At 30.2% G+C, this 50,491-nt stretch overlaps 3 protein-coding genes across 3 annotated transcripts; 1 reads left to right on the top strand and 2 right to left on the bottom strand.

Moving 5' to 3' along the window:
- The first annotated feature begins 1,294 nt into the window (after positions 1-1,294).
- Positions 1,295-15,844, top strand: LOC129918009 (platelet glycoprotein 4-like). The gene is made up of 6 exons (XM_055998300.1): positions 1,295-1,396; positions 13,731-13,815; positions 13,878-14,467; positions 14,527-14,935; positions 15,214-15,464; positions 15,537-15,844. The coding sequence occupies exons 2-6, from the start codon at positions 13,779-13,781 to the stop codon at positions 15,765-15,767; spliced, it is 1,518 nt and encodes a 505-aa protein (XP_055854275.1). The 5' UTR covers positions 1,295-1,396; positions 13,731-13,778; the 3' UTR covers positions 15,768-15,844.
- A 4,833-nt stretch (positions 15,845-20,677) lies between these two features.
- Positions 20,678-35,938, bottom strand: LOC129920991 (uncharacterized). The gene is made up of 2 exons (XM_056002585.1): positions 32,973-35,938; positions 20,678-21,256 (listed from the first exon to the last, which is right to left on the bottom strand). Exons 1-2 carry the CDS (start codon positions 34,533-34,535, stop codon positions 20,891-20,893), a joined length of 1,929 nt encoding a protein of 642 aa, XP_055858560.1. The 5' UTR covers positions 34,536-35,938; the 3' UTR covers positions 20,678-20,890.
- A 3,543-nt stretch (positions 35,939-39,481) lies between these two features.
- On the bottom strand, positions 39,482-43,051 carry LOC129905549 (J domain-containing protein CG6693). The gene is made up of 4 exons (XM_055981041.1): positions 42,820-43,051; positions 42,487-42,756; positions 42,275-42,403; positions 39,482-40,000 (listed from the first exon to the last, which is right to left on the bottom strand). Exons 1-4 carry the CDS (start codon positions 42,911-42,913, stop codon positions 39,606-39,608), a joined length of 888 nt encoding a protein of 295 aa, XP_055837016.1. The 5' UTR covers positions 42,914-43,051; the 3' UTR covers positions 39,482-39,605.
- Positions 43,052-50,491: the final 7,440 nt, after the last annotated feature.

The raw sequence follows: 50,491 nt of genomic DNA on the forward strand, positions 1-50,491 counted from the left end.
CTTGTAGAAGTTGTATAGACATGCTAGATATAAATATTTTGAGCTGAAACAATAACCTTTCAGATAATATAAAATTTAATTTAGGTTGTCGTCATATAAAAAATGGATTTAAAAGGTGATGGAATAAAAAAGGTAGAGTTTTTCGATTTTTGTTTTGGAAGAAAAATGATTTTTTAAGGTTTCACTTCTACCACGTGTGAATTACACACATATTTTTTGTATTTATAATTAACTGGACATAGAAGATAGTTCGACATTTATTCTTTATATTTAAAACTATTATCTTTGAGTTCTTTAAGATAAGTTTAAAATAAAAAAAAACACAAAAATTGGTTGAACTGATTTAAAACAATTTATTGTTGATTTAAATACGTTTTAATGCATTTTACACAAAATTGTGAAATAATTTTTCTATTTTAAATGGCGCATTACTTATTTTTGAGAAAAAAAAATGGATTGTTCTATACCTATAGGGTTAATTTTTGTAGAAGCAAATTTTTTTTCACAATGAACCTTTTAAAAAAAAAAACCGTTACAATCAAGTTTAAAAAAAGAAACTACTTTATAGCTATTAAGTTTTGTACAAAGTTTATGATCATTCATAATTTAAGACTCGTCTTAAATATTTAAGCAAATATAAAAATGTAGATACCAAGAAGAGTTCAATATTTCCCATCAATTAACATAACAATATTATTATTAACTAACCATTATTATATAACCGTTGTTTGGTTACTCTCCATTATTAGAGTGCACGTGCTTTTAACGTTAAGCGTCCGGTAAACCACAAACTAAAACCTTCTTCATTTCGAAGGTTACTCAGATTTACTTTTTTTATCAAAAGAGCAAAAATACATACAAACAAGTTTATAATCAGTCGAATGCATAAAACCAATATTATTGTATAAGAGTCTACCCTCGAACATTAACAAAAATAATACAATGAATCAATTAATAGATATCGCCGTGGATAAGAATTTGGAAAATAATAAAATTTTTATTTCGGCAAAGAAAGTATCAGAATCAGAAGTGTATACGGATTGAAGCTATAAGGAATATAAAAATAGCATCGCGAAGCTCTCAGAGTTTTTTAAAATAAATTTAAGAGAATTTTGCGTGAACTAAATTCAGTTGTTATTTTTTAAGTGCAGTTCTACCGAAGTTTTCTATTATTATAAACCAAAGTGGTATTGTTTTCAATTACCTGCAATTGAATAAACAAATATTATAAGTCATTTAAATTCATAATTATTCTTTGTTCATTCTTTTTTGTTTATGTACAATACATACTCCCATTGAATCAATGAATAAATTGAATAGAATACATTTTTAATAGCAGTGCCATTGCATGTAGCAAATTCTGTTTCACACGTTTGATAAGAATACAAAATTTCAAGTAAGTGCGTATTTTAAAAATAATCCCATAAAATAGATAAACTTTACTCGTATATATCTATTTCACATGAAGTCGGTTAAATTTATCATTTTGGTGAAATAAGTTTCTGTGAATTATATATTCCGGATTTATGGCCTCTGAATTGACTGTTATTATGTGTGCTAAACTAATTTATGTATTTTATTAAAGTTTCTTTTGTTATTTTTTTTTTTTAATTTTTTGTATAAAAATTTGATAATAAATAATAAATAATTTGCCTAAGTCCAGAGCAACCATATTAGCTTTTGACCTACAATTCTCAAGTAAGTGAAATGTAGTTAGTTGTAGATTTTATTATAACTTCTTATCGGCTCATTAATTAACTATACAATTGATGATAAAAAAAAAAAAACACTTTGTAATGAGACGATCAGTGGAATAATGTCTTAAGATATGTATTTCACTAAAACGTTTTCTAGGGGTTGGGGTCATTTGTGCCAAAATTCGGTTTCCAATAACTCTACATATCATCATTTTGTAGTAGAAAAATTTGTAAATAGCTTAAGAATTTTTTTTTTATGAAGAGTGTGCAAAATTTTTTTGGGAACAGGTCGTTTTTCTGTTACATTATTTTATTTCTATATTATTTCAAAATTTTAAAAATTTTGAATTATGTACATATTTATATCTAAATTTTTTTTAGATATTTCTCAAATATTAGGTATATAATCAGCGATGCCAACTGAGGCATAATTATGCCTTTTAGGCATAAATTTGTTAGCTAAGGCATTGAGGCTTATTTTTTGCCAAAAAGGCATAATTTTTTTTCATTCCACTGATTTATATTTTAAAAGTTTCTTATAATTTTTTTAATATTTTGATAAAGAAAAGACTAAAAATCAATATATTCTACATTTTTTAAATAAAGGTTGTTTGAAATTTTATTTACAGAATTTGCTTAAACATTGAAAAAATGGCAGTGTTTAATTTTTCGAAGAATTCTGTCCACACTTAACCATTTTACTAAAAAATAATCTACAAATAGCAATTTTTTTGTTATAAAAAGGTCTAAAACGCTTTCAAATAGGCGATTATTTCTTATTGATGAAAAAAATTGGTCGCTAGTTGCTTCCAATTATGCAAAGTAATGTCTTGAAAGATTGCTTTCAAAGAAAATAAGCTGCCGGCCGTTTCGTGACAAATAAGTTGCCTTGATGTACATTTATACGTATAAATTAATTAATTAAACATTTCGTTTTGTGTACTTGCACTTTTTGTGTATAATTTTTTAAACATACGCTAAGAAATCTAAATTGAGGCATAATTTATTTGAAAAGGCATACTTTTTTTTCAAGTGAGGCATAATTTTGATTGAACGGGTTGGCAATACTGTATATAATGGTTTTTTTTTCTTGATGCCAATGACCATCGAAATATTTTAACTAATTTTTTTTTTTTTTTTTTCAAATCTACCATTATTTTAAAAGGGTGATTTGGTACTCGTACAAAGTTCTCTCACCCTAAAAAAAAACGCCCTTTCACCCAAAATATGAAAATGAAAAGTTCATGTCCAATTTTATCGCTGGCGCTGTAGCATCAAGGGAAGAGGGTTATTATGAAAATATGTACCACGTACCTCACTGAATAAAGTAACTATATACATTAAAGGACTTTTAGTCACTTGGAGGAGTCGTAAAAATTTGGTTTCTGGAATTTAAATGTCCAACTCCAGTAAAGATATAGCTGCTGCCAACAATTTCAACCAATAAAAATGCTGTATATAATTTCCTCCGATTAGTCAGGCCTCTTTTATGTCTAAATTCTCTGGCCAAAATAGAGATTTTTTTAAACCCAGAATTTTGAAATACAGAATTTGAATTTACAGCATTTTGGAAAAATGAGTTTTCGATTTCCTAAATTTGAAAATACAGAATTTTGATTTTTCTTACAGAATTTTGAGTAACAAATTCTATAGGTACAAAATCTTGGGAACCGAATTTTGGCACTCATAGATATATTATTGACCCCAATCCGTTTTCGTCATTATTAAAATAATTTTTACGATTTTACCTATCGTGTTCGATGTACCTACAAGTATAACAATCAGACATGATATATTACAATGTGTGTGTCTGTCCGTCGTCAGTCTGTTCCTGTCTTAAACTAAAGCCTAGACTACTGAATCTATTTTTTTTTTTAATTTGGTACTTATGAGTTTTGGCTGATTCTCTACAGGAGAAATTGAAATTTTATTTTTTGGACCAAAATTAATGGTAGGTACCCGTTATAAAAAACTTACTTTTTTAAAAAACGACTTTAACGATTTTTTGAAATATATTTTGAATCATTATACCTAAACGGTATCTGTCATTGAACCGTTTTTTTTTTTTTTATTTAATTTCTGACATACGATTCAAGTCAACCGATTCAACGAAAATGATTATTAAAATTTTCGAAAAACAAAATTTTGAATTTTTAAAATCGGGTTCATGAAATCTTTTGAAACTTTGTTTTTTGTATTAGCCCAGGGAAATTAGTAATTTAAATCGCATTTTTCGCGGGACAAAATTTTTTTCATGGAATGTGTTCGGGTGGTTGTCCTTATCATAAAAGTCAATTTGTTGGGAAAATTGGAGGTTGGGAACAGCCGCCATCTTGGAAAAGAGATTGGTAGCGTTTTTATTGAATAGCTCCATTGTTATTCATTTTAACAGAAAATGACAAAGGTAGGACTTATTAACAATAAAATTATCCAAACAATGATATACAAAACAATTCCGTGAGTTGATTAAATAAAATTTTATAGTTGGTCAAAGTGCGGGTTTGTTTCGCAAGGTTGGGACAAAATGACATTTTTTCATATATCTGACGAACTTTTGATTTGTTTGGATAATTCTTCAAGAATGAATTATATTACTTATAATTACCTATAAAATGAGCCCACAATCGTTATTGTAACCATCGTATTGTAGAAGTAATCTAACTCCGAAACTCTCCATGTACTAGTCAAAAGTGAGAAAAAAGCTAGTTTTTTGCTAGTAGGCCGAGAAAATTTTAGGAGTAGAGGTATAACCAAAATATAAGTACGCAGTTTTGCTGCCATACTCGTGTTAATGTCGATTTCAAAGGTCTGACAACTCTAATTTTGGGCTTTATACGGTTTTTGGGGGGTTAAATAACGTAAGGTCTCTAGTTAACGTGAATGGGCTAAATTTATACTATTTGAAATTATAAATATACAAGCTGATTCCCTATTATTTTTCCTAAATCTAGACACCCCAATCTTGAGGATGTGACCAATAGAACTCAAGATATAAGCCGTTTATACGATTATGTTTTAGAGGCTTTTTTGTTTCGATTTTTGTTTGTTTATTTGAATTGAAAAGCCTGATATGGTTAGTTAAAAAACCTTACATCGTGAGTTCTATTAACCCCATAGCCGAGATTAAGGTGTCCAGATTTAGGAAAAATAATAGAGCATCAGCTTGTATATTTATAATTTCAAATAGTTAAATTTAGCCCATTCACGTTAACTGGAAAACTTACGTTATTTAACCCCCCAAAAACCGTATAAAGCCCAAAATTAGAGTTGTCAGACCTTTGAAATCGACATTAACACGAGTATGGCAGCAAAACTGCGTACTTATATTTTGGTTATACCTCTACTCCTAAAATTTTCTCGGCCTACTAGCAAAAAACTAGCTTTTTTCTCACTTTTGACTAGTACATGGAGAGTTTCGGAGTTAGATTACTTCTACAATACGATGGTTACAATAACGATTGTGGGCTCATTTTATAGGTAATTATAAGTAATATAATTCATTCTTGAAGAATTATCCAAACAAATCAAAAGTTCGTCAGATATATGAAAAAATGTCATTTTGTCCCAACCTTGCGAAACAAACCCGCACTTTGACCAACTATAAAATTTTATTTAATCAACTCACGGAATTGTTTTGTATATCATTGTTTAGATAATTTTATTGTTAATAAGTCCTACCTTTGTCATTTTCTGTTAAAATGAATAACAATGGAGCTATTCAATAAAAACGCTACCAATCTCTTTTCCAAGATGGCGGCTGTTCCCAACCTCCAATTTTCCCAACAAATTGACTTTTATGATAAGGACAACCACCCGAACACATTCCATGAAAAAAATTTTGTCCCGCGAAAAATGCGATTTCATGCCCATATTTTGACTAATTGCCCTGAGCTATATGTGCATTTATTATTTCTTTTGCATGGCATATTATTTTGTCTTGAAAATTCTTGAAAATTTTTAACATTAACATTTAAGTTTTTAGAGATACATATCCTGTATAGTTCTTTGTAACATACATTGACCTTATTCAATGTTTTAAATAAATTTAAAAAAATCACCAAGAGTAGGTACCACACAAACAATAAAATTTAACTGTGGGGGTTTTTCGATCATCTATCAGGGAGGGCATTGGTCTGAACACGTCCATCAAACCCCAAATTGTTAAAAAATTTGTCTGACTCAAAATTTAATTGCATTTTTGTTGTGTTTTACGGGTATGATTGATTTAGTGAGTAAGCAATATCAATCTTCATTAATATGCGTCTGTTGTAATAGATAGAGTAAATTCAGAAAATTCCCCTTTTCCTCCAAATATCTAATATAAAACACTAACACGGCAGAAAATAAAATGCACGACTGGGTCGCGCGAACTTGCTCTTAGAGTTCAAGTTCCTAGAATTTTTAAGACTTAATAAATTTAATAAATGTAATTATTGTAGGTATATATAAAACAAAAAAAAATAAAACAAAATACAACATCTGAAATAAAATAACCCTCCAAATATATGCAATTGCATTTGTTTTGTTAAGATGTATTTAAGAAAAAAATCAAAATCTTTAGAGCCGTTTTTTTTTTAAACTAATTTTTTATAAATGATTTTTTGGAAAAAAAGTTTTAAAATAAAATTGGTATGCCATTTTGTTGACATCACTAATCAACATCTAAAACCAAAATTTCAAAAAAATTCAATGTCCCGTTTTCGAAAATTTGATTTTTCAAAAAAAAATTTCAAAATTTTTTAAAAAATCCAAAAATTATTTTTTTCAATTATTTTATTTTTGGCTCATATTAAAATTATAAAAAATGCTTTTTAACAAAAAGTTTCGTTGAAATCGAAAAACCAAAAACCCGAAAAACCGCTCTGGTGAGTCGCCAAAAAACTCTACATAGTACCAAGTTTGATGTTAATCAGACCACTCGTTTAGGCTCCAGCTTCGTATACAGACAGAAGGACTTTTGGGGCCCCACTTTTTGGCATTCTCTATCATCGTAATGTCATGGAAAATGTTATCTCAACTTTTTTTTTGTACGAATGCATAACTTGATATATTTTTAGTTGTATAGTAACTATATCACAAGTAAAAATACAAAAAAGAACCTTTAAAAGTAATACTTAAATAAATTCGGTTAATTTCCTTTTTAATTATTTGTTTACCCTTGCTTTGTTAAGCTTTTGTTTTTATGATGAATCAATAATAAAAATTAAAATAATGAATCAACTGTTATTTCTAAAGAAGTTTGTTGTTTTTTGTTTGATTAAATCTCCATTGACAATTTTACAACGAAATTTAAATTGATTTATTTGCTCTTAATTATGGTAGTGAAAAAACTGAAATAAGAATTTGCATATTCACGTAGCTCCCTATAAAAGTATACAAATGTTCATGTACATTATACGTTATGGGCCATTCATATCCAATAATTACTCATACTTAAAAATGTAAAGACAGTTTCGGTGATTGATTTTTCAAGATTTATACACTCTGGGTCATTTAATTAGTCTCATTGTTTTTTATTAGTTTAACAAATGATAGAATAAGAAAATATTATTTTTTGTTTGTTCTTTCTTATTTATGTGTATTTGACTTTAAGGGGACAATTCGTTAAACTTAGGTAAATTATGACCAAGATTTTGGAAAAATATTCCTTAGTTTTAAAAATAAATTTATATGTAATTTATTTTAAATTTCATAATCAAATGATTTCGAGTGTAAAAAACTAAAAAAAAATCACTTAAGTGACTTGAAAATTCATGTTATGAGAAGATAAGAGTAATTAAGAACCCATTTAAACAAAAAAAAAAAAGTACACACAATTTAACAATATAAATGTAATATAAACTTGTATATGTTTTGAGATTCTAATTATTTATTATAAACTTATAAAAAATTAATACCGCGCCCTTTTGATCGATCGTTAACTAAGAATTTAAATCATTAGGCTTACAGTATTTATTTAACATTAACATAAAATCCATCGGACAGTTATTATTATAAACTCTTCAAGGTCTCTTCTCACAAATAATAAACAATAACACTTTGTTTTATCGAAGTTATTCTCTCACAAAGTATTGACTTTCTCAGTTGTAATTTAACTTTTGTGATTATTGTAAGTTCTAGTAGACTAAAACAGTAAAAAGAATATTATTATACGGATTGATTGTTCAGTTTTGTGTTTTTACTTTTTTTTGTGCCAAAAAAATATAGTACCTACCTACAAAATAATCACCCACCGAAAAATATTATTGAGGTGAATACAAATTAAAATTGTTTTACTTGACTGATAACGAATTAAAAACATTGTAAATAGATTGTCAATTCAATATTTGTGAATACAATGAGGAACAATAAATTCAAGGAAGGAAAAAATAATATTTTTTTAATATTTGACATAAACATAAAAAAAAACAACTAAAAACTATTTTGCATACAAAAAAAAAAATATTGTGATAAAAATAAAAAGGTATTTGCTTTCACATGTTTTCCCCTTAAAAAACACGTAGGTAATGTACATAATATTTTAATTTTTTTGGGCCCAAAACTATGAACTTTACCTTAAAAATTAAATACAAACATAAAGAATATAATAATTGTAAATTATACAGGGTGTCCCAGAGTCACCGCCGCAAATAAAAACCATGGATTCCTGAGGTTATTGTAAGTCGAAAAACTCATGTGACAATTTTCTCGTTTTCGTCCCGTTTTCGAGCTATGACGGTTTTTATGATTTTTGCTCTCTTTTCTTTTGACTTGCTTTATCTTTGCCAAACTACACCTGAAACGAAAGATTTTTTTACAACCAATCAAACAATTATTTACAGTTTAAGTTTGTCCCAAAACTTTTTTTCTGCCTAATTTTTTTCAAACCTAATTTTCTTCGTTTTTTTAAGTTCTTTTTTACACTTTCATATCATTTTAGTAAAAAAAAAAAAAAAAAACACGTAAATAAGTATTAATTTTTTTAACTTATTATTAAAGAACAGTTTATTTTCTTTTAAAAAAAATGAGTTTTTTTATAAAAAAAAGATTACTGAAAGTAATTAAAAAAAATAAACAAACTGAGTGAATTAAAAAAAAATAACTTTTAAATAAAAAAATTAATTTAAATGAATTAAAACATTTTCTGAGCTTTATCTTCTTGTTGTTGTTCTTCTTCTTCAATAACTCAGAAAAGTTATTAATTCATTTGAATTAATTTTTTTATTTAAAAATTATTTTTTTTAATTCACTCAGTTTGTTTATTTGTTTTAATTACTTTCAGTAATCTTTTTTATTAAATGATATGAAAGGGTAAAAAAGAACTTAAAAAACGAAGAAAATTTGGTTTGATGCAAAATTGGGGAGAAATGGTTTTTGGGACAAACTAAAACTGTAATAAATTCTTCATTGGTTGTAAAAAAAATCTTTCGAATCAGACGTAGTTTGGCAAAGATAAGGCCAGTTCAAGGAAAGGAAAGCAAAAATCATAAAAAACGTCATTACTCGAAAACGGGACGAAAACGAGAAAATTACCACTCAAGTTTTTCGACAAACAATGACCTCAGGAATCCATGGTTTTCGTTTGGGGCGGTGACTGTGGGACACCCTGTATAAAAAATTCAATATCGTGACAGTTTTAATTTTTTAAAGGTTTGCCACAATCACAATAATTAAGTTGAGGGTATTGTAATTTGCATATAAACTGATCTTCGAAAGTTCATTAAATGAAGGTCTTAGCTCGGAACTTTTCAAATATATGAAGCTTTCGGAACTGACGTTTTTTTTATCTCGATTATTTACGAAAATTTGCTTTTTTATTTATAAATTAATGAGTTTACTCAAAATGTATAAGATTTTAACTTAAAAATCTAATAAAACAATATTTGCAAACCTTTAAATTTGACTTCAAAGAACGATAAAGGTTTATGCTTCTCAACAATACGATGCGATGGTTTGATTTAGATCAAGAGGGTTCTATGTATAATTTTTATTCTTTTGACCTTAATTGATTGATATTGAGGAATTGAGATGGGTTGAAATAAAAAAAAATCTCTCTGAATATTATGTGAAACAAAGTTTCAAGTGAAAGCTTATTGATTAGATATAAAATTAAAAGTACGCAGATAGAACTTTGTAAACTTTTTTTTGTCATTTGAGTGCAAATCTTTTCCGTAATCAAAAATTTAAAGTTAGGCATTTTATTAATTCAAAAACCTCTCCGTTAAAAATTTTCTTTTCATTTAAGGAAAAAAATTAGCAAGATTTCAAAAAAATACAATTGTATTTAATTTTTTTTTTTTTTTAAGTTATGGAATTATTTTTTGTCAATCTCGGCAAATTATATTGTTAATTTTTGCTTTTTCCCAGATGACTTTCATTTACTCTTGGTCATACGATTCACGTGTCAATTCCTTAATTTTTTTTTCCAAATTTTTTGAAAAAAAGTCGTGCTTTTCAAGAAAAAAAAATATGTAGGTATTTGCATAGAAATCAAAAATGCTAAAAATGCATCTTTGTTAGTTTAGCTACCTAATATTTAAAACAAAAAAGAGTGTGTGTACATGTACACGCGACTGAAGTTATACTTCTCATTCAGTAAATGTAAATGAATTTCATTTGATATTTTTAATTTCTATTATTAAATTAATTAATCCACACTTCGTTTTTTATATTTTGATCAAGTGAACAATAAATTAATTCTTTCATCCTCCTTGCGTCCATGTAGTTTTCAATTTATTCTGTGAAATTTACTCATGTTGTGCGGTTCAAAACGTACGGTATATGGTTAACGAAAGTAAATGAATTGCGCATAAAATGTGCGATATGGTCATTTTATGAGAATTGTGTGTGGTTCAGCACTGGTAGTAGCAAAATGGAACTTGCAGGGTTGCTGCAAAGCTCAAAAGTTAGCTGAGCTCAGCTCACAGCTCAGCTCAAATTTTGAGCTATGTACCATAGCTCAGCTCATTTGAGCTGAGCTGAAAGTGAGCTGAGCTGAAAGTTGAGCTGAGCTGTTGGGTGAGCTGAGCTGTTGGGTGAGCTAAGGTAAAGTGAGCTGAGCTGAGCTGTGATGGGTGAGAGGATACATTGATTTTTATTTGGAAAGTATAATGAAATATGAAGATATTTTAAAGTTTTATAAAACACCATAGCTTAAGATGTTTGGTTCTAGTTATTAATGGAATTATTTTAACACATGGATATTTTTATAAATAAAACAGATAATTTTTCATGATCTTTTCTCTTGGTTTTTTTAATAGTTAATATATTTCTATTTTTTTAGTAAAATGTTTAATTTTTTATCATAAAAAAAAAAACCGGTACAATCCGGTTTTTGACTTTTTTCAAAATTCCGAGAAAATCGCGTTTGAAAGTTGGGGCAAATTTTTTTTTTTTGAAAAATCCCCCAATCTTTGAACGCTCCTGGAAGCTAAACCGCTTGAGAGCAATTTTTGGGAGTGATGCCAAATGATAGCTTGTGTCATGGGCCTACGCTTTGCACATTGTCAGATTTTTAAAAAATCGCCTTCCATGTTAAACCGCCACATCATGCCTATTTTTTCAGAATCGTGCCTATTTTTTTTTTACTTTTAAGTTCTCCCGGTTTGAGAACGCGTGGACCTACAGGCATGAGAGTTGTACTCAAATGTAGGTTAGAGTCCCCGCTACCTTTTCGCATCAAAAATTTTTTTTTCATTTTCTTCAAAATTCCGAGATATAGGCGTTGAAACGCTTTGATCTAGAGACAGGGGAGTGGTGCCATATGAAAGCTTATATTCTCAGCTACCCGATAGTGGTATAATCCGGTTTTTCGATTTTTTTCAAAATTCCTAGAAAATCGTGTTTGAAAGTTCGGGTAAAATTTTTTTTCGAAAAATCCCCGAATCTTTGAACGCTCCTGGAAGCTAAACCGCTTAAGAGCAATTTTTGGGAGTGATGCCAAATGATAGCTTGTGTCATGGGCCTACGCTTTGCACATTGTCAGATTTTTAAAAAATCGCCTTCCATGTTTAACCGCCACATCATGCCTATTTTTTCAGAATCGTGCCTATTTTTTTTTTTACTTTTAAGTTCTCCCGGTTTGAGAACGCGTGGACCTACAGGGATGGGAGTTGTACCCAAATGTAGGTTAGAGTCCCCGCTACCTTTTGGCATCAAAAATTTTATTTTCATTTTCTTCAAAATTCCGCGATATAGGCGTTGAAACGCTTTGATCTAGAGACAGGGGAGTGGTGCCATATGAAAGCTTATATTCTCAGCTACCCGATAGTGGTATAATCCGGTTTTTCGATTTTTTTCAAAATTCCGAGAAAATCGTGTTTGAAAGTTGGGGTAAAATTTTTTTTCGAAAAATCCCCGAATCTTTGAACGCTCCTGGAAGCTAAACCGCTTGAGAGCAATTTTTGGGAGTGATGCCAAACGATAGCTTGTGTCATGGGCCTACGCTTTGCACATTGTCAGATTTTTAAAAAATCGCCTTCCATGTTAAACCGCCACATCATGCCTATTTTTTCAGAATCGTGCCTATTTTTTTTTTTACTTTTAAGTTCTCCCGGTTTGAGAACGCGTGGGCCTACAGGCATGAGAGTTGTACTCAAATGTAGGTTAGAGTCCCCGCTACCTTTTGGCATCAAAAAATTTTTTTTTCATTTTCTTCAAAATTCCGAGATATAGGCGTTGGAAGTTGGGGCGCTCACTTTCAGCTCAGCTCAAATGAGCTAAGCTATGGTACCTAGGGAGCTGAGCTAAAATGTGAGCTTTTTGCAACCCTGGCAACTTGCCACATGGAAATTACAACATGCAACTTGCCACATGCAACTTGCCACACGCAACTTGCCACATACAACTTGCCACATGCAACTTGCCACATGCAACTTGAAACATACAACTTGCCACATGCAACTTGCCACATGCAACTTGAAACATACAACTTGCCACATGCAACTTGCCACATTACCTATGTAACTTGCAACGTGTTGTGTGTTTTATGTTTGCCGTACTGCGGCGTACTGCATTTTTAAATACTAAAGTACTGCCTACTATAAAGGTGAAACGACAGCCCTGCTACCCAGGGTGATCGCGTCATAATCCCTTTGACATTCTTGTCAAAAAGTAAATTTTCATACCCACCCTCCCATAAGAAGTATAACTTCAAAAAACCAGTCAGTGCGTAATTTTGCCCGGTTAAAGTAAATTTATAATGTTACCGTTTTTACAGGATTCATATAAGAACAATTTTGATTTAATTTTATCGTTAAGAAAGCAATTAAAGTTGTATTTAAAATTACAAGAACACCTTTTCTTTTCATGGATTTAATCTTCAAATAAAGTTGGCTAGTTTTCAAAAAAAAAATATTTATTTCGAAAATTTTTCAAAAAAAATTACATACATGTATGTTTAGAAATTATTTTTCCACAAACCCGTTTTAAAAAATTGATTGTTAAAAAAAAAAAAAAACTTTAAAAAAAAATCCCAATTTATTTAACTTGTAACTATAAAGTACACACATTTTTGTTGAAATCGGTTTAATGATTTACGAGAAAGTCAGAAATCAATAAAACGGTTCTATGCCAGATACAACTAATAAGGGTTCAAAAAATATTTTTTTTTATTTCAAAAGTACAACCCTATGTGCCATAGAACTCGCATTTTTAAAATTCTGAATCGTTAGAGCCGTTTTTGAGAAAAACAACTTGTTCCACAGTTTATTTTGATCCTTAAAAAAAATTCAATTTCTCCTCCAGAGAATTACCCTAACCCTTTAAGAAAGAAGTTTAAAGCAAATCGTTTCATAATCATAAGTGAAATCAGTTATACAAAAATGATACCAGAATGATAGCCATTCAAGGACGTTTTTTTTTCGAAAAAGGGAAATGTTTAGGTTTTGAACTGAATTTTTATTGAAGGTATTTTTGGTGCAGCTTAGAAAAAAACTTTCTAAAGTGAACTTTTGTGATTTGTTTTACTGATGTAAAATGTAAAACATTTATTGATATACAGATTTTCATAAAAAAAATGTTGCTCTGTAAAATATTTTTTTTTATAATTTTTAGGTTCTTTCGTTTATTTTGCGGAAAGTTTCTGATGACTAAAATAAAACTATGAAGAGACACAGTATTTCATACAAGGGCATAGGATGTGAGTATTTCTTGAATAAATATTATTTCAAAATAATAAACTTCTAACTTATATTTTTTCAGACCTTTTCCTAGGAGTCTTATCATTTACACTTGGATTTCTCTCAATATTCTTTGATTACCAAGAGATAGCACTTTATGAACGCATAAGGCTACGACCATGGTTGCCACCTTATGAAATGTGGAGACATCCATCTGCCTCCGGTATTGACATCGGCATCAAAACTTATTTATTTGCAGTACAAAATCCTTATGAATTCCTTTCGAATGAAAGTACAAAATTAAAACTTGAAGAAATTGGTCCAATAGTCTACAAAAAGATCCTACGACAAGAGAATATAAGATTTCACAAAGAAAATTCAACAATGACTTTTACATCTGTTTATGATATTGTATTCGATGAGGAACGTTCAGAAACAGGAATTTTAAATCAAACTATTACAGTGGTTAATCCTATGTTGTTAGGATTCGCTGCAATGGCTCATGATATGTTTCTTGCAAGATTGGCATTTAATATGATCGCTGAGGATGATGACGTATTTCTCAATCGAACTGTATACGAATTACTGTGGAACAATTCTTCGCCAATATTTGACTTTGTCAAGAAAATTCCATTTGCTGCTCCTCGAGAAAATGCTGGAATTCTGCATAATGTGAGTATTTGAGAAGTGATTTCCTTGAATTCATATTTTTAATCTCTTATTCATTTAAGTCCTTCTATCCATCCGATGAAACATACAATGTTAACATCGGATCAAAACACGGATTCAAGGATTTCTTCAAAATAAACACATTCAATGGATTATCCAGAATCGATGTGTATGATGAGAATTTTGCAGAACATTGTCCATTAGTATCTCTCAAAGGTTCAAGTGAAGGAACTGGTCTACCACCTCATATTGGAAAAAATGATATGGTATATGCATACACTAAAAACCTTTGTATGACTTATCCGATGGTTTATAATGCAACAGTACCGGTTAACGGGGTGGAGGCATATAAATACGTTCTAGCTGATGGAATTTACAAAAGATTAGAGGATCCTAGTTTGGATTGTTTCAAACAGACAAACGATGTTCCATTACCTGATGGACTGAGCGATGCATCCAAGTGTGCTTTTGGTAAGTTAATTTCATAAGTATTAAAAGTTTATTTAAAAAAATGGCGCCCAACAGAAATGATATTAGGATTCAATTTATTAAAAAATGTTTTTAGACTTATGCTTTACATGAAAAAGTCAATGCAAACTCGGAGAAATAAGTTTTTTTTTCATAAAACCAAATTCAAATAAATTTGCAAAAATGGCGCCCAAGAGAAATCATTTTACATTTCAATTCCTTTTTTTTATCAATTTCTTATCCTACACAAAAAACTTTATGTGGTAAATTTCAAATTTTAGGACTTCCAGTCGCAGTTTCCAATCCTCACTTTTTGGGTTTTCATGGTCCATGGGAAAACTATATAGAAGGTCTTGCACCAGATGAAGACAAACATGCGACTTATGTTACAGTTGAGCCAACATCTGGAGTTCAATTGGAAGGAATAGCAAGACTACAATCCAATATGCCACTGCCATCGTTAGATAATTATTATTCACCAAACATCAAAAGATTCAGCAATATGATAATGCCACAATTTTGGATGGAATATGTAAGTAATGTTATTTTCATATATGTACCTGATTCTAGTATGTATTTTAACTTTTTGTTTTTTTTTTTATAGTTTGTTATCAACAAGAGTTCCATTATTTATGGATTGATTAAAACTTTCCTATTTCTACCAGTTATTCAGCCAATATGTGTAATAGTTTTATTTATTTTAAGTTTATTTGCATTTTATAAAAGTGTAAAGATAATTTTTTATCATAAGGATTTAACTAGTTTATTAATACAGCCGGAGTTATTGGTGTTGCAACAGCCACTTTGTTCGGAATTAAATTCTAAAATACATTAACACAACAAAATTCAAGATAACTATAACAAATTTTGTATTTTTATACTAAGATAGAATAAAATATGACTGTGATATATTAAGACTATATAAAAATTTTGTATGGCTTTGTTTTTATTAAAGTTCGAAGTTTTTTTTAAATTTTCAAACCATCTACTCTACTAACTATTGACAGTAGTTTTTAGTTTAGAAGGTGACTGTCATAATATCGTCCCCTTTCTCCATTAACCACGTAACTTGATTTTTTTTAAATATTTTGTTTTCAGCTTAACAATGGTGGAAAACGTTCGAGAAAATTAGACGCGAATGCGTGTTCTTAAAAATATATCTGTTAGTAAGTTTAAAAACTCATTATTTAATGCTGAAAGAGTACGATTAAGTTATCAATGAGGTAGGGGCAATTTTCTAAAAAAAAATACTTAAAATAAAGAAAACAATATTTAAAAAAGATGGCAACACTTACAGTTATGAATGACACCATTTTCAAAAGCGAACATTTTATACTGAATTCTTATTTTTAAATCAAGTTATTATAACAAAAAGTTTTTGAAATAAATCGATTCCAAAGTCAAAATTTGGGGAAAAAAGTTTAACAAAAACACATAGAATACAATTTTTGTTTAAACTGTGGATGTCAAAACAAAATTGATTGATAAATCCAACTGCCTCAATGTATTCATTATCAAACACTAAAAACCATATGCTCCTATGCCTTCTAGTTTTTGAGAAACCAGTGGTACTTCAATTGAAGTAGATCTACTTCTTTTTTTCAAAAAAAAATTAAAATCTACTTCCTACTTCGCACCATCACAAAAATATCGAAATCTACTTCATTTTAAAATCTCTGTTCCAATCTACTTCAAATTACCAAAATTTAAGCCAAATCTACTTCTTTTTTCAGAAAGCCAAATATTTGGTTAAAAATTGTTCATTTATACCGAAAATATGGAGTTTGAATGAATTAAAATTTTTTGTTTTAGTTGTTTTTACTAATTATAAATTATTTAACTTAGATACCTAAATTTAAAAGAATAATTTTTTTTAGCATAGATTTTTATTAAAAAAAGGATATTTTAAAATCTGCTTCGATTTTTCTCAATCTACTTCCATTTTTTCTTCAAATCTACTTCGACTTTTTTTCTGCAAGTGGTAACGCTGGTTTAAACATAAGAAAATTACTTTTATCTCAGATTTTTATTTTTGGCTATTTTCGATAACTTTGGCAGGCATTAACAGTGCCACCATCAAAAAGGACTTTTATATTTTAAACATAGAGTCAGTTAAGAGCTTTATTTGTCTGAAAACAAAAATTAAATGCCCCTGTAAGCATTAAGTTAGGACTGGTGGTGCAGGGAATTAAATTTTAAATTTATACACGCAAAAATCAAAAATTTGCTGTCTTAAAATTTCGAAAATAATTTAAAAAAAAAAAAAAACAGAATAAAGTTTATTTAATACACCTATTAATGGCAAAAGCAAAAAATCGACACAAAAAACGCTTAAAATTAACATTACAATCCTTATAATTTTGTTTTTGATTATTTCCATAGTAGTTATTTTTCTGGAAGGCTAGTTCGAAAATGAAAAAAAAAATGTATGTGTGTCGCAGCTATGCGCAGCAACTTAAAATGCAAAAGAAAAGCTAATATATCAAGCTTTAAAATAAATATAGATTCTCAATGGAATAATGCGGAATAATTTTAAATTCTCTCCACTTAATGTAAAAATTAACCCAAAAAAACATGATTTTTCAACTTTAAAGCACAATAGCAAAGTATTGAACATCATAATATGAAATGAGATATGAGATTTTACTTAAATTGATATGATCCTATATATTATATTTAATAAAAATCACACAAAATTTTCAATAACAAATCAAAAAACACTAAAAAAAACCATAGTAACCAAAGCACCTTTAAACCTCAATTAATTAATAAAAAAAAAAGCTTATCGAGATTTTCGGCGGCTACCATTTCACCTTTTGTTTACCTCGACCATGTTTTTCACAAAATATATAAGCTTAAAACAATTCTCTACCTTGCAGGCTGTAGACAGTTTGTTAAGTTTTCAAAGTGCTAACTAGTATAAATATCGAACTCTTAGGTCTTAGTACAAGTAAATATACCTATATTAAAAAATTAATAAGGCTGTTTGATTTGTACACAAATTCGAGCGAACCGTTCGGAGAAAGTTCCGAGACGATAGCCTTCTCCGATCGGAACTTAGATTTCTTTCAAGGTATGTGGATTCCGAACAAAAAAAAATTAAGTATACAATCGCATTTATTTGACACAAGTAATTCGATAAGTGAAAATCCTTTTGATTTGTGAAGATTCTACTCGTCTTAAAATATTCCGCAACTATTTATGTCAAAAAGTCTTTGCTGAACACACTTCATCGCAATGCGTTGATGGGCTCCATTTTTCATCGGAAGATTCTCTGATATATCAGTCGGAACAGATACCTCGATATAAAATTCTCCGATTTCGAACAAATCGGAAAAAAATTTTCTTCGAACGGATACCTCGATAGGGTTGATTATACCAATATTGTGAATACCATTTAAAAACTATATATTAAAACGATCATAAATAACACAAGTCTACAAATTTTTTGGTGCCTAGACTAAGATATACTTTTCTATAGGTTTTTGATGTGCTGAACTCGAATCTTAAGTTAGAAGATAGGATATTTCTGACTTCAGATTCGAGTTCAGCACATCAAAAACCTATAGAAAAGTATATTTTAGTGTCCGCACCAAAAATAAAATGCACGACTGGGTCGCACGTACTTGCTCTTGTAGTTCAAAGTGTCTTTATCTTAAATATCTATTGGAAATTTAAGATTTTGTGGAGAAAAAAAAAAAAAAAATAAAAACAAAAAAAAAATCGAAACTTAAAAAAATTCTATTTTTAAAATATTTTTTGAAAAACTTTTTTTTTTAATTTTTTTTAAATTTTACACTTCAATACCTATGATATCTGTAAATTTTGAAAAAATTGACTTATGCTTTGATGAAATATATGAACTTAAAAAACATGTCAATTTTTGAAAAACGGCAACGCCATATTTCCGCTCTCGGCATTTTTTGAGAAAAACTAAAAACGCAGTTTTGTTAGAATCAATAAGAGTACTGCGCACGCCAAATTCAAACGAAATCGTTAGAGCCGTTTTCGAGAAATTTGAAATACCTCGAAAACGTTATATGGGAGATATGCGTTAAATTGGAGATATTAAAAAAATAAAAAAAACGGACCTAGGGAATTACGTAAAAATCATCTGTAAGAAGTTTCAAGCAAATCCATCTATCCGTTTAGGCCCTAGCTCGATGTACAGATGGACGCACAGACGCACAGACGCACAGACGCACAGACGCACACACGCACAGACCGACGGACGGCATGACGAAAACCACTTTTTTGATCTTCTCCATCATCGTAATGTTGGTTTTGATTAAAACCTCGATTTTTTTTTTCTACACGAAACCAATACTTGCCCTTAGAGCAAGTAAAAATTAAATTTTGTAGACCAGTGTAATAAATTTGTTTCTAGAAATTTTATTCTAGCTGTTTAAATTTTTTTTTCTACATAAAAAAAGTTACGTATACGACACTGTGACCCGAAAATCGTTCGATTTGTCACTTGTATGACCTGCCTATGAAAATATCCCAAGTTTTTTATATAATACTAAATTGAATTATAATAGAATAGAAGACCCTAATTTTGTTTTGATCGTGCGGCTTTTTTTAAGGTTGGTAGAACCAAATGGAATATGTTGTAACTTTTATGGCATGAGTGAAAACATTTTTGTCAATAATTTTCACAAGTAAAAATGATTTGAAATATTTTGGTACTATAGGAAGTTTAAGTTCTTCATAATTTAGTCAGTTTGAGAAGCTCATTATAGATATATTGTGAAGTATGTACCTATTTATTCAGGTCTTGTAGCACACCTCAAAAGATTATTTAAATTTGACTTCGAGTCAATTAAAATTCAATAAATTTAAGGTTTTATATCAATTTTTATTTGAATGCAAATGTGTACTCATTTTTTTTTTTTTTTTTGTTTTTAAGTTTATAATATATTAATAGTTATGATTTGTTTTTTATATTTTAATTTTAAATCAAATTTATATTAATTTTATCATTTATTATTATAAATTTTCCAAACTTATTTATATTTAATTTATATTATTATTATTATTATTCTCTCTAATACTAAGCGTACATAGTCTCTTAAAAAACTAAACTTAAAAAATAATTCTTAAAATTTTTCTCGAAATATATCTATTTTTTATGAATTTACTATATAAGATTTTTTTGATTTTTTTTAATATTTACAGTTAATTTATTTATTTACTATATTATTTATGTTACTCAGGTATATTTATTTAACAACAACAAAAGAAATCAACAAACAAAAAATAAAATATCAAAATGGTTGATCTGTAATTGTAAATTGTGTAGGAAATGGTTTTGATTTTTTGTTGTTCAAGTAAACGCATAATCCACCAGGAAATTAAGAAATAGAATTAAAAAGAATAAATTTAATAAAAAAGAATTACTATTAATAAATAAATTCAAAAACTATCCAAAGTACAGAAAAAAATACTACCGAATATAAAACTATCGACCAAAGCTAAAAAAGGCTTTCAAAACAAAATATAGAAAGATTTTTTTAAATTAACAGTTTATTTTTAATTATTATTTTTAAATTTAATTGTATTTATTAAGAAAGAATCACAATATTATTTGTAGTCAAAAATTTAATTATTTGATAAATAAAAGAAGAAAGAAAAAATAAAATCAAAATAAACAAAAAAAAGAATTTCAAGTATTTCGTTTTATAAATTGTTTTTTTTTTTTTTGTAATGTTCCCAATTTTGTTGATGTAATTGTTTTTTTTTTTTTTTTTTTGTGTTTTAACAATATTTTGTGTCTCACGGATTTTGTTTGTGGATTTTAATTTAATATTCATTGCTTATAATTTGTTTATAAATTTATTTTCTTTTTAATTTTTGAACACAGAATTTATGCCAGCAATATGCTGAAGCTGAAAGTTTTATCCTCATTCGAGAGATAGAGAAACAAAGAGAGATAAATCGTATTAATTTTTTGCTGTTTTAGAAACTAGCACAATCTGGTAGTTTCGTCAACTTTGGTAACTTTTGGTTGTCATCGTTGCAACTGGCTGAAGCTCGATGATGAGATCTAGCTTGATCTACTGTTAGAATGGGACTTTGTTGCGATTGTTGTTGTTGTTGTTGATTGGAGACGCAAGCTGCTTCATCACAAAATCGACTATGATAGATTTTCTCACGATGTTCTAGAGTCAGTACGGGATTTAAATAGACAGATGTTCGTTCGATGCGTTGTTGGAAACGCGTCCGATCACGAGCGAAATCTTCCCAGTGACCTTTTCTTGCTGCACGATATGCATAATTCCAAGCATGCATCACATGCACCACGGGATGTGGATCGAATGTGACCTGAAAACAAAAAAAAATTAATTAGTTGAATGTTGTTTAAAATATTAAGAAAAATTAAGAGAAAATAAGAGAATAATTGAGGAAAGAATGTCGATGGTAGAGTTCTTAATCGAAATTAGAATAAAAACATAATTTACAGAAATTTAAAAGTTGTGTTATTTCTTTATTTTATAAAATTTACTACAATTATTGTTTTTTTTTTAAATTCTAGCATTAAGATAGTAGTAAGTAAGGTATTTAAAAAGTGTGATGAACTTGCTGGATCTGTGATGTGGCAATCAGACAGCTTATTGCATAGTTTTTCTGAAAGTACCTCGTATCCAGTCATCGATGCAGCCAAATCTGTTGTAACTAGTTGATCTATTCAATGATTTCTGCGGTTATTCCACGACGATTTGTCAACGTTTGGTTTCACTTATTGGTCAATCTGAAAATGGAGCTTTACACAACATATTAAATTATTGCAATAATATTGATTGTGATTCACTAGATATAAGTAAAATCATCCAAGTTGATTCATTTCAGGCAAATTATCTGAAGAAATACATTTTTGCATTACAGATTACACATCAATGAGAACTATAGAAATTTCTCATCTCAAGACAAAATATTCTGTTTCTTAGAGTAATTTAGAGACGAATTTGAAGGCTATTTGTCTGATCAAATCTTTTTCTCTGTTTATAGTTAAAATACTAACCACTCGCTTCTTTGTGGTCCAATTTTTGAACTCAGTTTCTTTAATGAAGTTTCCGATGCTCTGAGATATTAGAATTCTATGCGTGCCAGCTAGTAGTTTCCACGATAATTCTAGCATTGGTGCATGAGTGAGTCGCTATTACCAACATAACCAACACATTGTTTGTTCTTGCTCATGGCAAAATCTACAGGAGATTTTCTTAACCAGGACAAGTTTGTTTGAGTCTTCAGCTTGAAGTTGATTTATTTTGATAGATGCAATAATTGAAAGTTCTTGGTTATAGTTCCAAGTAAGACTTTCCTGTCTAAACTTCAAGGTTTATATATCATCAGGAATTCGATTTTCAATGATCCAGGATCCGAGATTAGGTAAAACAAAATTCGCTAGAGGCTAGTTATCACCATGATAACCATTGAGGTTTGAAACGGCCTTCGTGAAATAGATAATTTTTTCTGCAAATGTGGCAATTTTTCATCTTGTGAGTTATGATAAGTTATGTGCTTTTAGTGTTTGCCCTTTTTGGAGCCGATTCATTTCTGAAAGTTGATTTTTTTACTGCATTCGGTTTTACATATATCTAAGAATCAATAACTGATCTAATGAATTCTGACGTAATGAACACAAACTACCGCTAATTATAGTTTATGGTGAAGTCTTTATTCAATGTGCGACAAGATAGTTCTTTGGACAGTCTTTGAAGTTCAGTTCGATAGTCGTTTAAACAACTTTTGTGATATTATCGTTACTGGTAGCAATTTTTGGACGTCCTTAATCATCTCTCAAGCTGGCATGGGCATGGGCACTTTTATATTCAGCTGATGTTAATGACGGTGCAGCTAAAATAGTTGAAATTTTGTTGACTTCCTGTAAAATCAATTCGTAACTACTTTCATTAAATGTTTGCACAACTTATGTGACCTTCACGTTCAGATTGGAAACTTTTCATATACAAGATCGTGGCTATCCCTATATTGAACTGGATCTAGTCCTAACCAATTAAGTCTTCGTTTGACTTCTGGCCAGTACAGCGTAACGAGAAAGCAATTTAACAGCAGATTCTCAGCTTCGGTGTATGCTTTATTATATATTTCAGTGCTGATTGCAGCAATTCTGCCTTTTTTTGTGGTTCTTTGTCAAACTTTTTTATATCTGAAATTTATTTTTTAAGGTACAAATAATTTATAAAAAAATAATAATTTAATTCCGAGAGCAGCTTTTTTCTTAAGTATCATGAAGTGTTTATTCTGACCATTTTTTGTACTGTTGAACCATAAACCACTGAAACCTAGAATCCACATAAGGATTCTTACTTAAGAACTCCGTTAGGACACTCTGTCGAAATTTCAATTTTGAGGCCAAGCCACAATTGCAATAAACTAAAGTTAACAAAATTATTATTTAAGTAAACTAACAAAAACTTTACAATCACCCAACTGTTGAACTGTTATGATATTCAACCAGTTCACACATAAATTATAACAGACGGAAGCTAAGCTTTGTATATTTATTAGTCAGAGTTTTGCTTTGTGCTCATTTTGTCTATATGACACAAAGGCTATATTTTATTATCAGGGTCAGTTATTATCAGGATAGAGTTTTAACGACTAAAACCAAACAACAACAACAAAAAACACGAGTTTGTCACAATCAGGTAACCAATTCTAAGTTCCTTACATAATCTGCTTTATAAAAATCTAAATTTGCATCAGAAGTTTCATATAAATTTTATACATCATTTATGTATCAACAACAACTCACAGTCATATACTTCTATTACCTACTCAATGGGTAACTAAACTTAATTTTATAAGTCATATTTTTCTATCTTGATCTCATTTCTCAGCCAATATCAATGGAAAATTTCATCAGCGGATTCGTTCGTTCCCAAGGGGAATGTGAAAACAAATCAAAACAAGTACAAGTAATAGGTACGTTGCAACTATATCTCTCAAGTTGATAATTTTCAACCTCAGGCAGGCAGTGTATTCGTATGTATTGCGGTCATATGAAAAATAAAATTAATACAAAATGTAATATAATTTTGCGGTAGCTTTTGCACAAGATCGGTGTTGCTTGTTTTTGTTCCTTGTTGTTGTAATTTTATGGGTAACTTATTTTGAATGAAATATATGTACATAAATGATTTATTTATGCATGTCAATGCACTGACAATATTCAAATAGATATTGAAAAGACATACACTTGCAATTGAATATCTAATCTTGATACATACAACATTTCTAAAGATTCAGTTGTACTTAACTCAATTCTGAAAGGAAACCTTATTACCTATAATAATATTTTTTTCAAGGAATTTGCTCTCTTTTTGCTAATTTTTTCCAGATTGTTATTTTGCAATTAAGCTATTAGCATTATATGATGATTCATATTTTCAAGCCTACCTCAAACCTCAATTGTATATAATTATATTGTTTACCACTATCTATAACCAAAGATAATACTCTATTTTGGTACAAATTTATAACAGATGCAAAACAATATAACAAAATTCGAGCAGCCTTTAAGCCGAACTATGTTAAGGATGAACTTACATGGGCTAATGTCCCATAAGGCTGGCTATATTGTGTTAAATTTTCGTTAAGAATAGCCCATGCCTTCTGAACCGCACTGCATGTGTACATTTCCTACCTGTTATAGTTGAGCCTTAAGGATTTCAGATGGGTAACGTTTGGAACTACAAATCATTAAATTTCTCAAATTCAAAATTATTTTACTTCAATCCGCTCATAGTCGTATGTTAAAATGTGTCTAATCACTATGACTATGACATTATTGGGGTAAGTATCAACGATAATAAACTAGAAAACATACTGACTCACTTTATTTATCAATGATTTTAGAATTTCAAAATAATGTTTATTGTTTCAATTCAATTGATAGCGAATTATTTTACAGTTGTTCCATGTTAAACCAATTGCTAGAGGTACTGGTATTCAAATAGAAGATAAAAAAATGGTTTTATGTTTCGACATAAACTTCTTGGACCTCATCACACTTATCCAGCGTTTCTCCAAAAACAGTCTGGAAAGGTTTCAAAAAATTTATTAGTGACCATTCTTCTTCGTTGGATGCAAATTGCTTCCCAGATACAATTTTTTTTTTAGTTTTGGGAATAGATGAAAGTTTGAGGATGATGTTTGAGCTTTTCCGGGCCTAAGGAGCGGATTTGCGGCAAGTTTTAATCATCTTGAATGAGTTTTATTTGGAATTAATACATCCAAAACAAAAAATTTTATCACCATGATATTCAAGTTTTTCCATTTTATAAATGTTTCGCAGATGTGTCCTACCGACTTTTCGAAAACTTAACGTTAGTTTTATAACAGTTATTTTTATATCATTAAGCCTATGAAAAAGAATACATATTTTTTTATTTATGTTCATATGGGGATTTACTTAAAAAAAAGTATAAAAAAACATACATTTTGATAAAAAAATAACATAACAAAAAGAGGAACCACTGTTTTAGAAATTTGGTATGTGTCCCGTTGAGGAAACTCAATGTTAAAAGGACTAAAATCCCTGCGATTAATTAAGTAAGTCTGCTCATCTGATCTTTTTTTACACATTAATCCGCGTTAACATGAGAAGTACTTAAATAAGACCAACAAAATGTAAGCTACTTGAGGTATTTTTTTTTTATAAAAATCGCTTTACTATAAAATATCCATATACAAAACTATATTATACATATATGTACCAATAATATAATATTAACTACTTCTTCGCAGCATGACATTAATCAAATATTTATTCAAATTCAAATATTGATATAAAGTCTGAAAAAATAATATCAACAGACATGTTGCCACCTTCAAAAATAACTAAACAAATAAATTCTAGAAAAAAATTGATTTTGACTATGGTTTAATAAATTCAAAACTTGCAATTTTACCAGTTTTTTTTAGGAAGTTTAAATAGTATGTTAAGAAAAATCAAAAAAAAACCCGCTTTTGTTTATATTATTTGTGTGTGTGATAGAATATCATGCATCTTATCTGCACATGACTTTAAACTTTTCTAGAAATTTCACCATTATTGTAGCAAATCTACTAAATTATAAAAGAACTCTCTCAACCATGTGAATATAATTTGATAATACTATAATTATTGGAACTATTTACAACTCATTAACTTTCCTCATACAAGTGGAGTCTTTCTTATCACAATTTATTTGATAAGTTCGTGTTTATTTATTTTCTTCTTCTCTACTTTTGAGTTCGAAACAATTCATCCAAGAAATGTCTAGAAAAGTTGAAAAAACGATAGCAAAAAGGAGACACCGTTTATTATTATCTGGTTTTGGTAAACAAGTTTTTTTGATTGAGACAATAAAACAAATCGAATATTGTTAATTTATATTTGAATACAATTCAAGTTCAAAAATTGTTTTGTTGTATGGCAAATTTATTCTAGACAACCATTTTTTTTTATTTATTTAACATTCACATGACAGAAAATGTATACATAATTGGAACTCATTAAAATAATTAAGTCAATTCGACCTTATCAAAAGCTAAGAAGAAGCCATGCTTTTTAAACAAACAATTCAAAATAACAAACATAAATAAAAAAATTGATTTAGAGCTTTTAGCCAATTAAATTAGTCAGTCAGGCCAAGTCCATTGATGACATCACTGAATAAATATGCGTGAGAAATTTCTACAAAAATCGTCTCATGGAATTTGATGCGAATTCTAGATACAGACCGGATGAATGAATCACCAAAAGTGCTCCCCATAGTCTGACTGACTGACTGACTGACTGAATATGGAAAATATGAATCAAATGAAAGCGCTAACTATGCCAATGCGATGTCATTGTTTTGAAAATTACTTTTTTTGTTTCATTTTTTCTATTATTAGGTGGTTGTATTTCTAGTTTTGCTATAAAATTATTTTTAGCTTCATGGGGTGTGTGTGAACGATTGTGATTAAGAAATATCATATGTGCGAGAGCTTTGTACATACTTACTCTCCTCACACTCACGCGATCCATCTTACAGCACAAAATACTCAGCTGGGATCGTCCAACGAACTTGTTTTTCTTCTTTCGAGTACAATTTTTTTTTTTAGCATTTTAAATGGGGAATCGTTATTTAAATTGCTGCATTTGTTGCTATGTTCGGATACAACAACAACAACAACAAAAAACAAGGACATTCAATTTTCGGTGCGTTATTGAGGAAGTTCAAAAATGCAACAATACTGTTCTTTTATTTTTATTTAATTTTATTTGCCCCTTGTTTACAAAGAGTATCTAACAAAGAAAAGTGAACAAATTTTCTGTTCAATCCTTGAAGAAGTTGTGAAATTATATAAACAACGCATGTCTAGATGTCTACGTGTTGTTTGACAATGGGTCAATGGCAATATAATGTATTTCACAAGTTAATTACTTAGTGAAACATCTAACATGTTTAAAAGCTATAAGGTTTTATTTCTTCAGAATGGAGTGTGAGTTAGTTTGTTTCCATTATTATTACTCATTAACTTTAATATTGTGAGAATTTCATAATTAAATAAGAATTTGAGGTGTTTTTAGTATTGTTTTTTAATAAAACAGACTTTGCTTCTTCTAATCTCAGCAATAATATTATGACTAGTAATTTGTTTATTTTATCAAGCACGACTAAAGCAAAAGTATAAGTACAACATAAAACGTTTCTCCATGAGTTGCTCGCGGAAAGAGTAAACATTCCCATAAGAGTCATGAAGGGCAGCAGGAAAAAAGACATGGTATTTCACTTTCTATGGAATGGAAGAAAGTACTCTCTTTGGGGTGTGTGTTACAACCGAGTTCATAGGCGGAAGTTACGAATAAATCTATTTCAGACCTATTAACTTGGTTTTAACAGACATTTTTTTTCATTCAAAAACTTCTACAAAAATTGATTAACAGGCAGTCTGGCTGTACATATAAAAAAAAAGATTTTCGAGGCCAGTACATATTCGAAAAATTGCAACAGTATAAAATTGGGATTTCCATGTAATGTCTTTTCATACCTGTTCGATATTTTTAAATAATTAAGATGCATCAGTCGGTTTTTTTTCGAAGATTTCTATCTAGAGACCCCTGCAATCAGATTAAGACCAGATTTTGCGCTGGATTGTTCAAACTTGAATATTTTCTTCTCTTAATGACACACCACAAGACTTAAAAAGTGAAAATTTTCATTGTCTTGCTGAGATAAAAAGACAGTGCGAAGTGCTCACATACGTATTTTTAACAAAGAAAATTATCTGTACTTCCATTGCCAATTTTTGGTAGTACTAATTGCGAACATTTAGTTTTTGCAATCCTAAAATTCTAAGGATATCTTGTTTACCACAGAGCATGCATGACAGAAATGAGTTTGTTTCTCTGCTATCATTAAATTTCATTTAATTCAGTGATTAATTGGAAGATTAAACAAATTTAAAGCTCATGATCTCTTTTAATATAAAATATCGAATAAAATAATGAAACATTTTTAATCATCTGATTGACTTTTCATTTACATTTCATTTCGTTTAGAAGCTTAAATAAACACCTGAACTAGCTCTTAATTATTCCCTCAATGTTTCCCTAGCCAAAATAACAAAATATTCAAGTCTCGATCGTAACTTTTCTCTGCTCTCTCTCTTTTATAAGAGATAGCTAAAATGATAACGTCCAATAACATTTTTTTCTATTCAGTGAACTCTTATTAAGTTGTAAGTAAACAATACACCATTTTTAAATCTGAAACATAAAAATGATAATGATTGACTGAATTTTTTTCAATATGTCCACATACCCAAAGGTGCATAATTTGTACTCTTATTTTAAGAAAAACGATTCATTTCATATTAGACAAGTTATTGTGCTATTGGTGTTTTTTAATGCAAGTCTTAAGAAATGCATACATCTACTAGAAGAGAAATCGAAAAAGTAAATAAAAGGAAACAAAAAATGAACAAAAACATTGCGTAAGTCGAACAAAATAAAGAAAATCTCATTTCGGAATGCTGCAGCTAGACAATAAAATATTCCTTTTTCATTATATTATTTTTCGTTTTTATTTTCTCATTCTGCGTTTCTATTTTCTTATTTTGCGTTTTTATTTTTCTTAGACAAAATGAAGAAAAACTTCATTCAAACTTCAACAAATTCACTAGAAAATATAAAACTACTTAACTTGGTTTTACACACAAGATTTCTCTGATATTAGTCACGTACACCTGAGTTCTTTTTTGTATACAGGTCTGATGCAATATTCTATCGTTAACTTTGATTATTATCTTTCTTAACATGTGCTACCTACTCCCTAGTCTAATATTATCTAATATAATAAACCAGAATCACAAAATAAAAATTATGTATAGAGAAAAAATGTATTTATTTTGTGTATGGCTTGAAAATTTGAACCAGAAAAATCACCAGTTGCAAAATATTTGCTTATCAAAATTATTTAACATTTTTTTTTTGCTTTCGATAATAACAAAACTTCTTAGAGAAGAACGTAGGAATGCAAAGAAAATCTAAGCAAAATAAAAACAAGTTTGAATAGAATGTTAAACCAATGTGTATTTAATTAGAACTTTTTTGTTTGTAAAAATAGAAATTTATTGTAATCGTTCGTTATCAATTATCACTTTTTTGTTCTACTTTTATACGAACAAAAAAAAAAATGAACTATTATGTATTGATAACATAAAATTAACGATTTAGAACTTATAAGTCAGAACTTATGTGTCAGGTGATTAGGTGCATACACTACACAGATTTATGATTGAAACACTTAGAAGATATAGATGCTAGGTACAATTTTTGTTCTCTCTTTTATCTCAAGATTCATCTTGAACTTCCAGAATAAGTTAAAAAAAAACTTAGAGTTTCGATAACTTAAATTTTTACAATTTCACTTAAGATATTCATCGCCTGAGACTTCAATTGATAAAATAGAAAATAAATAGACCAGTTTTTTCTAGAAACGAGTAGTTAATCATTTTTTATATTTAATTCGCAAAATAAAAACAAATCAAATACTAACTTGTGTAGTTTGTTTTTGTTTTGCGTTCATAATGAAAAACGAGTAACTATTAATTTGTAGAAAAAAACACGGCTATATCACAATTTTATGACGCGGAAACCTTATTTTTAGCTAAAAACAATGACAAAACAATGATAGCAATAAAGTAGAAAAAAGTTAATCTCTAAGGGTTCAATTTGAATAAAGGTATTAAAAGAAAATAAATATTCACATGTATGTTTTTAGAAAATGAAAACAAAATTCTATGACGAAATAAAAAGTCATCATACATGTGAAGGGTTTTACCGGATAAGCTAGATATTAGCCCCAAATGAGTATACACCGTCATATTGTTTTATCTACACAATTGATATGACCAACAGTTTTTTTTTTCTGTTCAAGGCCGAAACGTGCTTGAAAATCAAATTAGTTTTAATTTATCAGTCTTCCGGTGTCAATTTAACCCCCTAAATACAATGGTGTAGCTGTGGCTGTAGCTTGTAGCGCAAGTTGAAGAATTCTCAACTTTTTGCTCAGCTGCCGCCAACTTTTGTTGTTGTTTCACTCAGTAAAATTTTGACAGTACTACAAGTTTCAGCCACAGCTTCAAAATTTTATTCAGCCAGTAACGAAAAAAAGAAACTTTTTCGATGCCACTTAATGCTTTGTACTTCGGAAGGTCGTTTAAAGTTGTCAGCTTTCTGAGGTCTCGGATCATTTTTTTCATAATCTCATTTCATCTGGCACAGTCGATGGAAGTATATCCAATATTTTTTCTCTGACAAATTTTCTGATAATTCTTGAAGGATGGTTAGATTTATAATTAAAAGTTTGGTTAAGTTAATCATTTCTGATACCCCTCAACGATTCATAATTTTTGGAGATTTGTAAAGTTGGGTTGAGTGAACTCTGGACAAAAAGAAAACTGTTTTCACAAGTCGAAAAATAAATTTAGTCTACTTTAGAAAAAGCTTTAATATAAGCAAGCTGGAAAGCAGAACTTAATTAAATTAAGTAAAGAGTAATTAAATGTACCACTGTGGCGCCACATGTATAGTTTTTAATTCCCATTAAAGAATTTGCGAAAACAGCTAGGGGAAAACTAATCAACTTTTATCAACAAAACTAAACAATTTTTTTTTTTTTTTCAATTTAGTATGCCTCGTGCCGACCTTCCAACGTGTACCAGGTTAAATAGGAAGTGTGGTTGCAATTTGAAACCTAAGCAAACTTTTGTATTTTCACACACTTCTTTTTTCTATTTCATTTTAACTCGTTTTGTTTGAACAAATGTTCGTGCTATTTTAACTGATTTTTTTTTTTTCTATTTGATCACAATGAAAAGAGAAATGCGCATGTGGATGGAGTTGTATGCAAACAGGGTGCTCTTTTTATTGATATCGGTATTTTTATTATTAGTCGATTTGATACATAGATCGATCACATCTTCCTGAAGAAAAAGTATTGCAAAAACATATGTCAGGAATTCCATTCATAAAGTTGTGGAAATATTAAAGAAAAAACATGTGAATTAAAGAAAAGTCCAGTTCTTTGTGACGTTTCGATTTATCTACACAAAAAGAAACTAACGATAAAAGTGGTAATGTAATGGGCACAAAATTAATTTTAGTAAAATGGACTTAGTTCACATGCTAGGTCTAATTCCGAAAAAATGTGCGTGTCACCAGACAGGCTTTAATCTGAACAGTTTTTGACGCTTCTAAGATTGACTGACAACTAACTCTCAAAGCGGACTTAGTTGTCTGCAGCGATTGAAGTATATTTAACTAATACTGATCTAACAAGGTTTAAGGACATTCCCATGTCCGTACTCAATCAAACTTATTGTGAATTTAATTCGAACAAGGTTCAACTCGGTCAGGTTTCAAATTTCTGAACTATTATATTTTTTCTCTTCCATTTGTTTTCGCTTATAACCACCCAGTTTAGAGGCTGCAACTCGAAATAGGTTTTCAAACTCCCAGCCACAAAAATATTTCGAGTGAAAATTTTTCAATTTTCTCATACTCTAAAACTATTCTAAGTGATGTCTCAAAAAGAAAGCTAGTTTAACATTTTCTCACAAATAGCAAGCACTTAAGTCTTTTCAAAGCTAATTTAAAGGAATTAACTGAGTGGATCTTTCAATTCAAGTGAATCGGATAGCAGAATAGGGCTGAGAGTCTGATCAAATTGATTAAAGTACCCACAACTCAGGAAAATTCTTCTTAATTAAAATTATAATTTCAAATCGGGTGGCAATTAAAGTAACGCAAGTATGAATTCACATTTATCCTCCAGCTTCAACTGGGCGCCATATATGGGCAGACAGGTTTTTACCGATAAATATCAGTTTTTCCTCTATCCATTATGTCAAAAAAAAAAAATGTTGGTTGATTCCTTTCTATTAGGTCTTAAAAATCGCGAAACAAATTTATCAAAAACAAGCTTATCTGGTAAGGTCTTCTCTGTGTTAAGATCGCATGTTATTGAATATAACAATTAATATGACACAGGTACCAACATGCAAAATATTTCACCAAAAATTATAAGAATAACTCATGATAAGCCGATCTACCTACTTAATGGACTTTTTTATTCCCACTTTAATGACTGTACATTTCTCTGAAATCTAAAAATTCGAAAACAAAAAACAAATGCTTTTGAAATAAAACGGATACTTGTGAAATTTTATTCACTCAAATGCAACTTAACTCAATGTCACGCACTTTAAAAACATTTGAGTCATTAGCGCAGAGGTAGACTTTCAATTTTATATTGAGGCAGGTATCTAGGAGAGAATGTATCCAGTTTATTATAAACTCACACATACAATAGAACAAATCAATCAGAGGAGAAAGTCTCAGGGAAAAGGAGATTTTAGATACAAGTTTGGAAAGTTTTCCATTTGTACCCAAAATCCACGACCATGATTAGTGAAAATGGACCTTAATAATGATTAATGAATTTTTCTTAACCTAAAAGATTTACAAAAAAAAACTCACCTTTTTCTCATCAAAGCCAGAATCAAGTTGTTTATGTTCCCTTGGAACAACAACACCATCACATGGAATTTGTTGCAGCAATGAATTTGTTGTTGTAGTAGTTCCAATATCGCCACACTTATTTCTATCAGTCTTATTATGTCGTCCCAAAAAGCTAGAATCCACAACATCAATACCATGCTCCTCTCCCTCTTCATCTTCATCATCATCTGAACCATCATCACAGCTATCTTCTTCTTCAGAGCTAGTTTCTTCCTCATCTGATGAACCATCAGAATCATATAATTCATCTAAATCATCATCATCATCAATACATTGTAATCCACCTAAACAATCAGCATCTTCAGTAAAGAATACAACAAAACTGTCATCACTGCATTCAGACATTTTACGTTGCCTTGGAGGTCTACTAAACGATGTAAACATACATTCTCCAGGTTTTTCATTATTCGAAAAGATAACAAAGCTTTCTTCTTCAATATCACAGTCTTTATTGTTGTTGTTGTTATTGGTTGTAGAGGAGGAGCAGGATGATTCTTGACGACTTCGACAAGATCGAGGAGATTTATTCAATGAAAATGGTGGTGGCACAACTTTAAGTCTTCCACCAAAAGTCGGTCTTTTTCCACTGGGTGTTGTTCGAATTGTTACTTCAAAGAAGGTCCCCTTAGGTGGAGGATGCTTACGAGAAGGTGATTCTTCAGATTGCACCTTCTCACCGTCACACCCCGATGATTTGGGTGGAGGAGTACTTTCAGTCTTAGCAGGGGTAACCGAACGACTTCTCCGAGGAGCTGGCAACTCGGGAAAGTCATCCGAACTAAATATCGCCACAACTTCAGGACTTTTCTTAGTACATTCCTGTGGTAAAGTTGGAGTTGTTGGCTTCTTCTTCTCTTCGACTTTAGTCGGTGATGGTTTGTTAATTTCCAAACCCACCACAACAGTCTGCACATGAGAATTCGATTGTGGATGGTGTTGTGGCTTATAGTGCATATTCTCAGCCTTTATATCCCGCATATAATTGTTTCTATATTTGGGATTATAGTATTTGTGATGATCGCTATAGAAATCACAATTCAAAGGATGAATAATCCCCTTAACCATATTCTTGATACCATTTATAAATCCCGAAGTCGGTTCATTGTGACTAGCAGCTTTCGGTGGAGCGATATACTGCTGTGGAACGTATTGTGGTTGTTGTGGATGATGTTGTATAATTTGTGGTTGCTGATAAAGATGATGATGCTGTTGATGGAATATTGGAGCTGCTGTTGGGTTAGCATGATGATACCCAAAGCTATTACCAATTCCTTGTTGCATATTACATTGGAAAACAGTTGGATGTGATCCAACTCCTCCCACATGATGGTTTGGCATCATTGAGAAACCACGAGACATTGAAGGGAAAGCCCGAGTATTCCCCCCTCCACCAGACATAAACAACAAATGTTGTTGTGGATGTTGTTGATGAACAAAGGCATGTGGATTGTATCTCTGGGCACCGCCTGGAGGTCCCATTGCGTTATATTGTGGACTACGATTGCAATTACCAGAAATCATATTAATAACTTATTTCCACAATCAACTGAAAGTAATTTTTGCAAATGTGGTTGGATTTGTAATTGTGGTTCACGAGAACTATGCCAACGTGTCCAACTAATGACAGCGTTGTCTTGGTCGTTATCGTCGTCGTCGTCTCTAGTCTTTGTTGTTGTTGTTATGGGAATACAAAGATTCTTAACAGTCAACAAAACAATTCTCTTACGAGACTTTGAAATAATTCTCAAATTGTTCTTAATAGGTTTGGTAGTAGTTAAAGGGCGTGAGTTGTCTTTTGGTAGTAATCGGTTTTCAAAAGACTTAGCGCGGCATGAAATAACAATAAATGACAATTTGTCGTTAATTCGTCGAAGGTCGGCAGCAGAATAAATTTTTTGAAAGACTGTTTTGTTGCACAATGACATGACGTCACAAACGAGTTAAAAAAAGTTTCCACGTATTTTTCCGTTTGTCTTAAATTTTTTGTAGATTTTTTTCTTCACGTTCAAGGTGACAAAAAGAAAATCATTACACGTTTTTTTGGTTTTTATGACACAATTTTAATTTGTGATTTTTTTGTTAATGAATCACGAGAGGATTATTCTTTTTGAATAATTTGTTTCTTATCAAATTTGATTCACTTGATATTTTTTCGTTCGTGTTCGTTGGCACAAAATTTAATTAGCAAAATTCTTATAATTCACAGATAGTAAAATAAGTCCAGCATGATCAATTGTTCGAAAAGAAATGAAAAATTGAAAATATGTGAATTATAAAAATGAAAACGAAAGAGAAAGAGAAAAAAGAAGAATAATTACCCCTACCAGGTGATTTCGAATTTCGAACAAATTTAAATTAAATCAAGCGCGCGCGTAGTTTGAATTTCGAAAATGGGGGATTTTTTTTAAATTTGACGTTCTTTTTTCTTCTAGTTCTTTATCGCAATTTTTTCTTTGTTTTTCTTTTTTTTCTCAGAAGAGATTTTTTTTGAGATGAAAAAAATAAAATTTAATTCGATTTTTGGGAAATCCGAAAAATTACTTAAAATTTTCAGAAAATTTATTCAAATTTCAAAGAGAAAATGATTATTTAATGATTTTTTTTTAGGTTTTGATGAGTTTCCTTTGTTTGAGATTCACTTTTTATTGTGTTTGTTGAGGGTTCCACTTTTTCAAGAGAATGGAAAAAAAACTTGTTTTTCGTTTTTGGGTATTGGTTTTGTTTATTGTTTTTTTTTTTTCTTGTTTGGTATTCACTTTTAGTTATGAACTAAAAAGTTTTTGAATGTTTAACACGCATTATAATGATAATATTCACGAATATGTCTTCTTCAATTACACACGGAAATTATAATAAAATAATATCGCTTTATTTTTACTTGGATTGATTTGATGTAGACTTGAAGAACTTTTCGATAAAAATATACTGTGCTCTGTGGTGTTGAGAAAATTGAATGTTTTTTTTTTGTGAGAACTGCGAAGTTTTCGGATTAATGAAATATTGCATCAGACAATTTGTTCGAAAAGTATAAGTTAGCATGAGAACATAGATGGCGCTAATAGAATGGCAGTTACTTTTAAATTTTTTTGAATTACACTATATATTTTTTTTTAATTAGATCATAACTTACATAAGAGTTTACAGGTTAAAATAAATTTTAAATAAGAGAATAGTTGATACTAAAATATGTTTTAAAATTCGATGATTTTGCCTCGCTACTTTTTTTTGAACCAAACAACTTAATACTTTCACATCCTTTAAACTTAAAAGTTTTGGCAACAAGGTATTAAAGTAAGAAGTTAATAAAATTTGAGGCACCTTTTCGCATACTATGGCATAGGGCGTTCGGGTGGTAGAATTAGGTAGTAATAATTGGTAGACATAGTTCAAAAAATTTTAATACACAATATTCAGTGAATCGGTGTAACCACTTAAACTTACTTTTGATATTTTGTTCTCATGTCGCACTAAATGATTCCCCAGAAAAATCTAGATGGCCCATGTTCAATGCTCTTTGATTAGCTGTGACCTGTGACTTTGTCGCTTCTAAGGCCACAGTGGCCCGTTTTTTTTATAAAATAAAGTTAACTTTGGTTGTTGTGTCAAAAAATCGTTGTTGTTTTTGCTAAATTTCATTAGAAAATTTCAACTTTTATTAAGGAACGACTAATGTTATGTTTTATTGATCTGTCAAACCAAAAAAGAATTTTTTGGAATGAAATAATTTTTTTCAAATTGAATTCTAAGCAAATTGAAACAAAAATATGAATTAAATAATTTCAAATATATGAAAACAAACAAAAAACTCTCTCTCACATCTTCCCCTCTCTTCTACATTAAGTTGTGTTTGACAAATTAACATTGCAACAAGTCCAGAAGCAGAGTTGGAAAAAGTTACAAAAACTAACTATTTGGCACTAAAATATTGCATTTAGGAATGATGGTGTGACGTCACAATGTTACATTTTGTAACTTTTCTCTCATTTATGCCCATCGTACACCTAGCTCTCAACGCATTCAACGCTAATTTAAAACCTTATATTCTAATTGATGGTGCTTTCAGTTATATTCAAACAACGAGTTTTAGATAGGTGGAGATCGCAGCTAAACGAATTAATTAAAAAGTTTACGTATAGTGCCGTCGTTTTCTTATAATTAATTTGTTAAATTCGCGTTGAGTGCGTTGAAGGCTAGGTGTACGAGGGCATTAGGAATGATGAAAGTGAACTGTTATTAACGCTACTTAAAATCGGCGAATGAACGCACTTCTGAGATTTAACTTATTCATTTAAAAAAATATCTTAGTCTTAATTACAAATAAAATGGACATCTATGTTCAAGAAAATAGTAGTATGATAAAATGAATAAAAAAAAAAACTGAATATCTTGATTATGTTGAGTTAACTTTTAATAATTTTTTTTTTTTTTTTGATATACAACATAAAACATATCCATTTATGATTTATTGAAATACAATTAAAGGCGTGTTTTTTCTACTACTCAGTAGCTACTCATTTTTTGATTTTATTCGAAAAACAATAAAAACAAATACTTACTTGTGTAATTGTTTTTATTGTTTAGCGAATAAAATGAAAAGTGAGTAGCTACTGAGTAATAGAAAAAACACAACACGGGTGATTGTATGAAAAAATTCCACACCTGAATGTATACGTTCCGGTTTGGAAGTTTTGTTTATACAATTCCCTGTACCACTACCGTATACCTTTCCGTTGTGGTCTTTCCTTCAAGGTGTACATTGGCGGTATAGGTATAGCGCAAAGTAATCCTTTAGCGGTAAATATAGGTACACACACTGGTGACTAAATGCCGAAAGCCGTATTACTATACAATTTTGTAATCTTACCCATACCACTAACGCATATCTTTCCGGTTTGTGAATACCTCTAAGTATTTCACATTTCCGGTGTGAGCTTTTTTAAACGAATTGAAAGACTGATATTTTTCAAAAAATTTTAAAAGAAAGTTTAATAGTTCCGGCTCCCGGGAGCGATCAGAGTTCTTTTTTGTTTGCAATTTAATTTACACCTTTGATGCGTTGCGCTGACGAAATAAAAAAAAATCACCTATTTAGTCTCGGTTTTTCTAAAAAGTTTTTTTTGGGTTGTGTTCTTTGTTCTTCAATTTGAAAATTGAGTTGAGCAAGAGTACCCTTCTAGTAATTATATTAACCTTTTCTAAATATGTATAGGTATTCCTATACGCCACAAACGAAAAAAATTCTTTACTCTGAGTAACAAGAAACCAACGAATTATTTCTTGAAGTGGGTTCTTAAGAAGCGAATATATTAAGATCATTGTACATGTACATATATCTACATATTTATGAATAAAATTGAACTAATAAATATTTTTGAAGTAAATTTTTATTTTTTATTTAATTAGTTCCATATAGTATTGAAAAGGTCATGTAAATAACATTTAATTATTTTTATCAAATTATAACGACAAACTCGTGTGTGAAAACTAACTTAATGTTAATGCCCCGTTTAAGACAATTGGTTGATAAAATTTAATAATTCTCAATATTCTAGGGTACAACTTAGATTTAGTTAAGAAAACCTTTCCTTTTCTCGTGCCAAACTAGGTAGTAACGTAAAAACAAACTCATTCGCTCCTATTATGTATGTCGTTTGTACTAAAATGACAAGAAAACGACTTGCTCTAAGGACCAGATGTGTTGAAGCAGAAATTTAACATTACAGTTCTATCCACTTCTTCCATATGAAATGAAATTGTTTCACAAAAGCCTCAATTTTTGCATCCATACTGGTTTTTGTGTCATTTTAGTACAACCATTTTTTGTATTCAAAGTGAATGTAACGTTTCATTATTTAACAAAATGCATTTGCATGCATCTCTTCTCTGCACGATGTGTTCATCGTCAGTTTTATGTCTATTCAAATAATTTAACGCATATAGACGTTTTTAGTGATACATTGATGATACGGAACAGTCCATTCTCCTTTACTGGACATTTAAAAAGAGGCTTATTTTAAGTTTTATCAGTTTAACCCAATTCATTTGAACAATTAAAAAAATTTGTTTTAAACCTTTATAAGGAAAATGCATTTTTTATTTAACGTTTGAACAGGGTTCAGCTCTTAATTATTATAACCTTAAAAGTACACAAGACTTGGGAACGGAAATGTTTTCTATAAAAACATTTTTAAGGAATTTTGACCATTTGACTAGGTACTTTGAAAACGCTAAGAAAGTCTGTAAACGTTCGAAGCTTTTCACTTCCTGTTATATTTGATTCAATTCATATTTTCTTCACTGTAATGAATTCACAATAATTTTAGCAAAACCTTAAAAATAGTGATAACTAGCATCAAATGAAATAAATAAAAACACAGTCACTAATCAAAATAATCAAATCTCTTAAAACAACTTTCTTAGAAGTTATTAGCATTTAATTATTTTGCTTAACGACTGCTTGCATAAAATGGATTTTTGATTATGTATGTATATATTTTTAATGAAAAATTTAATTATAAAATAAAAAAAAAAACACTAACATAAAGTATATGGAGCAAAAATATGAATTATTATGAATTCTATAATTCAACTCTAATCGGCCTTCTTTTTCTTGACTTTTCCATTTCGGACTAATCTCTCTTTGGCCTTTGTTGTTGATTTTTTGTTATTTGTTTTTTCAACTACCTTCTTGATTTTCTTTTTGCTTTTGGCCTCAAGCGCATCGAAATCAACTACATCATCATCATCTTCATCGCCATATTTTTCAATTAATTTATCCATCAATGATGTGAAACTGTTTTGTCGACTTTCTTGTCTTTTCATTATTTGCTGTTCCAGAGTCAAATTTGTAGATTGTTTGATTCTTTTCTTTAATTCGTCTGATTCGAGTTTTTCACGAGCATATTTCTGATGACGACGTTTACGTTTAGCTGCCGGTTCATTGGTGAAAATTTTAAACTCAGGAACTTCTTCTGCGTCGATCATTTCTGTAAGAAAAAGAAAAACAAAGTATAAGCCTTTATCATCAGTAAAGACTAAAAGTTGAGAAAAGGTGTCATTTGGTCGGTTAAAAAAAAAAATTTTCGACTATAATGTCTCCTACTGTGAGCTTGTTGAAACAACAAAATAATACATACGACAGATTTCAATTTTGCAATAATAATCAGACAAACGGTAAGTTAACCCTTGGTGACTTTATCAATAATAATAACTAATAACTTAACTACAAAAAAAAAACAAAACAACTTTTTCAAGTTTCGGAGAAGTAATGAAATAAAAATTTTAAAAAAATCAATGGAGCGTGTCGTCACATTAATAAAATTCCTAACAGCCAAAAATTCGATTTGCGGTCGATTTGTATTTCCTTAAAAGAATTTCTATAAGAAGAAATCACTGCGTTTTGTTGATCCTTTTTAAATTGGCATAATTAGAGAGCATTAGGGACTTGATTTTTAGTCAGCGTCATTTCCTGAACAGAAATTTAGAAAGATGTATTAAACAAGATTGTAATGAGCTTGTAATCGGCCGATTATGTCATTGCTAAAAAGTTCTGGGTGACCACATAAAATAGCCGACAAAATTTATATTTGATAAGACTTATGCCTTTGAAGTTGACACATTTAAGAACTTTTTTTCTCTTCACACTTACAAGCGTCCCCATTCAAATGGAAACGATTTGTCTTCTTCAAGGCAGTATAACCAAGTATTTTGACCGGCATTTCCCAAGCTGAATGAATTGTTTTCCACTAGCTATTAGTGAATGAGTTTCAGGTCATTGGAGGAGGTATTCAATTCGTCTGTAATTTTTTTTTTACCTCATAACTTAGGACTGAGTGAACCAATTTTGATAATTCTTTTTGTATCGGAGAGCTGGTGCCTGCAGTGTGGTCCCGTTTCAATTTCGTTCAGTTCTTAGAAACTATTAGAAAAACCGTTTTGATACATGGAAGTCGGTTTTGTTTTTTGATAAAAATGATTATACCCTCTAATTCTCTTGAGAAAAACAAAAAGAAGGCATGCTTCGTAATTTTTTTTAAAGACAGTTAAAATCTTTTATTAAAACCAATGGTACATTAATGACATTCGAAGAATATTATGCAAAAGCGTGTCTCGGAAAAAAGTGGAGTTGTTCTGCTCTTCGTTACTTGCGTTTGGATCATGTGAAAAAAAAATTCATGCGTTAAATAATAGATATCCACAAGGTGAGAAGGTTTTTTGAAATTTCGATTTTTCACTTCTTTTTGGAACACGATTTCTAGCTAGTAAAACCCTCGAGTAAAATATAAATTTATTAATATCAAAAATTTTTATTTATGTTCTAAATTATACAGAAAAAGTGTTCAAAAGTTCAAAAGGATCGGTGGAGTGGTTTTGAAGTTATGAGGGGCACCAACTTTGAAAACCTTTGTTCAATGAAACTGTGCCAGTCTACAGATAAATTCTTGGTAAAACCAGTGCACGGATTTGGTTCAAAAGCTGATTCAATCGTTGCATTTCGATTAGCTGGGTTTTTATCATCAAATAGTAGATTAAACCAAGGTTTATGAACGGACTGAACTCTTCTGTGTTTGACCCGGGCATATCGGGGCAGGGTAATTCGGATTATTATGGACTACTTATAATAGAAATTCGAAGAACGGAAAGCGGGAGACGGTTTAACCTTTAATAGAATCCTGGTCGGTTGGAAAAAAGAATTTGGAATGAATCTCCTAAAGGTTCCTGCTCGGGGGGCAAACATTTTTCTTCCCATAGCACAATTTTCTAACAAAATAATTTTCTTTCAAACCGAAATAAGCGCCACATGCAAATATGCGGATTGAAATCTGAAAAAAAAAATACAACAAATCTAAACATTTTTACTATGGCAGACACTTAGGCCACACTAAAAGCAAATAAACCTCCTCAAACTTCTACGGCACTCTGGGAGCAAACAAAAAGAATTTGAAGAAAAATAACAACACAATGCGAGCTGGGCACGTTGGTAAGGAGGGAAATGAAAAAGTAGACTTCTAGCAAAGGTAAAAGCCACAAGTCTTGAGTGGTCCAAACGTTACAAATCTCGCACTTTGCCAATTTACGCGAAAATGATTTTAAGATTACAATTTTCAGACTTGAACACTGTAAACTGTTCAGTATTTTCAAGTGTGAAATTACATAAATAAATCTTTTGCTTAATTATAGAACTTTTTGAGTTTGGTAACTCATATTTTGAAAAAGTATTTTTTTTAATTATATATATTATGAATTTATTTAAATCTTACCTTGAACGATTTCCTTTAATCGTGGTTCGTCCTCCACAGCAATGAATGGAACCGAATTGATGATGTGATTTAAGCATCCCTTTCCACCAAGATATGCTTTTTTAATATCAGCTCGTTCCAAATCGGAACCTTAAATAAGAAACACATTTAAACCGGTTAAGTACTTTATATCTTAAATCAAGTATATTAAACAAATTCCTAATCATTCTCACCAACATATTCCTTTTCATAGTTTTCAATATCCTCTGTGGTAATGGGTTTAAAGATCTTCTTCCATAATTCTAACCAAGTCGAAAGGCTTCCTTCATCTTCATCATTTTCAATAACACCTTGTTCATCGTATAATGCTCTTTTGTTTTGATCGGTAAGGACTTGATGGACTTTTGCCAAGACTTTAAACTTTTCAGTGGCAATTTCTTTATCTTCTTCAGGCACCCGATCAGGGTGGACTTTTAGTGATATTTTATAATATGCTTTTTTAACTTTGATAAAATAAATATAAAATTTAAAAATATATCCAAAATAAACATAAAATGCAAACTTACTATCTTTTTCAAGAGATTCCTTGGGAATCTCTAAAAGTTCATAGAGATTACGAGTATTGAAATACTTTTCACAAGAATCTAATAGACTTGGCATGATTGCTTATTAATTTGTATGATTTAACAACGAATTTAAAACAGGAAATATTAAATTAAGAAATTGTTTTTTTTTTTTGTTTTGTGTAAAAAATTGTTTTGTGAAGTTTTTCTTTTTTTGCAACCGCACAAATCCAATTTTTAAACAAATATGCGGCGCCAGTTTTCGTTTTGGTTCATTTTTATTTTTGGATGAATTTGCGCAAATGGTATGTATGTATGTATTTTTATTGAGACTTGAAAATAATGTTACATGAATACATGAGTAAGTATATTTAGTTCTTTCTTTCTTATTATAAGTAGAATAAGCGGAGGCTGTAATGTATGGCCATCCTGTTCTGTTGTTTTAGTGTCGAATGCCAACATGGCTTGTCTTTTTCTTTTTTAGGAATATAATAGTTCTTGCTCTCGGAGCTATAAAATAGTTTCTGTAGACGATTGTCTTTATACTACTACTAATGACTAAGATATTTATACATATATATACAATTAGATAAAATAGGTACGCTATAAATACAGAAAGTGAGATGTATAGATATTTTACATAAACGAACATATGTTTTCTTTTCTGACATTTATTGACATTACCTATGAAATGTCAGTTTCTTTGATAGGTTTATATTCTTTCTTTTCTTATTTTTGGTTATTGTTTGTATTTTCATATTTTTACATTTTAATATGTTTATTTTCATAAATATAGTTTTGTTCCGATAGGAAGTTTAGATTGTTTATTTTTATTGTTGTTTTCGAGTTTTTTTTTCTATGTTTTGTTATTGTTTGTTGTTTGTTGTTTTTTTTTTTTTTAAATTTGTGATTGGGTTTTGAGTATATTTATGTTATGTTAATACAATTTGTGATTACTTTGATAATTTTGAGAGCATTTCGTTTTGATTTTTATTTTTTTTTTTTTTTTTTTTTATTTAACTTGATTAGTATTAATCGTATCATAGGTTGTTTACACATATTTTATTTTCTTAAAACTAATACAATATTAAGTAGCAAAGCAAACAATGGTAGTATAGTTTTGACCCAGCTAGAGATTTTTTTTGAGAATATGTTTTTGTTTTGTTTTTTTTGTTTTTTTTTTTTTTTTGTTTTTAATGATTAATGTTGAAATGTTTTTATTTATCTTATGATTTGTTTGTATTTTCTTTATATACTTTTTAAATTTTAATTTCAGGTGATTTTTGATTTTACGTTTGATTGATTTATTAAACATTTTTCTTTTTGTCTATTTTAGATTGAAAGATCTGATTATTCTTTTGGCTGATTTAGCCTCTGTTATTTCCTCTGATTGAGGTCAAGAAGAATTCAAGAATTCCATCAGGAGTTGATTGGAGGTTTTCGTTGCTTATGCTGATTGGTGATGGATAGAGAGATTCAGTCCATGAATTATTATTTTGAGAGAAGTAAATTCCCTTGATCAAATCATTGTCTGAATATTTCATTTTTTCAATGTTTTTAAACATGAGTTCGACTGTATATTTGATCAATGGAGTTATGTTTGCTTCATTATAAATAAAGTTGTTTGAATATCTTTTATTTCTAGTTTTGAAGTTTTTACTTACACAGAGGCGTAACATCTTTCTTTCGAAGATTTCGAATTCATTAAGGACCGTTGGTGAAACGCTGAACCATACCGGGAATGCGTAAATCAGTGTCGGCCTTATCAACGTTTTGTAGAATAGAAGTTTAGATTTTTTGCTTAGCATAGAGTGCCTTAGGAAAGGCATTAGCATGTTGGAAAGTTTACTAGCTTTGGATTTATTCTCCCTAGCGTGAGGGTTGAATTTAAGCAGGTTAGTAAATTGAACCCCTAGGTACTTAAGCTTGTTTTTAAACGGAATGTTGATGTTGTCAAGGGATAGTTTCAGGTTTTTACTTTCGCTTACTACGCCAGGTTTACCTTTTCCGCTGGCATTTCGAAAGCAGATAGCTTCCGATTTGTCTTTGTTAATATGAATGCCCCATGTTTTGTAGTATTTGTTGATTATATCTAGATGGACTTTGAGATTAATGAGTGCTTCTGTTGGCTGCTCAGAGGGAGCATAGACAAAGGTGTCGTCAGCAAAAAGGATTGCTTCTGATGTGATGGTGTTGTTGGAAAATACAGTATGTGGAAAGTCGTGTATGAAAAAGTTGTATAGCTTTGGGCCGAAAATGGAGCCTTGGGGGACTCCCCTGTATGTCAAACAATTTTCTGACTTTGTCTGTTGAAGTTGGATGAAGAAAAATCTGTTGTTGAGGAAACTGCGAATCATGTTGGTTATGTGTGGTGGGAAATCCATCTGGCTGATTTTAAAAAGAAGGCCGTCTCTCCACACACTATCGAAGGCTTTCTCGATATCGAGCGAACAGGCTACGGTGCATTTTTTCTCTCGTAAGTTGATTGTAACTTCGTTGTGGATTTTAAGTAGTGAGTGTACTGTAGAGTGGGACCTTTTAAAACCAAATTGGTGGTCTGGAATAAAGTCTATGTGATCGTCAGTGTGCATTTCAATTTTATTCATTAGGATTTTTTCAAGAATTTTTCCTACATTCGAGAGCATCGAAATAGGTCTAAAATTGTCTAGAGTGAAGATGTTGGGTTTTTTTAATAATGGTACAATTTTCGCGGTTTTCCATTCTGTTGGAAAGTATCCGTTATTTATACAGTTGTTGTATATAATTGTTAGGTATTTGATTGCTTCTGGTGAAATTTTTTTAAGAATAAAATTGGAAATATTGTCCGGGCCTGTCGATTTTTTAGCTTTAAGATTTTTGATTATGTTTGTCACTTCCGGGATAGAAGTGAAAAACTGGTTATTTTGGTTGATGGCGGAGTTTTCATTTGAAAAGATGAATATTCTTTCTGGCATAGATTCGGCTAAGCGAATCATTTCTGCCTGTACTGAAACAACAACATTGGGGTCATAAGAAGGAATTTTTTCACTGTAGAGTTCCCTAAAGTGTTCTTTAAAGGTGTTAACTTTCTCGGATTCGTTTGTAATTATACGGTTTCCGATTGAGATTTGGTCGCATATGAATCGTTTCTTTTTACCTGTTAGTTTAGCTGCTTCTTTAAAAGCTTGTGGACCTGGTTTGATGTTACTGAGTTTTAGGCTGAGTTGGTTATTTAGCCAAATACTAACTTTTTCTTTTATGATTATTTTGAGTAGGGAAATTTTACTTGAAAGGGCTTTGTACTCACAGTTTACTTTGTTGTATGATCTGTGGAAGATTTTTTTGAGATCTTTTTGCCAAAGGTGTTTAATTTTGTATAGATTGTTAATGTCACTTGGAAGATCTTTATATTTTTTAGTATTACATACAGAACTGGAGGAGTGAAGCTCTAAAGTGTCAGAAATGGTTTCGTTGAAAGTACTTATTTTCCGATCTATTTGTGCATTCGAGAGGGAAATAAAGGGAGATGGAAGAACAGTGCTTAAGGTTAAATCTAGGTCTTCCCTAAATCTGGGCCAGTTGGTATTTTTGTAGGATTTACCTACATAAGGTTCAACTAGGGGCAGCATTGCATCCGATATAGTCAGTTGCAGTATAGCTGGGAAATGGTCACTGAAAGTTGGAATTGTTTTGATTATGTAGTTATTATCAAATACATTGATCAAATTGGGAGAAACTAAAAAGTAGTCGAGGTAAGCCGAGCTTCTTGGGAATGTTGGATCTGGGGGGGTGATGTTTATTAGCTGAGGGTTGTTAGTATTGAACCAGTGGTCTAGGTTTCTACCATTTTGGTTGATTTTAGAGTCTCCCCAATTAGGGTGTCTAGCGTTTAAGTCGCCACCCAGGATGGCCCCGTCAAATGCTTCGGATAAGGTATTTATTTTCTCTAGTTCTTCTATCATAAGATTGGATTGGCAGTTAGTGGGGAAGTATAGAGAACCCAGTAAAATTTTTTTTGAGATGTTATTAATAGTGAGGCTTATGTAACAGAAGTAACTTGGGAAGATTGGATTTATTAGTTGCACATTTGTATAACTTATGTTGTTTTTTATAGCTATAGCTACGCCTTGGTTAAAAGGATTGGAAAGAAAATTATAATTGTCTAAAAATACTTTGTGTCTGTGTTTAAGGTGTGTTTCCTGGATGAACGCAACCGTGATATTGTGAGCAAGGAGAATTTTAAGAAGTTCGATTCTCCTGCTCTGTTCTATTAAGGACGAAATGTTATTTTGCGCAAATGGGAGAAATGTCAAAATGAGAAGAATAAATATCTTTAGTGCTGCCAAGTGATTTAAATAGTACTATATTCATAATACTTAAAAAGAGTTTGCGCCAATTAGAAGTGTAGTAGGGTTGAAATTATCTGAAAATCGACATAATTGAATGACGGTGAGTCGCACGTACTTGGGAATGTTGAAAAAAGAAAAAGTGAAAAAAGAAACGTCAAAAAATAGTCTCAGAATTTCGACCCACGACTTTTCGGTCGGATAATTTTTTGTTTTATCTTCTTTCTCTTTTGCTCATTAGTTTTGAAAAGATGCGCGCCTCTTAAAGCTTCATGTAATAGCTAACTATGTCGTTTTCTAAAATTCAAAAATTGTCCTCCTAGTTATATACATAATCACTTCTAAAATGAGGGATTCACTCCCAAAATTTTGAAGGAGTGTCCAATACTTCTACATTTTTCTTCACGGATTACTTTTCAAATACTTGGGTGGTTAGTTTTTTTGTGAAGAAAATTATATTTATTTATAAAAAAAAATTAATAAAGTATCGAAAAAAAACCAATAAAAGTGAATTTAAAAGATTGTTATTATTTTATTTTACAAACACATGTAAAGCAAACGTCAAAACTTGTCAAATTCGTAGTGAACAAATTCCAAAATTGCACGAAAAACGAGTGATTCACTCCCATAATTTTCAAGTTCAAGTTCAAAGCAAATTAGTTAAACTTGCATATATTATATTATAAGACATGACTCTATATAAATGGGTTTAGATATGGGAAGAATGGACATGGATTACGGACTTAAGCCTTCTATTTTCAAGTGACAGAAGGCTTTCATAAGACCTGTTCCAAGAGGTTCTTTTAAGTATGCAATGTTTTCATCTCTCAAGTATGCAATGTTTTTCACCAATAAGTTCAAAAATAATGCAAAGCTTTTATCCTGCAGATATGCAATGTTTGTAACGCCTTGGAAAAAACATTGCATTTTTATGTGAGGTTTCAATTAGCTCCCTTTTTTCCACTCGTCTTTAATATTCGAGTATGGTCTACTGGTAAGGTGCTGGCTTGGTATGCAGAGGTACGTGGGATCGATTCTTGGCCGGGCCATGTGATGAAAATAAATAAAATCAATTAAAATAATATTCTCATCATTTCAGAACAACAGAAAAAGCAGTGGAATTTCCAAAAAAAGAAGAGAAACAAAATAGGAAAAAATTAAAATAAATATAAAATAATATGTAGAAAATACAAAACAGAAAAAATCAAAAGAAAATAAAAAAAATGAAATAAAATTCAATTAATTCTTTTTTGTATGCATTTTCTACAACACCTACAACAACTTCTATAAGGCCATATTATAACATCCTACGCAAGTAATCCGGTTTGTGCATTAGATAAACCCTCTGCAGGAAGACCTCCGTAAGGCCATTTTTAGCTGTTTGTCACAAGCTATTAGCTTGTGGATTACCTGTGAAGGAAAGTCCTATGCAATTTCGGTAAAATGCGCCAAAATGATTTGCATAAGAAATGTCCTTCTTGTTATGAAAGCCAAAAAATAGCTTGCATTGACCCTTATGAAAGCTAAATTGTTTCTTGGGTAGAGTTGCCTATTTGCGGCCGTCTCCAGTTTCCGGCCACCTTTCGGAAAATCGTTATAACTAGTGATTTCGTAGGCTTTATTCCAAAATTTCGCTCTTTATGCTGTTCTTACATATGTGCCCTTAATTATGAAAGTGGACTAAGTCACTCCTAAAAATGGCATCAAATCAAATTATTATTTAAGGGGTAAAGTTTATTTGAAAGCTAAATTGCAGTCAATAAACTTCTTTATTGCTCCTTTAGTGATTTCATAAAAGAAATATAATTAAATCGCTATAAGAAAATTATTATGTAAGTTTTTCTTTAAACAATGAAAAAAGTGACTTAGTCCACTTTCATAATCATGGGCACATATATGAATGAACAGCATATAAGAGCAACATTTTGGAATAAAGCCTACGAAATCACTAGTGGCCGGAAACTGGAGACGGCCGCAAATCCCAACTAGCACAACAGCTTCTATAAATTGAGATCTCACAGGTACTACTTTTTATACAGCTTGTATTGAGCTTGCTTCAGAATTTAATTGCTTATAGAAGTTCGAACTTGTTTAACAACTTCTAATAAGTTGTTTAAATACTGTTAAAGAAACTTAAACGAAAAAAGTTTGTTTTCGGAAAAGCCTGCTTAGTGAGTTTATAGGAGCTTTACAGAAATTACCAAGTTTAGTATTTGATTTTTGGTTTTGATATTGAATAATCTAGCTCGGACACTTTTTGGTTTTGACATTGAATAATTTAGCTCAGACATTTTTTTTTTGACATTTCTGCTATTTGAACTGATTAAGTTTTTGATTTCATTAATGAATATACTAGGATGGCCGAGTGGGTTGAGTGGCGGACTGCCACCAAGTAGGTACGAAGTTCGATTCCTGGGTGTGGTAAAAAAAATTATATACTTTTAAAATTATTATCAATAGATATACTTAAAACTAATGGAATAATATATATAATTTCAGATCAAAAGATAAAATTCATGATTAAAAATAAAATAAAAACCAGTTAAAAAAGAATTCTTTTTTGTTTTTGTAGTTGTTTTTTTAATTTCGATAAGACATGTATTAAAGAGCTATACAAGCTCTTCCGAAGCTATCTGTCAAATCTCAAAGCTTCGGTAGAGCTTCGGTAAAGCTTCGTTTAAACTTCTTATAGAGGGTCAAACTTGTATAACGTTCTCCTTTTTCCATGCCCAACAACCTTACTAAAGTTTAAAAGAAGCTGAAATGTAGCTTTTGTAATACCTTAACCGAAGCTGAAATGTTAGTTGGGATAGGCAACTCTACCCTGATATAGCCTTGATGTTTAATTTTGACGATAAAATAAATTAAAATGACTGCAAGAAGTGGAAATACATTTACAAGAAAATATAATAAAATAGAAAAAAATATGTTTTAATACTTTTTTTTAAATTTCAAACTGCAAATCAATTGCCGTGGGCGTTGAAAAATGTGTATGGTAAACTTATCCATTTTACTATGTTTTTAAAGTTTACAATGTTGCATGAATTCCTCTAGATTTTTTTCTAGATTCGACCTCTTGTTATTATTATTAAATTCACTTGATTATGTCTGTTCTGAGCTGTTTTATGTTTAAGACTAGTACGCAGCTGAAGCGAAACGAAAAATTTTGAAGTCTCCAAAGTCCACAGCGAACTTGTTAACAAAAAAAATACCATCGGGTATTATAGTAGAGTAAAAATAATAAAAGTACAAATAAAAAAATAAGTTAAAAAGCAAAAACAAAACAAATTTAATTTCGTTCAAGATTTCGTCAACGAAATTTTGTATGGAAAATTTCGTTTCACTTCAGT

This window comes from Episyrphus balteatus, chromosome 1 (genome assembly GCF_945859705.1).
Source record: "Episyrphus balteatus chromosome 1, idEpiBalt1.1, whole genome shotgun sequence".
In the NCBI taxonomy this organism is placed as follows: Eukaryota; Metazoa; Arthropoda; class Insecta; order Diptera; family Syrphidae; genus Episyrphus; species Episyrphus balteatus.

Coding starts and splice junctions, on each gene's coding strand:
- LOC129918009 (XM_055998300.1), top strand. CDS start 13,779: ATGAAGAGACACAGTATTTCATACAAGGGCATAGGAT. Junction 13,816..13,877: donor TTCATACAAGGGCATAGGAT/GTGAGTATTTCT, acceptor ATATTTTTTCAG/ACCTTTTCCTAGGAGTCTTA. Junction 14,468..14,526: donor ATGCTGGAATTCTGCATAAT/GTGAGTATTTGA, acceptor TATTCATTTAAG/TCCTTCTATCCATCCGATGA.
- LOC129920991 (XM_056002585.1), bottom strand. CDS start 34,535: ATGATTTCTGGTAATTGCAATCGTAGTCCACAATATAACGCAATGGGA. Junction 21,257..32,972: donor CTGGCTTTGATGAGAAAAAG/GTGAGTTTTTTT, acceptor TTTTGTTTTCAG/GTCACATTCGATCCACATCC.
- LOC129905549 (XM_055981041.1), bottom strand. CDS start 42,913: ATGCCAAGTCTATTAGATTCTTGTGAAAAGTATTTCAATACTCGTAAT. Junction 42,757..42,819: donor GGAATCTCTTGAAAAAGATA/GTAAGTTTGCAT, acceptor ATTTTATCAAAG/TTAAAAAAGCATATTATAAA. Junction 42,404..42,486: donor CTATGAAAAGGAATATGTTG/GTGAGAATGATT, acceptor TTCTTATTTAAG/GTTCCGATTTGGAACGAGCT.